Here is a 70,688-nt window from a genome sequence, read left to right as displayed (position 1 = left end):
GATATTAATATAAACCTGAACACGTTTTGTTCTAGATTGGATCTGTTTTACAGCTAATGTGTTATTATTACTATTTGATAATATATTATAAACTACAGCTCTGTAATAAAAATGACACGATTATAATATAACAATAGCTCAGTTAATATAATGTATCATATTATGCACCCTATGGGTTACAAAGGATAACAAAAATGAGAATGATGAGAAGTCATAATTTATTGTCATGTGTCAAGTGTGTAGGTCCTGAAAATGGATCTGACAACGAACGGCTTTGTTCTTGATAAGTGTTCGAGACGGGTGCGGTATAAACAAACGACCGAACATAAACAATATAACGATAAAATAAAGGAACGATCTCGTAACCGGTACAAAAGATTCATAATATTAAAGCAAACCGATCCCACCCAAGGTGAGCTCCCCTTGGGTGGTTGTTTACACCATCAAAGCACACACACAAACTAACAATAAAGTCCCTATTTATAGCTAAACATAGTAAAAAGAAAACATTCAAGAAGATCTCCTATCCCCGTTGAAGCTAAACGCGCGTGCCGAAGTTCTCGTCTCGTGTCCGGATTTCTCGCACACTTTAATTATTAACTTGACCATAAATATATAACGGGTTTCGTAATTTGATATCACAAATCACAAATATTGCACCCCCTTGACTTGTGGTATCAACTTTGCCAAACCGTGTCTCGCATCTTCACATATCACCCGACAAACCGAAGCCTCTTCGTTTCAATTCACCCCCTCAAGGTATGATCCACCTAATTCATTCATTAAGAAATTCCCGCTTCTTTATCCATTCTCTTGGATCTTAAGCAATATAGGTTGAGAAGAGCTCGAATATCCACAAATCGATTTCGAATTACCGAATTCAATGGTAAAATGACAAAGCTTATTAACTCGTTCGAAGTTCACCTTTCGGATCCAACTTCTCGAACGCCTTAAAATTAACAAGCTTTGAATACGATTAAACAATGGCGAAAACCCAAACAAGTTTGACTCTCTTCAGTTTGGTCAACAAAGTGGGTATCAAAAGAGGAAGGGCATAAAAGAAAAAAAAAACACATATTTTCTCTAGTCACATGCAAGACACAAATAAATTCCCCAATCATTTTAAAACAGAAAAATTCTCAAAATAAGCCATTTGAAGAGAGAGAGAGACTTAAAATAGGCCAAAAATGAGAATAACGAGAAGTCATAATTTATTGTTAGTTTGACTAGAGAAAATTTTTTTTCCCTAAATTAGGAATCTCTTTCCTCACTTGGACTATTTTGAGAATTTTCCCTTTTAAAACATATATAACTTTTCGTTTGACATTTTTTTTAAGTTCACCATATAACAAATATTTTTTATCTTTAAAATGAGTATGACTTTGTTTTATAAAAATTAAAAAAAAACAAGGTTTATTGGATTTTAATAATCCCTATTGAATGGCATTGGCCGATAATAATCCCTTTTCATTTTATCACCACTGGCGGTCCCAAATTTAAAAAGGTTGACCCCCAATGGTCCCCCGTTAAAAATGACTTAACGGCGTTATATTTTTTTCCGAATTTCAAACTAATGTTTTAGGGCTTTTGATCGGCAAGAGGATACGAGTCGATTGATGTAAAACTTCATTCAAAACGGTGCACCAAAACGACGAAATGATGCTTCAATTCGAGTGTTTGAACTTGCAATTAACAAAAATCAAATTGTCTGGATCATCGTTTCAGGCCAAGTTTTATATCAATCGACTCGTATCCTCCTTTTTGATCAAAAGCCCTAAAACACTTGTTTGAAATTCGGAAAAAAGTATAACGCCGTTAAGTCATTTTTAACGGGGGACCATTGGAGGCCAACTTTTTTAAATTTGGGACCGTCAGTAGTGATAAAATGAATAAGGATTATTATCGGCCAATACCAGTCAATAAGGATTATTAAAATCCAATTAACCAAAAAACAATTAGGTCATTGTGTCTTTCTGTTTGTTGCCTTATGTTCATTATTGTGTCTCACTATTATCATTGTGTCTTTATGCTTATCATTGTATTTTTTTAAGTGATGAAATCTGAAAATTCTAACAGTGAAATAACGTTGTTGTGTAACTCAAATATGTAAATATAATGATAAAATAACAACTATATCTAATACATCAAGTATAAAACACAATGATTAATGCATATTATATAATAACATAAAACATAAAAACACAATGATGAATACATATTACCCAATGATCTGAAACGTAAAATACATTGGTAATTACATAATACATATGTAGCATCCGTCTTTTGAAAATAATAAATAAATAAAGTTTTATTATTTAAATGACGTGTCGTTATTTAATTATGTTAAATAATAATGGAAATGGGTGGTAGGCTTAGGAATAATACATGGACTTGAGAATGGTTACGGGCCTAAGGTCCATGGGCTTGAAGTATTTAAACTCCTAACCCTCCCTAAAAACCCTAACATTTCTCATTTTACCACCTTCTGCCTCCATACACCTCAAAATACACACAAACATTCCTTTCTTCAATCTGGATCCAGATGCAAGCTAAAGAGGAATAGATTTTGTGTTCTAGAAACATCAAACAACAAGAAAACACGTCTAGATTCATGAGTTGGTCCAGATCCGAACCGAACCAAAATCCAAGAAGGTGCGTTTAGTATAAAGGTTAAGTTTTTTATGTCGGTTTGTTTTAAGATCCGATAACCAGGGCAAATCGGGTCTCATGAAGTAAGAAAAACATAGACTTTGTTGTAAACAAGTTGTCTAGAACAAAACGGGATGAACACGTGATGTTCAGGCCATGGTAAGCAAGGGAATGAAGTTGTTATGGCCCAGAACTCGTTTTATCGATAAAACAGGCATAACGGGATGTAAGGAAGTAACCGGAAGGGAAAGACACGAAAAAAAAGTAACGAATCGAGTCTAATGGCAGATTCAACTCATTTGGACTTAGCTCAATATCATGGAAAGTCAGGTTTCTGATGAATTTTTAGTGAAGGCTTATTAAGGAAAATAAAATTTTTCCATACTGACCTCGCAGCTCGACCCCAGCTAGGGGCTCTGCCCCTTGGAACCCTGCTAGGGGCTGCCCCCGAACTCCTAGCAGGGGCGCTGCCCCCGAACCCCTAGACCCCGCTGCCAGGGGTGCTGCCCCCGAACCCCTGTTCGTTGAGGGTTTCACTAACCTAGAAGTATGAGATAGTTAGAACTAGAAAATTGATACATGTAACTTGTTAAACAGTCAGCCATGCTCAATTGAAGAGAGGTATTACCATTAACTCCGAGAGGAACCGACTTCAAGTGAGTTTCTAGCCCCTTTTCTCTGTTATGTTTTCGGGGCTATGTGCATACTCCTATGTGTTTAGTACATACACTTACCTTAGGTGGTAAGTGTATACTATATGAATGTTTGTGAATGTAAATTGAATGATATAGATAGAATTAAGAGTATGTACGTTGATGTGTATGAATATATATATATATATATATATATATATATATAACTAACAAATATGTATGGTTGTATGGTAAAGAATGTATGGTCGTATGACGAGACATGTATAGTTGTATGGAACGAGAAGAAGGGCGTCAGACCCTAATAATATCCGTGGTATGAAGGGCACCGGACCCTAATAATATCCGAGGTATGCATGGCACCGGACCCTAATAATATCCGAGGTACGAAGGGCACCGGACCTTAATAATATTCGAGGTACGTAGGGCACAGGACCCTAATAATATCCAAGGTATGTAGGGCGAAATGCTCTTTAAAACGTAGGGGTAGTATGTATGAACTAGATGAGATGAAACATGAAAATATGAAAAGTATGAAAGCATGAAAGTATAAAAAGAAAGAAAGTATGAAAATATGAATGAATGAATGAATGAGTGTATGTAAATATGTATGAATGAAAGATGAATATGGTAAGAATATAATGTGTATCTTCGTATGCGTATTTGTAAGTATGTGAATGAAAGGTATGTTGCCTGATTAACTAGGACTCACTCAGTGTAGCTGACTTTTGGTATGCACGCGGGTAAATAGGCTAAAGGAGCTGGCTTGAGAATGGCACATGGTATGGACTGAGCGGCTAGCATCTAAGAAGGAGGGCATGGTGTTCTATTTTTATGTTTTATGTTGAGACATTTTGTGATGTTTTAAGACAAGATTTGAATGATTATGTATGAATGATCGATGTTTTTAAATTTCGCGAAAAAGTTTTAATTCACTATGATATTTAGAACTGTGTTTATGAGTAAATCCAACACCCAATGTAGGGAACCGGGATCGGGGCCTTGCAACGCAATGACTTGAACATAATACACAATGAACGTAGTACACAATAAGTAAAACAAAATGATGAGTAGAAAGACACAATAACGAACAAGAGACAAAATGATGAGCATAAAGACACAATGACGAACAAAAGACATAATGGTGTACGTTTTGTTTTAAATTTTATCTTTAATATGTGTAACGATTGAAAAATACATTGACCATAACCTATAACACAATGTAGAAACCCAATTAAAAAAACACAATGACAAATCAATAACACAATCTATAAAAACCAAGTATTTTTTTAATTATTTTTATACATTAATATGGTACTCATATTAAAGATAAAAAATCGTTTGTTATTATGGTGATTTTTTTTTAAATTATCGTATGAAAAAGTTATGAATTGTTTAAAATGATTGAGAATTGACATGCAAATTGCATATGAAGAGAGAAATACTACAATATATACTATTTCATATATAACCTTTCTATCATTTTTTTTAATTATCAAATTAATCACAATCATTCAAATCTCAATAGACTAGATTACCTCTCAGACCTCTCACACTTCTCAATTGACGTAGGCTGTCGCGGTCTACTCAAACAATTAATTTTAAGATTTAAATACCTATAATAAATACAGGTAAGTAAGGTCGTCTCCACAGGAACTCAAGGAAAGTGCTAATTTTAATACTACTAATTTAATTATTAAACTAAGTCGGACAGACGATGTCAAGCGGTTTTTAGAAAAAGATTAATTAAAACTAAATAATTACTTAAAAAGAGTTGTAAACAATATTAATTAAAAAGTATTCATTCTAGGTTCAGGTTATGTGTTCCATACGTCAATCACAAATTCTCTAGTCTTTGGTTTTGTAATAATTGCTAGTCCTATGGTTTGATTTATGATGACAAACGATAACTTAACCGAATTGTTGACACGAACGAACCCGGACTCCACAATTGTCAAATCTATGTCTAGGACAACTAACTCAATGATAAGGTTTGATAATTCTAGTTCAATGACACAAGAGCTTAAACCCTAAATGTTGATGAACAACCAAACAAACGTTACACAAATCAATAATCGCAAACACAAACTTTAATCAACCAAGTAACTAATTAAGCAAGACAAATTCATATAAAATCAATCAAGCTCTATTAATTAAGCATAAGAATCTGATCAGAACAGTATTTCACACAAAACCTTAGCCTAGAATGAACACACACGACTATCCGGACATCGACATAATCGTTAAAGTACTTATCTTGATGAACATAAGATCGTAGGACAAACCGGAAGCCTCGGGATGGATGAAAGTCGTCCTAGAACACCTCTTCTACCTTTGGAAGTCGTAATATACCAAATGGTGAGGTTAATGAGTTTATATAAGGCAAAACCCTAACTTTAGTCGACTTTAAGCATCTTCGCGTATCGCGAAGTTGCATGTCCTGCATCTTCGCATATCGCAAAAGACAAACAGACTTCATTTTCAGATTCGTCTCGTTGAGAAACATGAAATTCATATATTATGGATTCCATAACTCATTTTCTAGGCCAAGATATGCCCGTTTTACTAAAAGACACTTTCCTTGTAACCCATCTTGTTCAGTTTTCACTTCGGCTTCAGGTTTCTCATCCAATCCTCTCCTGAATCCTTCTTAACCCTCAATACATGTTTCCCCATGCTTCCATCATCTCGAGGCTTGCTTAATCTTCATCTGGATGGCTTTGAATTAGCTCGTTTAAGCTCCTTAACTTCCAATGTCCTGAAAACACATAACAACGCTTGAAGACCAATGTTCATTCATTTATTTACCTAAAATTAACTAATTAATATATAAAAATAACTAACATTTACCCAACCATCACCCCTTGGCCTTCTCTCTTCCTACAGGATGTGGCAACTCATCCCGTTCATCAAAAATAAATTCCAGATCCAACTCGTTTAGATTAAGTTGACAACGACAATTCGACATGGGTTGAGATGGCGATTGATTGGCCAAAGTAGACGTTGTCTTTGACCGTTTGGACGGTCGCGGTGGTGATGATGTCGGGACCGGATGCCACTTTGGCTAGCTTATGCACTGTCTCCAAATTTCCATCATATTGAAATCTCCACCATAAACGGCCCTGTATTGTTTTAAGCAAGCCTCCATTACGTTGGCATCGCTTATGCCACTTTTTCTGTTGTTCATAACGCGGGTGTGAATATTTGTGAATTGGTTATTTTTTTGCGTATTGCCTTCCATTTTTTGTAGACAGAATCATTCCCGCGGTACTAACCTCGACCGATTGTAGCAAAGAACTTAGTGCGTATTTCTTCCCAAAACTCTGGGGAATTTTTGCCGTCACCTTCGATACATATAAAAGCTTAGTATTAGTAAACAAAAAAATAAAACATGAAAAACATATAAATATTTTTATAATATACCTTGAATCGAGTCTTCGGATGAGTCGATCCACGCTAACGCTAACACCATTTCCTCGTCCGCTTCCCGCATTTGTCTTTCGACCTTTTCGGTTGTTCGAACGTCACCCGGGTTCTTTTTTTTATGACTTCTTTTTTTATGGCGGACTTGCGTTTCAGGTACTTGTGTTTCGGGTATTTGTGTTTCGGGTATTTGGGTTTGGGGTACTTCCGAAGACGTATACGGCATTGGCGATCGAAAGAACATATCGGGGTTAAACGGTTGCATGGGTGGAGGAATTATCGGTCGTTGTTGGTTTGCATAGAACGGGTTGTTAAGGTCGACGTTATTTGCAAGCAAACCAGCCCACCACATACAACTCGGATCCCATGGGTTTGGGTTTGGGTTCGGGTTTGGGTTCGAGTTAGGATTCATGGTTGTGAAACTTTCAAAGGTTTAGAGCAAAAGGTGTGAAAATGGTTATAATTTGGTGTGAAAATGAAAGTTGTTTGAGTAAAATTGGGGAAATGGTTTGAATTTATAGAGAAATTGATATTTATTTTAACGTTAATATTTTGGACCGTTGAGGTGCCCCCCGCCCCACCTTTCCTCCGCGTCAGCTGTCCAGAAGGCGCCCAACCCTTCCGCGCCCGCCTCCTCCACGCCTCTCGGCGGTGTTCCCCCTCCATCGGCGCCCAAAAATCACCTCCACAGTGCCCATAACGTGGAGTCTAATAAAGGGTGTTATAGCATTTTATGGTCAAATGAAATAAAATATTCACAAAATTGAATGGGTTAACATGTTATTTTTTATGTTGTTATTTTGACAAAGTCGAGAAGCCCCCTGAAACTTATCAAAATCTTTTTCATGGTGTAACTAAAAACAATATAGTTCTTGAAGGACATCTGTTGTTACAATTTAAGGTTCTCATTTCCTTAGGTGGTAAATTGATAGATATATCAACAAAGGTAACGCTCCTTCTGTATTTAGGCTCAGTGGTTAAAACTACTATCGTATGAGAAGTCCTATTTCCAAAATTGGTTTATGACCAAAATTCTTTCAATTATACATATATGACATTGAGAATTAAATTTTCAATACAAAGGGGCATTCTCGGGTACGTTTTTGCACGTGCATTTTTTAATTAAGTTCATTAAAAAAATCATTTTGTGATATAAATAAAATCAATTTATGTACACATAGTATAGATACAAGCATAGATGTAATACATTTTTTTAATATACGCTATACAATTATTTGCTTTATTTGTAATTTTATAATTTGAATTATCCCGTGTGTGACACGGGCTCTAAAAGTAGTTTTCTATATATTAAATAATGAAAAGTGTATTTCTACTCTTTAAATTAATACTAGGATTTAGGACTCACGCTTCGCGACGGGACCGTTAGATCGAACAAAAACATATACGTAAAAAAGTTAAACTAAAAACTCGGTGCCGAAGAGAAGTCATTATGTATTAAGTTACGACATCGAAACTAAACAAAAGAAACAAAGCCGTCTATGCCAAAATACAACAAATTATATCATATGTAGAACCAAAAAAACAGGCGCGTTACAGCTGTGAACCAACACAAATTCGGTTACTATCAGCGGTACCAACACAAATTCGTAAACATAAATTAGTAAGCCAAGAAAAAGTATTTTAAATGCGAGGTGTCAAACGTTAAAACGCGGGTATAAAACCATGCGACGATGGAATATTTTTAAATCATGAAAAAATTTTCTGTCATTGTAAAGACAGACTATAAAAAATATGAAAGCAAAGTTTAAGAAAATCATTAAACCGAAAAATAAAACATGTAAAACCGGCATCCATCATTTTAATTATGAAATTATGGATAATGATTTAGTGGTTATAATTAACAAAATATAAAAATAGTGAATAGTAAATAGAATAGTAACTTAATATTAAAATAGTAAATAGTAAAAAGAATAGTAATTTTATGAGGGGGAGGAGAATCCTCAATTTAATATATATATATATATATATATATATATATATATATAATTTGTATAGTTTTAAGTCTAGATTGAAGGCTCATTGATTAATTCTTTGTATCATAATGGCCCCCCAACTTTGTAAGAATATTAGTTTACCAAGACTTTTATTTTCAAATTTTTCCAAGTCCACCAAGTACTTTAAAAAATACCAAAGTGTATGCGAATGCTAGAACTTGGTTGTTGCCTAGTCCAAATTCTAGAATGTCTATTGCCATATTCTATGATTTGAGAATATGATATTAAAAGCAAGTGTATATAAGAATTTAAAAGTTGTGGTCCAAAGTTCTATTATAATTCTGTGATTGCACATCCACAGCAACACGCCTACCGATTTTGCACGATCCTTTGGGATCCGTAGATACATAGACCACTATCCCAACGTGCAACGGCCATTCATCACCTGAACTAATTCCACATGCCTTGGGCAAGTCCATTACTTTCCGGTGATCCATCGTTTCCAGTTTACAACACCCAGCGTCGAAAAACCATATTGAATTAGCGTCTTTGGAAACCAAAATATTTCCTTAGGTTCGGTCAACCGGATTAATAGAGCTCACAACCTTTAGCGGCTTCATATGCAAACTCTTAAGCATTCGAACACCACTTTTACTGTGTACTATTTTATAATATAGTATACATAAAAAAATGCAGCTAATATACAGAAACTAAATCTAACTATATATTAAAGCAACATGATTTTTCATATGACATCATTCTAGGGCTTTCACATAGGATGCCACATGGATGTCATGTGAACAGTTTTCTATTTTATCATCTCTTTTTTCAAACACAATATGGAGCATGAACCCGTTTAGTTATGTTATAACCCATGACCCGGTTTATCTTCAAATACGACCATCTTCATATGATGACACATTTTGTAAAATTTTGAAAATTAAATTATTGTGTGATACAAGTCTCGAACCCAAGACCTCATGTTTCAAACTAAAGATACTTACCAGCTCCACTTAAGTAGTTATTGTGTTGAAGTTCTTGACTTCTAAATGATGTATTGTTAATTCACTTATAATTAATGTATTACATATAACAATTTTTTATTTTTATTATATTTTTCATCCGTGTGAAACACAGGCTCTAACCTAGTTATACACTATAGCTAAGTTAATACAAATTCTTTAAAATATTTTAAAAAAAAGGTTACTTCAAACTTATTCAACATGGATATTCCAAACAATAACAAATATTTTCATGTGGATCTGCATACAAGAACAAGCTCAAGCTAAATGTCAGAACTTTACAAGGGGAAACTAAACAGAGGGGCTGTTTGGTAGTCTCTTAACCATTCAGACAAGGGGAAACTAAACAGAGTCACAAAATTAAATACATCACAACATACATTTTATAAAAAGCACAAAACTTGGAATATACTCAACAGAAACTTTGCGGCTGCGTGCGTGAATCTTGGAGCCACTCCGATTTGCATCATAAGCCGGTCATTGTCAAATCAAAGAGCCTTGGTGAAGCAGGTCGGGCACACAAGAATAATGTGGCGTCCTAAGGTCGATGATATACATATTTTGTTCTTGGATCAACAATAAGCCCTTTTCCTCCATTTACTTCCAAATCATGCCTACGTAATTGAACAAAAGTAGCAAATGTAATTAACGCTTTGATTTAAGAATATTGATTTTTCGTTAAGTTGAATTTGAAGGAGAGACGGATTAAAACTCAACTGGAACACGAAGTCGGGGATGGTTAGTTGCTCGCGAGGAACATATTTGAAAAGCTGAAGAAGTCGGTCAACGTATACAGCCTTTTTCCATACCTGTTAAAAATAAAACTTTAGATATGCTGAAAATATATCCATAGTCACAAGATCTCCCAATTTTGCCATTAATAAAAGATACTATAGCTATTTTATGAACACTTTCATAAAATATTTCAACTTTTAAAAGATGCAAGTAAAAGATGCCATTAAAAAAAGGTACCATTCCATCCACTAATACTTGCAATGCAAGTATGGCAGCCTTCAGTCCAAAGGTCGGGTGGAGGATGTATATTGCCTGCGCATGTGGTAAATAAACGCATAAATAAATCAAACAATTACTAGTTGATTTTATAGTTTTAAGAGATATCTTAGAAACAATATTTCTTTGTATATTATTTGCTTACATGAAGATTCCGCTGGCTTTTCCTACCAAGTATTTGCTGCAATCTTCTCATAAATCCCAGATCCGGCTGCCTGTTAGATCATAAGCTATATTATCCACTGTATTGTATGAATAATCATTTAAGAAATGGTAATTTCGAATTAAGGTGAACTAAAATAATAAGAACTCACACTTGTAAAGATGCAGCAGAGTGAAAGTACACAATACTATAAGGTTTCTGGATTAAGGGCTCAAACTCCTGAAATTATCAATTTCAAACAATGATTAACTGTTGACAATGGTTTGACTCCTAAAATGTCAGAATACTTGAATAATGTGTGATAAGAAGCGTTTTTACCTTTACTACATAGAGAACAAATCTTTCAAGATCAAGACACCGAAGGAGAAAATGTGCTCCAACCACAACCATTACCGGACGACCTTCACTATCTACTCCTCCCCGATACCTAAAGTATAAGTACACCTTGTAAGCACTCAAATTTTGTAATTCAATGAATCTAACTATGTAATTCAAAAAACAGAGCGCCTTGAACTAAATTAAAAACACAAGGGCCACTAGTACTTACAAAATCTTCATTTCTGCAATTTCAGAAAGATTAAGGGAATTTGCTTTGGCCAGGTATCTAGAATGGAGTGAGTATTCCTCAGAAGCAGAAAGCGGTGGGCCCCCGAGATCACCAAACCCTAGCATTTTAGCAAAGTTGAACCCATTTTGGGCTCGAGCAGTTCTTTCCCATTGTTCTTGGCGCCTTTGATCAGGATCTTTAATTATGGACATAAAAGCAGGATCTAAATATGATTCTAAATATGAAGAGTTCCTGTCATCATCATAAATCTAAAAATCAGAACACAGATTATATATTATTATTATTATTTATTTATGGCCACTTTATTTCTTCCTGCATAAAGTGGGACCCACAAAACAGAGTTTTACAGGTTACTAACCGTCTAACCAATCCTTGATCACCAACAGGAACATCTAATGAGGCTCGAGGAATTTGAGGAGCTGTTTTTTTGACATTTGGTAACGGTTTTATTCTGATTTTTCTTTCGTCTATAACTGTTTCTCCATTTTCGTCTCCAACATCAGCAGGAAGCTTAGAAACGGCATTCTCTTCCTCTTTTTTATCACGAGGAAAATAGAGTGGAAGCAGTCTGCATTTGCAAAGCGAATATAAGTGCATGTATTTGCATACCACTTCATTACAAGATTCATGTATACCAATTCGAGCCAAATAAACATGTAAATGACGAACACGCTCTTAATGTCAACCGGCGTACCTCTTATATATTTCAGTGTCATTTGCTGTCGTTAAGCAAAACACTACAGCTGTAATTTTTTCCTTTTGTTTCTCAAGAAATCGACGCACAGTTCCTGATAAAAATAAGCATTAGTAAAGATAAAGTACCAATTGAGTACAAGTTACAAATGTATAAATAATACAAGTACACATTTTTCTCTGCATTTTTTTTTATCAATGGCTACTTACTTATTGCCACGTGAGCTGCAGGTTCCCTTGGGTAATTTTTTGCCTCTGTGTATATGCAACCCATTGCAATGCTGCAATAACAGATTTCAGTAAACAGTAAACACAATATTTCAATATTTTACCAAATGTACTACACAGTATGTGAAACTAGATAAAAATAAATGATTGTATAAATAACCTTTGAAGCCCGTTCTCTATCAAGAGCTCTAAACAAGAACGATAGCAGTGACTCAAAGCATTTTCTGCTGCAGTATGGTATTTTACAGCATACTTGGGTCCAACTGTATGTATAACCCTCCTGTAAGAGGATACATTAACATATAATTTTATGTGTTAGTACAGAATTTAATTGTTTGGTCTTTAACGAACAACAGTTTGACAAAAGTCACAAAATAAACAGCTTACCTTGCAGGAAGATCGTATGCATTAGTAACTTTTGCCATCCCTGTTCTACAGCCACCCTGTGAGCCAAAAAAAAATGCACGTTTTCAGTTACAGAAATTTTGCATTTAGACACACGGTTATCATATGGTGACACAAAAGGGTATACCAAGTTCTTTAATTCTTTTGAATAGTCAACAACGTGTCATAAATAATTAGGCCTGTAAATGAACTGAAAGTTCAGTTAATTGTTCATGAACCGTTTAATCGGAAGTTTCAAGTTTGTTTATGTGCACTTATCTATAAAACGAACGAACATGCATAAAAAAGAAGAAGAAAATTGTTCAGTTAGTTAAGCAAACGAACATGAGCACATCTCTCATTCATTCATTTATGTCCGTGAACATACGTTCATAATATTCGTCTATAATAGGTCTTTTATGTTCACTTGTGTTCGTTAGTTTTCATTGTTTACATTCGTTAATATATTCATTCAGAATTTTTGGGCTCATTACAATTTAGTCTAGTTTCGATAACATTTTAGATTTTTAAGCCCAACACATTGATTTTCAAATTTACATTTATATTAGCTCAGTTATGGTCGTTCATTTATTTGATCCTGTTCACAAACAAACACAAACGAACATGAACAAGTTCATTATCTTAACGAATGAACTCGAACAAGAAAACCTCATTTACTTAATTGTTCATGCTCAATCGTTTGTTCGATTAAAGTTAAACAATAAGCATGACCATACTCCGTTCGTGTGCGCTAGGTCGTTTACAGGCCGATAAATAATACAATTTTCCAAAAGTATAACGATAAATAGAAAGATCTTGTTACCAATGTTGCACATTCCTTCAGCAAGACCAGGCCCAGCAGCAGCATGTAAACCAGGACTGCAATGAGCTTCATCCAAATTCTGAAATTAATAATAACAGATTAACAAAATAAAACATATTAAACACTAGATAATCACAAGAATCAACTGCTCACCTCATTTGTAGAGTTAAACAACCGCATCCACCTCGAGATTCACGGATTCCCTCTCCAAAGATAGATCTTAGAATTAACTTCATGATCAACAGGAACCTAGAAACTTTTCCACTACTATCCGCCCCAGAAGACGAGGCTAACGGATCAGGAAATGTATGCTTGAAAATTAGGATCTTCAATTTCATAAGAATATCTGAAATCTCCATCACTCCATCTAGGAACTTGATCAAGAGTCACTACAGCATCACCACTATCAGTCGGCTGTCCACCACGCGTTGCAGTTTCAGTTGCCGCCATATGCGGTACATCTGTTTCTAATCAAATCTCCACCTCCCTCCTTTCTTCACAAACAAGAATCACAACAATTATTATTATAATTAGTAGTGATTACTATTATTATTCCATCAATCTTTCAAAACTAGCAGTGTTCGTAATCGAATCGACTCGAAGAACTCAAAATTCAAATTTGAAGCTTTTGAATTCAATTATTAAAAATTCGAATTTGATTCGTTCAAACCCGACTCAGTAATCGAATATGAATTTATGACTTTAAATTCGACTCGATTCAAAAATCGAATTCAAATCATATACTTAATGCGTATTATATATACACATATTTATAAAAGAAAAATAAATTACAAGTCTTTTAAGTTATAAAGACAAAACTAGAAGCTCTTCATTTTGGTTCTACGAAAATGTAATTCGACGTCACCACTTTAAGTACTTTAGGACGTAACTTTGAATGGTTTATTTGTCCTATAGACATGTATTTCTTGTTAATAAACACAAGTTCGCAGTGATTTTGAAATTCGAATTAAAATACCTTATTTCTCTTAAACCGAATTCACATCAAAATCCATCCAAATTTCAAACTCGAATCGTCACGAAATTCGAATAATTCAAATACTCGAAACTCGAAAACTCGGATGTTGTACCTTTGAATGGTTTATTTGTTTTCTAGACACGTATTTCTTTCGTTACAAAACTAAAGTTCGTATCGCCTGGGTAGCGGTTTTTCCATATTTTCTCTAGACCGAATTCGAATCAAATCCATTCGAACTCGAATTTCAAACTTTTCGAATGGAATCGAGTCAAAATTGTCAAATCTAGGGTGTGTTCGGTAATCGAATCGGACTCGAAGAACTCAAAAATTCGATTTTTGAAGCTTTGAATTCGATTATTAAAAATTCTACTTTGATTTGTTCAAACCCGATTTAGTAATCGAATATGAATTTATGACTTTAAATTCGACTCGATTCAAAAATCGAATTGAAATCAATACATTTTATGTGTATTATATAATGTGCTTCATTTTGGTTTGCAACGAAAATGTAATTCGACGTCACCACTTTAAGTACTTTAGGATGTAACTTTCAATGGTTTATTTGTCCTATAGACATGTATTTCTTGTTAATAACTCAAGTTCGTAGTGATTTTGAAATTATAATTACAATACCTTATTTCTCTTAACCCGAATTCACATCAAATCCCTCCGAATTTCAAACTCGAATCGTAACGAAATTCAAATACTTGTTGTAACTTTGAATGGTTTATTTTGTTTTATAAACATGTATTTCCTGTCGTTACAAAACTAAAGTTCGTACCGCCAGTAGCGGTTTCACCTTATTTCTCTTAGACCGAATTCGAATCAAATCCATTCGAACTTGAATCAAACTTTTCGAACAGGATCGAGTCAAAATTGTCAAATCTATTCGAACTCGATTCGTTGAACACACCTAGTCACGGAAGTTCAAATCACAGTAAACTAAATAAACTATTAAGCACCTAAGGTCCTAAACTACAGCTAGGGCAAAATTGGGAAAACCTAGGTACACGAACAAATTAAACATACATCATAATCAATCAATTCACCGCAAAGCCGTAAGCAATATCAACACAGGATCATCAACCGGTGGTTAATTGATAGCTTATGAATTGAGATTTGGATAATTTAGGGGAAATTGACGGAACGAAGCGGATTAACGCGTCGTGTGATGATATTATTATTATTATATGAATGAATGACAAATTAATTAGGTATTGAGATAATATGAGATTGATAGATACAGATACAGATACAGATACATATACATACCTGGTATTAATCGGTGAGAGATTTGGGAGAGAGAGAAATTGAGAATTATTGGTATTGGCTGGACCTGATGATACAGAACAGCTTGTGGGATATTACATGTATGATGTAATGAATGGGAAGAGAGCTTGTCCGTGTTCGTTCTTGTTAAGTTTTTTTGGGAAGAGAGCTTGTCCGTGTTCGTTCTTGTTAAGTTTTTTTCGGATAAACGGACAGTTAATAAACACTCTACTGAATAAAATTTGTGTCTGTGTCCGTATCTTTTTATTAAGGAATTAAGTTTGTCCATGTAAGTTTTGTCCGTTTGTTAGTATTGTAACGGACGCTAAAAGACATTAACAGGCAGTGTTTATAAACATGTTCAAACCTGCCATTGAACCACATTTCGCATAGCAAGTGTAAGGCCCCGTTCCCGGTAACCTACTTTAGTGTTGGATTTACTCATAAACACAGTTCTAAAATCAGAGTAAATAAAAACTTCGGAATAATTAAAAAACTTCATCACATTACAAAACATTCATTTCTTGTCTTAACATACAAATTGTCTTTTCATAAATATTTAATTAAAACAGTCATAACACTTCATCATGGATGTCAGTCTCCTTCAGTCCATGCCCATGTGTCCCTCCTCAGCCAGCTGCCTCAACCTATTTGCCTGCATGCATACTAAAAGTCAGCTACGCTAAGTGAGTTCTAGAAAATCAATTAGTATACCAATACATTCACATCCTTATTTATACGTATCCGAAGATGCGTATTCATACCTTGCTTACATGCGTACGTACTTACATACTTTCTTTCATACAACCCTATGGTATACCATAAAGCTATTCTACATTAAACATCACAGATATTGTAAGGGTCTGGTCCCTATCATCACAGATATTATAAGGGTCTGGTCCCTAACATCACAGATATTATAAGGGGTCTGGTCCATACTGCCTCGAATAACCATACATTTATCATACGTGCGTATTTTACCTGTCTCATGTATATAATATATATATATATACATGCTCATTCATACTATCATTATATAGTAATAACATCCAATACATAGTCATACACATATCATACACTTATCATTTAAGTAAATGTATTAACTATCACATAGGGATATGCACACAGCCCCAAAAACATTTCAAAGAGAAATGGGGCTAGAACTCACCTGAAGTCGATTTCTCTCGCCGTTAATGGTAATTCCCTTATTTAGTTGTGCACGGCTAACTGTACAATACAATACGCGTGTCAATTATCTATTACCACTACTTCCTACATCTAAATTTATGAAACCCTCAACTAACAGTGGTCCGGGGGCAGCGCCCCTAGTAGCGGGGTCTAGGGGCGGCAACCCCTAGCAGGGTCCGGAAAATTTTTATTTTCATTAATAGTCCTTTAACAAAAATGCATCGGAAAATAAATTTTTAAAATTTCGCATGGAAGAATTTCGTTTCGCATGACTTTTTCGCTTCGCATGCTTTTTCGCTTCGCATGGAACTTTTTCGCTTCGCATGCTTTTTCGCTTCGCATGAATCTTTTTCGCTTCGCATGGCTGTGCGATGCGAAATTCCTGTCTTTCGTCGTTTTTTATCATTTTAAAACCATCTTTCGACACATTCTGACCCCATGCACCTGATCATGAACCCATATCTCTCATAATCCAACGCCACATTTTCATCTTAAAGTGCACCCAAGAGGTTATAACTTACCAAGTTTATATTTTTCTTACATTTCACAACCCGATCTATCATTATATCTGTTTGCATGACGATTTTAACCATAAAACTTAACCATTTATACCGAAACCTACCTTTTTGCTTCGGGTTCGAGTTTAGATCTGGACAATACGTAGATCTGGACGTGATTCTTGTTGCTTGACGACGTTAAACACGAGATTCCACCCTTCTTTGGCTTGGATTTTAAATCGAGTGCTAGAGAGAGAGTATGTGTGTGTTTCTTAAATGTGTGTATTTGTGTGTTTGGATGAGAAAAGAAAAGAAAGGAAGAAGTAGTTAGGTATATATAAAGGGGGGTTTCATGGGTCCCACCACCCATTCCCAATTTCTACTCCAAATATTATCCAAATACTTAACACACGACTAACTTAACGACACATAGTTAATAACAAACTTTCTATTATGTATTATTTAACAAAAGTTGGATGTTACAGCAAGCCGATATTTTATACCCGGTATTTTTGGCCGGTTTGCTAAAATATCGAACCGGCGGTTTTTTCTAAAATACTGGTTTTTATCAGCAAACCGGTTTTAAGTCTGAGAAATTTTTTATATTTTCGGCCTATATTTTTTCAAAATTACTTTTAACCTAATAATTAAGATTGAAATGTATAAACTTTAGGACTATTTTTTTAAAAGTGAGTGCTTTTGTATTATTTTTTTTAATATGGATTAACTTTTGGATTACTTTTTATTATTTAATATTTTACTTTTTGGTTATTTTTGGAGTTCAAGTTGCATTTATAGGTAATTATATGATAATCTATTCAACCGGTTGAACCTCCCGGTATAACTCGGTTCAACCGGTTGTACCATTTTTTAGCTCAATCTGGTATGAGTAAAAAACCGGTTTTTAAAACATTGCTAATGGGCAAACGAACACCAATGGACAAAGGAACACACGGACACTGATAGGTAAACACCAAGGGACACTAATGGACATTAATAAACAAATAAAACGACTCTAATGAACAAACAAACATAAACAATTATATATTATTCAAAAAAGAATAATCATAAATCCACACAAGTTCACTCACAAATTCGAAATTATGCTACATGATATTAAAAAATGCTTAAAAGTTAACATAGTAACCAAAACATGTTCGGTGTGTTAATTAAACGGACGTTACCGAACGTTCACAAACACTATTGAGCGAAAACAACCTCTGCCCGTGCTCGTCCGTTAAGCTTACCGAATGAAATATTTTGTTCATTTCTGGTTTGTTTATTAAACAGACGAACATAAACGAACTTCCCAGCTTGTGGTTCTTTTAATTTAATGAGATGTTATAACCCGTTTAAGGGCTGTTTGGGTTTGGTGAGACCTATACCCATGAATTCGGGTCAAATGCATGAGAAGCCTTCATTTACAAATAAAGCAATCTAAAGATTTGAGAGAATACAGGAAGCAACCAGAAAGCTTTTAAAGGTTTCGTTTATATATATTTAATTTTTTTCTCTCATGTAGGTTTTATTTGATCTCAACATGTCTAGTTTTTATCATTTGCGTGTCCTTTTCTTATTGGTTTAAAAATTAGATAATGTTGCTGTAACTAATACATAAACTAAAAAAGTACAAGAATACAAAAAATATTAAAAAAAGAATCAAACTTTAAACTTTAACTTAAATATAAACAAAATAGTCAATGGGTTTAAACCGATACATATGGAAGCCAAGTTCTACTTAGAAATGAAGTGTTTGGAATGCTTGTACGTTTGTGGTAGAATACTAGAATATTCTCATTGAATCCATATTCTTAAGCATCTAACAACGTGCAAGTTTCAAACTGGTCACATGGTAACAAAATTGTTTAGTTTTTCTCACATGATATTAGTATCATAACATATTTCCCATTCTTGATCTATCTCTTTTCCTCTTTTAGGCAATATATTTATCATATCATTTTTATCATTATTATTTTTTTCGTTTCACCGCCATGAAAATCGATTATACAAATGTAGAGTTCAGGTTTTGGGTTTCACCGCAATGAAGATCGATTATAAAAATGTAGAGTTTGGGTTTTGGGTTGCATTGATTACATGTTCTGATGAAAAATCACCCAATCAACACCTGAATTTCAAGTGGTAAAATCATGAATGAAAGTAACATCATCATACAGAATGAGTTGGAAGATTGCACCTCACAAGAAAACCGGTTCCAGACCCGACCCAGAAACGGGGTATTAAACTGATCAGAAAATACCCGGTTCCAGGTATTAAAAAAACCCGATTTGTGCACCTCTATTTGCACCCAAAAAATTGACAACATCTAATACCCTTGATAATAAAAAATTTGGTCGGCCGGAGGGTGGACAGACTAGTTCCTCCTTAAACGAAAGAAAGGAAAAGAAATTGAGAGAAAGAAGTGGAGTATTGTGTTTCCGAGTTTCATTAAAGGAAGGAAAGAAAAAGAAACAATAAAATGTATTGAAGGGAAGAAAAGAAAGGAAAGGAAAAACAAGGCAAATGAAGAGTAGATCGGATGAGTTTATTTTCTTTTCAAATTGAAAAGAATTAAATGGAAAGAAAAGGAAAAGAGGAAAGAAAGTGAAAATGAAAAGAAAGGAAATGACTCTTTTCCTTTCTCTCCTTAACTCAACTCGGGAACACAGCATAAATGATTGAAGCAAACAGAAAAACGAAGTTTACGTATAATGCATTGTTCGGATCCTTAAAACTAGACAAGCCGTTAAAAACAATGTCCTATACAATTAAATTCCTTTAAAACTTGAGAGATTTAACAAGTTTTTTAATGTTGAGCTACAAAATATTACTAGAACATGACGTTGAAATCCGTGTAATCATCGAGCGTCACCCGGGTTCTTTCCGTGAGGGCGTATTACATACAAATCAGGTAATAAAGCCGATCAAAACAAGAGATCCGAGTCTGCGAGTTCAAGTACCTTGTGAATACCAATCGGGTTCACACCCGGTTTAAATGCATTTCCTTCAATGTACCTGTCATATACCATAATACTAATTGAGTAACAACAAGATGCATGACGTTTAAAAATCGTAATGAGAAGAGTAAACGTACAATTCTTTTAAATACGGATGTTTGTAGAATGCAACAGGAATCCTCCCACTTAATTGATTGTGATCCAGATACCTGAAATTAGGCATCGCGATATAAAATAATAATAAATATATAATTTGCATACTGTTGCTTAAACTATTTCAACTATTTTGGCATAATATGTTTAATAGATTGCGAGAAACAAGCACACTTACAAGTAAGTTAACTTAGGAATATGAGCAAGTCCAAGTGGCACTATTCCTGACATTTTGTTGTAAGATAAGTGCCTGAAAGCGACACAATATCAGCTTCAGAAGAAAATTCAGTTTATAAAAAAACACATTTGCGTATTCAATAATCGATACTTACAAAATTTCTAGATTGATTAAGTTTGCCAGCTGCGCAGGAATACCTCCAGTCAGATAATTGTTATTCAGATATCTGCAAATCACATTACAAGGGTAAATAAAATCTTTAAAACAGACCTGTTTTCAGTTTTGACCGGTCTAGATGGAAAATGAAAATGAAACGTACAGGTTTCGCAGAGCTGGAAAACATCCTTCTAAACGTATCAATTCCCGAATGGTTCCAACCAAATGATTGTCACCAACATCCCTAAAAATCAAAGTTTCTCATTCAGATAATCAAAGGGAATTTAGATTTAAAAACTTTATACAGTGGTAGTGAAAAAGATGGACAGTACAAGTGGCGAAGCTTTTGTAACAAGCCCAATTCTGGTGGAATGCGTCCAATGAACCGGTTTTGGTGTAGATGAAGATATTGCAGATCCGGAAGACTAGCAAGCTCTCTTGGTATTTCCCCTTTGAAGTTATTGAAGCTTAAGTAGCTGTAACCGTTATAATTAAGTTATTCAATTAGATGCTTGTCTCATATATAGTTTTAGAATCTAGTCCAAAAAAATACTCACAGGTGTGTTAATTTCTTCAGTTCACCAATTTCAGAAGGAATGACGTCCTGCAGCTTGTTCCATCTCAAATTACTGGAAAGCGTACTCGAATAAATTTAGAAACTTTGAACTTATATATTAGTGGCTCATATTGTTAATGTAAGGTTTTCTTCTTTATATAATATAACAGTTATAAATTAAAGCCTCAAATATTAAAGCCTAATGGCATAAAAACATAAACATTTTGAATATGCTAAAAGCATGTTGGCAGACTCGGCATTTTTTGTCCAAGTATTATAAACCGTAACGGTAAGATACCACATGATCATTGCATGGGTGATAGGTCAAGTACACCAAGGTATATTATTCATTAATAATCATAAAATTGCATGAAACATAGATAGACAACATGAAGCTAAAGGTATATGCAGAAGCACCAAAAGATATAAAGTGTTAAGGTCGAATACATACAGTATTTTAAGCCGCTTTAAACGCCCGATTTGAGGTGGAATTGGTCCAGTCAACTTATTGTTATGAAGATCCCTGCCAACAGAGTTAAGTAAAACTTAGAACACAAATCCAAGCCAAATCACAACTTAAAAAGATGGTACCAAACTCAAGAAAAAAAAAGATCAGTAATTTAGTAGAACAAAGAGTCGTACAGCCTAGTAAGATCCAGCAGATTGGTTACAGCAGTAGGAAAAGGCCCAACAATTGACACCGCATATACTTCCCTGCAATGTAGTTAAACTCAAGATTAAATGACACGTAGATGAGTGTTTATTATGTGAAATGTATAAACTATAAAGAAGTGACACTTACAGTTCAGTAACTACTCTATAATCGCCTTGTGTGGAGCACGTGACACCAGACCAAGCTGGTAAATCACCATCTCCACACGGATCATCTCCAACCCATGCATACACCACTCTCCATCCAAGAGAAGCTTTAATTTCATTAAGAGCTTTCACTGCACGTAATAAAAGATACTAATAAGTAACAACTCACTAACAATTTATCACTTTCAGATCAAATTCTCACAAACAACACATCAAAATATTCCATCAAAGTTCCTCAAACTAATAAAAATTAGATTAAAAACACCCTATAACTATGCATCTTCCAATTCTGTAGTTTAGAATTATAATTGGATCAAGAGTTCAAATCAATCAACTCCTAGACACTAATTCCACACCATCAATAACCATCTAATTTGAGCATTTAGGGCTAGAGGTGTAAATACCAGTTCATCAGTTTTTAAAATATCAGTTACAACCGTAACTGGTTAATGGTCAATCGGTCAAACCAATTCTTGTTAATAACCGCTTATGGTTCCTAACAGGTTCTTGAGTGGAAAATCCCTAACCTATCTAACCGGTTTTTGGAATATCGGTTATTGGTCAAAACAGTCAAAACCGATTTTGTTAATAACCGCTTACTGTTCCTAACCGGTTTTTGAGTGATAAATCCCTAATCTCAGTAACCTGTTTGGTTCGGGTATTAACTATTAAGTGCTTAAGCGATAATAACCTATTGAAGGTAACATTATTAACACCAACCTTATTAACCTGCATTCAGTTAACTGCTTTCCATGCGAAATCCCTAACAATCCTATACCGAAAAACAGTTTCATTTCTTGTTAGAATTTGCAACTCTAGTTACGGCACCGTTAATCCATACCAGCTAAATCATCCAAACTGCCCTAACATATCGAGATCTAATACAAATTGAAGCTAATCAAGTAACAAAATCAAAACCTAGGGCCAAAAGCTGAATCAGTTATCGTATCTTCTAAACAAAGTACAAATAAATAGATAATAACATAGATGATGGTGTAATGCAAAATATAGAAAATTACCGTCCCGTTTTAGGGTTTTACAGTGTACGGCAACATTGAGAACGCAAATTAGTAGTATAACCAATGTAGATACTTGTAGACGGAGCATTGTTCCTTGATGTGTATTTATAATCACTTGATTTTTCGAATGATCAAACGCTCGTGATTTTGGTTTAATACCATATCGTCGGTGGATCCGTAATGTTCTCATTTGTTTATTTAATTAATTAATCCAACGAGTTAACTTTTTGCTTTTTAGTGTCCGTTTGTTTGTTGTGTCAAGCTACTGTGATTTTGAGCCCGGGCTTGAACTTAAACGAAACGAAGCAATTTAGCTAAGCTTTAGTTCGATTTTGAAGTTAAACAAATTTAAGATCGAGCCAACGAGCCGAGTCCTGACTCGAGCCATTACAAAAATGATTCAAATCAGCTCAGGATGTTTCAAATCAACTTTTTATAGCTAATTTTATTCGAGTTTTTATCGAGCGAGCCACTTGTGACCACTCATTTACAAGACAATGCCTAGTGGAAGCTCTATATCTAGAAATTACATAGAAATATTATGTGATACGTGATGTCTGTCGTCCAGTCAGCAATAAAAAAATTTTACAAAAAATGATGTCATGGTAAAAGGCCTTAAAACTCTCATACAATCATTACTCTCTCTCTCAAATCAGTGTTCCTACACAACTCTCTAACCAAAAACTTTGCTCAAAACTTAGTGGGTGCGGTGAATGGGGTGGTTGGGCCCAAAACTCAACCACCAAAACGGCTACTACACGTGGTCTAACAATATTATGGCGGGGGAATAAAACCGAGCAATGGAAGACGTAAAAACATTGAAATACGCACATTGCGGCACGTTAATATGAGAACTAATAAGATTTAGGGAAACATTGAAAAACTATCGTAAAAAACAATAATTAAGTCAAAACGGTACCAAAAAAAACCCGAGTTAAAAAAAATTAAAAATTAAAAAGCGCTAATGACTTTTTTGTCTATCCTAGATTACTTGTACATCATCACGTGTTTAACGAAACTTACATCGAATCGTAGATGAATTTAACACATCGCAACAGTACTTTCAGAATTTTATAAAACGTCAAATTTAAAAGGTATACAATAAAGGGAAAAAACACCTTGTTGAATAGGAAAAAACGGGGGGGGGGGGGGGGGGTTGTTAACTTGAAGGGTGTAAAGGTAAGTGTGAAATGAACCTACGTGTAGGTTTAGGTTTAAGAGAGTTAAAATTGGAATTTGGTTATGATGGTGCCTTTTTAAAGGGTCATAACGCTTACTAACATCTTCTTACTGAAGTTTGTTTATAAAAACATTTATTTCTTTTCTTTTTAATGACATACACTTGTTGAATCCGTACCCGAGACTCTTAGGCTTTGACAAACCCACCCCTAGATGAACTTGCGATGGCATCTATTTAATTTCATGATGGTAATAGTTTGACATTATGTGTTATTACCAGCATTAATCATTTCTTTCATGATAATATGTAAAATAATGATGTGGGATACAAGTTAAGTCCGTGTGACACCAAAGATTTAATTGAACTTGTAGCATTGTTGTTGTCTTGGTTATCTCCATTTTCCTTTTTAAACCAAAGGTATTTGACATACTTGATCCACCTCTAGATTCGCTATACAGGTCCTACAATCGCAATACGTTTTACTATTTCCTCTAGCAATCACTTAAAACACGTTTGACTTGTCTCTAGATTCATAGACGGGTGCAAGTACAAAACCACCATTTCTTGTCGGATGGACGATCACATCATTTAAAACATGTTTAAACAGTTACAAACTTAACTCGTTGAAAGGAAACAAAATTCACAACATTTGTCACAACTATCATCTCTACAAAATAAGATTTCATGAAAACATCTACAGCTATCTATTTAATGAATTTAGGCATTTAGCTATCTTTTAACACAGTGAATTACATCATTAATTGGTGACTTACTCATGAAACTATCTTGAACTCTTCATACAAATATACTACTACTCAAGCTAATTAACACTACTACACTATCTCATATATGCATAGTCATCTACTCATCCAAAAGAAACAAACTCCGGTGGCCGGAAAACTAACCAACCAGTTCAAGATTCCAAGAAACAATGAAAAGATTGATATAATCTTGAACTAAATGGTGGAATGAAATGGGTTTTGTCAATTATGAAGTGGGTTGGGTCCAGAAGGGACTAATCTTTTCGAAACACCGTATCTTGGATCGATTTCTTCATTTTCCGGCGGTGGTTTACGACGGTGGTGTGGCGGCGCGTGGCAGCCGGAGTTACGGAGAGGAGATGGGTATTTTTCAGTTGAGATGGTGATGCAAGAATTGTGGTCGTGGAGTTGGTGGCGACGGTGATCGGAGTGGTAGGCGATGGCGGTGAGGGCTCCGGTGACGGTGGATGAAGTTATTATTATTATCATTATTATTATGATGATGGTTAAAGATGTTATTGTTAGAATATGGATATGGGGTTGAGTTGAAGAGTAAGATTTCTTCATTTTGTGGGTTGGGGTTTTGGAGGGAGAGAGATTGGTGGTGGTTGTTGGGTTTATAATGGCGGCGGTGGTGACGGTGGGAGGTGATTGGGGCGTTAAGGCTTCAAAGGAGTGTCACACACATGCATAAGTTGTGTGCATGGTTAACTTGACAAAACGAAGGAGAATTTACATTACATGCATATATATTTTTGTATGAAAGTATAAATGAATTAAAAGGATTATTATATATGAGTAACAATGTGTAACTTTATATGCATATAATGAAAAGGGCAATGAGCTCTTACTTGAATGGTAAGTAAGGGATTTGGTGTTTTATCTGATCCAAGTTCGAATTTTGTCCCCATTATTTAGTTTTGGCGGCATTAGATGACGATGGAAGAATAGGTGAGTATATATGTGGCAATTATTAGTTGGATCCTTGAACCAAACAGGTTTTTATCTCACCGTCATGTCTTCGAGTGAGTGTTCACGAACGTTGACCTTAGGTGAGGGTTTTCCCCAAATTGAAAGACGAGTGTATTACGACCAATACTTAGTTGAAAGCAATAATGTTTTCAACCAATACTTATAAAAGAATGTTAATTAATGTTTTCAACCAATACTTATAAAAGAATGTAGAAACAAACGATTAATAATTTGATTAGAAGTTTCAAAATCATAAAATTAATTGTTAATTAATTATACTTGGACCACAAATGAGGGTCTATTCTGATTTGAATCGTTTTCATTTTAGTTGAAAGCAATAAAACACATTAAATGTGTTCGCATCTTGATAATAATCAGTTTCTTTAATAAACTTTTTTTTTTTTTTGCGTGCTCATCTTGACAAAATTGCAACAAAAGACTCAATGGCAAATCGTGGCACTAATATTGACTCTAAACCGTGTTAGGTTTGCGGAGATATGATTAATCTGCCAACCAATTTTTAGTTAATTGCAAGGTTGCGGGAATTGTGTGGTCATGATATATTAACTTACAAAAAGATGTTAATTAAAGAAAGCACTAGTAATAAAATATAAAATATAAAATTATTAGTTAGTAACTTTTTTTTTTGGAACGACCAACTAAGTAATGCCGAGTACTTCGTACGCGGCCCCCAATGGCTAAAAGTAGCCCGAGCCGGCCACGAGTCCGGACGGACAGAGCCCTAGCGGTCCACCTATTGAGGGATTCCCTGGATAAAACCCGACCCCACGCCCGCCAAACGGCACGACAGCAAGGAGCCGGTAAAACCGGGTGAGATCAGGACTCGAACCCTGGCTAACTAGGGTCATCCCTCATATCTCCCATATAAATTGGTAATAGTGAGGTTTGAACCCCCTACCTCTCATTAGTAAAGTGAGTGCTCTACCATTGAGCCACATCTAATTTATTATTAGTTAGTAACTTAAACGATACATTTGACTTACACTAACTAATTTAATCATGTCTTATCTCCAAATATGGTTTTATAATACATAAATCTTCATTAGAAGCTATTTAATATTCTCTTTATTCTACATGTGTCATACACAAGTTTCTAATCTTGTAACTAATTAAAGTTGAACGGACTTATAGGATCTATGCAATCTCAAATGGTTAAAATAACCTAAATCATTGTATTAACAAAACTAAATTATTAATTAAAACATGTTTACTAAGTGTACTTATACAGTTATATCCATCATATGATTAGGGATAAGCAAATTCAGTATTGGTATCGGTACCGAACCGGTACAGGTACCGAAATTTGTACCGATTTGGTATCATCAATACCGAATCGGTACCTAGGTTTTGAGTTTTCAGGACCGGTACCGTACGGTACCGGTATTTTTCAAATTTTACCTTAAATACCGGTACCGTACCTGTACTTGTACCAAACCGAACATTTCAGTACCGATACCGGCATAAAAAATTTACGATTTTTGAGATCGGGATTTTCGGTACCGGTACGATGAGATGAATTATGAAGAGAGGATAAAATTGTGTTAGACGGTTGCATTTATTGAAAACTCAATTGACCCAATTACACAACAGACCCATGAGCCCAAATGTAAAGATCCACAAAGGTAAAAACAAGATCACAATGTTAATTAGGGTTGTTCACGAGCCGAGCCAAGCCGAACCGATTGAAGGTTTGCTTGTTGCTTGGCTCGTTTACAACCGAACCGAACCGAACGGCTGAAATTCGAACGAGCAAAAAACGAAACGAGCCAAAATCGAACCGAGCATTTTTCGATCGAACATCGAGCGATTTTGAGCATTTTTTATTTCGTTTTCACTTTAAAATTTCCAATAAGAAACAAGTTTGAAGACCGTAAATAATATATTTTATAAACAAATTAGTAGTTTTTAGACAAATGTATAATATGTTGTAAATTTTTAGGAGAAAGAAGTTTGAAGTGAGATACAATGAACATGTAAACAAACTTTTAGTATAATGAAAACTTGAATTGAACTAATAAAACTATAAAATTGACGGAATATGAAAAATTTAAAAGGTTTTAAAAAATTATATACTTATATTTTATGTGTATTGTCTATAAATTTATATATTTGTTCGTATATAATTATATATAAAATAAATTAAAAATATTCGAGCCGAACTGAACCGAGCAGACCTTTGCTTGTTGCTTGGCTCGTTTACAAACCGAACCGAGCAGAGCGGCTCGTTTACAATCAAGCGAAAAAACGAGCGAGCATTTTCCGAGCAAATTATGAGCGAGCGACGAGCGAGTTCGAGCGTCGAGCGGTTTGGACGGCCCTAATGTTAATAATATACAAAGAGCTCATAGCTTTAGTTGGGCTTATGTTTTTGATAATGTTTAGGGCCGGACTTACATGCAAAATACAACATTGGCTAGGCCCAAGGCCCAACTATGGCTCGAAATCATATATAATAATGTTTACAAGATGAAACATTTTGCATTTATAATGCAATTTAGTCATATGCAAATATAAAGATATAGATACAGCAAGATGGAAGGGAAATAGAGTTGGATGATGCATCTTCTATTTAGCGATCAACTTGCGAGCACGTGTGTTCGCGCCTTTGACTCCAGCGTTTAGCTCGTCGACGTCCTCAGAAAAGTCATCAAGAGCTTTGTTTTGCCTATTTTTCATCAAATATTGAACTTAGTTAGAACACAATAGTGAACACTATCAAGAGAACACGGTAACAATTTATGTAGACTAGGGTGTTTACACACTGGTATTGCTGTTGAATAGGTTAAATTGCAAGTCCAACTGTAGTAATAGTTTTCTTTTAACTAATTTAAACAAACCAAATTGTTGAAATCTAAAACCGAACCAAACTGAATGTTACTCACGGTTTTGGCTATCTAGGTTTCAGAAATAGAAAAAAGCAACACAAAATTCGAGCAAATTAATTAGCGATGATGTTCCAACAATTAAACCTTACATGGCCGAAGTAAAACATAAAAAGTTACAAATCTCAAAATGTAGTATTCGGTTCGATTTCTTTAGATCTATTTCAAGCATAAATGATAAAACAAACCTTTCCAATTCTAAACTTTCCGAGCCGACCGGCCAAATATTTTGAAAAACTGGCCACAAAACCAAAGTGATTACTAGGTTGGACAACTTCATGTTTTGAAAGCAAATCATGGACCCCCTAAGTGTAGACTAGGTAACATGTCACAACGAATAATGCTATGCATAGTGGAGGGGCTACATTGTGGGGCAATTTTTGATACGTGGCGCTATGTCAGCAGGTGAGACGATTTTCATTTTAGGGTTTAGTGTTTTGTAGCCCAATATTTCCCCTCGCATCATATATATATTACACACACAACACACTAAAATATTAGTATTATCAAACAGAATCCATCGACGAATGCATGTCGCCCCCCCCCCCCCCCCCCAAATCGCGGGGGGGGGGGGGGGGGGGTGGTGTTCATGGCAATGTTGGGGGAGATTTCCCCATCTTGTCGCCCCACCACACTTAACCTAATAAATGGTATGAGTCAGGTCAGGAACCAGAATCACTTGTGCGCAAAAAAAGATTACCGAAATTGTGATCTCTGCTATAAAGATAGAACGAAAAAACTAACTTGTCAAGTTCAGATCCCATTTCGTTAGCCATTCCCTTGAGGTCACCCAATACATAGCTTAATTCATCGAGCGCATCGTCTTGTTTTGCTTTCTCCAACTGAATTTAAAAAATAAAAAAACTAAAATAAAAACCATAAAAGTTATATAAAGATTGACGGATTAATCAAGAAACACATACATCAACTTTCTGCATGGCATCCTTTGGTTCACCAGCAGAAGCTGCTTTAGAGGCCTTCTTTCCTTTATTTGATTGATCCAAACCAACTTCTCTCTGTCCTTCTTACTTGCTTTCTTTCCCGCTTTTCCATCGTCTGGGGAGACAAAATACATCACGGTGATAATGATATATATACATATGGCAAAAATGAAGCGATTAGACAGGTTGGGTAACTGGCCAATACGGTAAGTTTTGGTACCGACTGACCTTTTTTCCAATATATTTTTATAAATAGTTAGTGTGACAAATACGATCATAAAAATAAAATTATTTTAGAAATTAAACATAACCCAAATCGACTGCGTAATTTGAAGTTTATGCATAAAGAGGGTGACATGGAATACAAACCTTTTGAGTCTGGCCCTTTGATTTCCTTGCCCTTCTTTGGTTTCCAAGTCATGGAAAACATGCCTCCAAGGTTCCCTAATATCTTTTCACCCTATAATAAACATTTATTTAAGAAACACCTTCCTTTTATGTTGTAAAACTAAGTTCACATTCCTAACCAAGAGAACTAAATGCACATTATTTTATAATTAATAATGTGACACGTAACTGACTCAGGAGCTAGCAGACTAATCTTGAAAAAGAAAGGGCTAGAAAGGCCCCGACTTAGAAAGAATCTAACTTGGCATATATAGTTACAGGGTCCATGAATAATGGGCAGGATCATGAGGCAAGCTATCGGTTTGTTCCAAATGTTACGATTTTCCCCAAATTTACGAGTTTGAATTCCTCTCCTTTGTCTATGTAAAACACATGAATCTTTTATTTGAGTGATTCATGCGCTTATTTAGAAAATTAAGTTCATAATCATGTAGCAGTTTCGCTTTTTCAGTTTTTACTTGATCAGCGTTATTTCAATTTTCTCTCGAGATTATTTTCTTTTTTATTATTGTTTGCGCTCTACGTCATAATGCAAAAACTAACCTTGCTCAAATCTTTGTCCATCTCAGCAGCCTTTTCATGGGTCCTATGAATCTGCTCACCTTGAGCATGCAAAGTCTCTAGAGTCTTATTAGCATCCTCTCTAATATCTTCTGCTATTTTCAAGCAATTATTTACACTTTTGGTAGTTTCTTCAGCCTGATCAACAGCATAATTCTCTAATTCCTGAGTAGACATGTTATCTAGCTCTTCCTTTGGTTTCTTTTTAAGTGTTGTAGTTTTTGCTTGTCCAAAATAGTCATCATCGTCATCATCAAAACCGGTCGTTTTAGCAGGTGCATGCTTCTTATCATGAGTCTCGGGTTCCTTATTTTTTTTAAACCCAAACATGTTTACAAACTAGATTATATCTATAGCCTAAAGCTAGATTCTTTAGTAGTGATACCTGAAAATTTACAAAAACAAATTTGGCTTAATGAGAAAACTAATGTCAATTCTTGGCTTGACATAAGTCAATTATGCAATGTAAGTTCGTAAATGTAGCAATTCGATTAGTTTGTTAAGTAGTATATTGTAAGTTTTTTATTACATCGACACAGAAGTAGTATATAGAAGCAGAATATGTTCATCAATAGGGGCGGAACCAAGGGGGTCAAAGCCGTCTACTGATGTAGGGTTTATTATTATTATTTTTAATGTTTTTGTCTAAACTAATGGTTTCGGATCTGAACAATGAAATTCACTGGCCGTCTTACTAGTTCACTGGACTGCCTGACTGGTTGCACCCGATTTAAAAATCAGGCGAACGTCACAAATAATATAAACTAAAATTGCGTATATATCTAATACAAGACAATATATTAAAATACATTTTATGTTTTGATTTGAATTTGCAATTTAATAAAATATTAAGACTTAATAAAAAAATTCTATGAAGCCTTGAGTATAAATGAGTCTCAGCCGAAAGAATATGAACATGGAATTTTCGTAATTGTTCGTTCGACTTTAACAGGCAGGCGGACGAACACAAATACTTAGACGAACAATTTTCATGTTTGTGTTCATTTGTTAAGAAAACGAACGTATTCCTTTTCCTTTATATTTGTACATTAGTACTATTCGAAACTAACATAAACAAAAACAAACGGATACAAATTAAACGTAAACAACATATCCAAATTGAAGTAAATATTAGCAAGAACATTTTTAGAGTAAATAATGATATCGGTTGGACAAGCAGATGGTTATAAAATGGGTTGGACTCGACTTCTTTTGAATTTTCAAACAAACTAATGACGCGCACGCACCTTTCATGCTCATTCTTTTAACTAAATATACAAAAATATTTGCTCACTTTCATTTTATTTGCGCAATTTTACAATGTTATGATGAACGAATTAATATATAGAATCCGCGAATTCCAACTTTAGAAAACAAGATTCGAATCAAACAAACAAGATAAACAATCAAAATCACCTGAATCAGAAAGCAATATACAGAAACAAATAACTTTATCCTCCGGTCGAAGAATTTATTTTCCGGAGGAAGAGAAAACAGTGAAAGGGTCTTCTCTTCGATGAATAGATATTATGTTTGAAATTTAAGGTTTTGAGGTGGAGGTGAATCCAACAAAAATCACAAATATATTTGAGAGGCATTGCGAAAATTTTGGCTTCAACAAAATTTGTTTGTTGGGCCATTTTTGGTGTTCAGCATGCAATATATTTTCTTAATGATTTTAAATAAATTATTTTTTTTATATAATTTTAATCATTGATTCCTAAATCCGTTTGAAACTGATTAAATTGTTAAAAACGAAATAAGCCAACTAGCTAGTTTGGCCAGTCCGAGACTCAAACTGCTCAGTTTTAATGGTTTAACATGGTACTTTAACAACTTGAAACCAACCATTTAACCTTAATTATTAATGTACTTTTTTTTGTTATTAGGAATATGTATTTTTTTATATGTACCATAATTATTGTGAAAATTTAACGTTATATATTGATATGTTAATAAATATGCATGTTAATGATACATATTATCCCTCATTTTATACATTTTTTTGTTACAAATTCATTTGAATCGATATTTAATTATGTTTTATGTATTTGAATTTTGTAGCTCTGGATAGCTATTGATTTTTTTATATATAGGAAACTCAAGAAATTAAAGTTTTTGGAAAACTTTATTCTGAAAAAGCCACATTCAGACACGACATAGCCGCAGCAAGATGGCGACACAGTCATATGATCAGCCAAAGCCACGGATCTTGATTCCACAATCACACAACTAACTTGATGTTGCAAAGCCAAAGCCGCGGTTTGTGATTTCTTTTCCTTAAAGAATACACTAGACTAGGCTTATGTTTATGCGTATGAATATATATACTAAAAATATGCATGACTTGTTAATGACAAGCTACTCATGAGAGGAAGTCAAAGACATGGACATGTCAACACATTTCATTTTCATAGATTTCCTTAAATAGTGTTTTAAGATTTAATAATCTTATCAGCACTAACTTTATGATGATGAGATTATACCAACTATGGTATTAGTAGTGGTGATAATGATCATTGCAACAAGGTTCAGTGTTCTTACCCCTTTTTAACTAATTTCATGAATGATGGTTTATTACGTATATTTGGTGTCGGCAAAACTTACGGTATATTATCTATTTATCTTATATATAGAATAATAATATAATATTAGAATATGAGTCACGGATGCTCTAGGTGCACCAAATAAAGCAACAAAAGATGGATACAATACGTTGGCCGGATTCGATTCAGTATTACTATCCCTTTCTTCCGCACCGTTGAATTAGGGTTGAGCAGAAAAACTGAACCATAACCGAAATAATGTAAAAACAGAACCAAAATAATTAAACCAGTTGAGAAATTAATTGTTCAGTTACGATTTTATGGTAACCGAATTTTGTGGTTCAATTATTGTTATACATGCATAAATAATCGAATTAGCCGAACGGCAGACGTGAGACATTAAAACTAAGCTTTATATTTTTAGTATTAATGATCAGTGGCGGAGCCATATATATACCACTGGGTTCGACTGAATTTGGTAAATTTTTGGTTTTATATATAACCTATAGGCTATAGGTACGAATTAATGAGCTAACCTATACTTTTGGGCAAGCGAACCCACTATATGTTAAAAAAAATATTCAAACCCAACAAAAAAGGCCCAAAGTTATTAATAAAATGGGTTAACAAGCCCAACCCAATTAACATGAATATAAATACATAATACATAAATAAAAATTAAATATAAAAAACCCCAAAAACAACGACGGTTCACTTTCTTATCTCTCGAATATCGACCAGGTCGGAGGTCCAGACTATCACCAATTCACCTCCTTCTTCGCCTGTCAGTTCACCTCCTTTAGACTTCAGTGTCCTTCGTCTTCAAATCTTCAATATTTACCATGCATGTAAGTATGTTAACTCTTGAATAGATGAATGTTTAAAAAACAAAAAAGTTCATATTATATAGGGCCATAAATCGAGTATTGTTGAGCCCATATAAAATATTCATATTATATAGGGTCATAATTTGTTTGTTTTGTTTTTTTATCCAGATGCTAGTTGCTTAATTTTATTAAAATATCTTTTAAACGGGTCAACAATGGTCAGCCAACTCTTTTTTTGATTGTTTCAAGCCTATAATCGGATGGGGTGATGGTTATAAAAATTAGGGGTGCTCACGGTTCGGTTTCAAACCGTGAAACCGCCCAAACCGGTCATCAGTTTGGTTTCACGGTCGGTTTTTTTTACTTAAGTTTTGGTCGGTTGGTTTCAATAATTTCAAACCGTAGCGAACGGTTTGGTTTACAGTTTAAACAGTAAACCAACTGTATAAAACCGAACCGGACCGTGAGAATTTATTATAATAAAATTTTGAAATAATTCTTATATGTATATAATTTAATGATTTAACTCTACTTAGATTAAAGTAAATCATTAGATTAAAGTAAATCAAAAGTGACAAGCCCTTTTTTTAAATTCTACATTCTCTAAGTCAACCCTCTTCCCAGTTTAGAATACTAAAAACAAATTGCAGAGCTTGTTTATAAAATAAAAAATAATATGCTCAGTTTGTGTTTTACTTTGTTTGTGAACAACGCTGTCCCTTTTTTCCTTTCTTTTTTCTATTCTTTTTTTTATTTCAATATTGTATGGGTGTATTTGACAACTTGCTAAATCCTCTAAACAACGAACAACTTTACTGGTATACGTTTCTATAAAGGTGTATAAAGGTTCAACGAGCCTAAGCTGTAAAACCAAACCGGACCAAACCGTTACTAATGGTTCGGTTTGGTTCGGTTATTTATGAGTTCAACGGTTTGGTTTTGGTTTACGAAAATAAAAAACCGTTAGTAATGGTTTGGTTATGGTTTTACCTAAAAACCGTGAAAACCGGACCGTGAACACCCCTAATAAAAATGATGCTTGCATTTGTTATTTGAAAAAGTGTTCTTTTCGAAACTCGCGATTGAAGATGTTATGAATCGTCTTCAAAGCATGAAAACGCGTAAGGAACAATAGTAATATGTAATATATTTTTTTATTTAACATGACTTTGTATTTTTTTGAATGTTGACAGTGTACTTTTGTTATGATAGTGACAATGTATTTTATTTGTTTGATAGACCGATCAGACCCATCCGGGCCTGAAAACTTTGATGCCAGAAAAAAAATCCCGAACCCATAGGAAAAAGTTCTTGGTTCTGCCAATGTTAATGATATGTTATATGCCATTTTTTTAACGACAATGTTATATATGTCATTGATTTTAACATCTGTCGTGTGCTACTTAGCATTAAAAATTTAAAAGATGTTACATAATAATGGTTCAGTTTGGTTCGAAGATGGAACTAAGTTTGATGTGGGATGGAATCAATAATAAATGAAACCGAACAATAGATTTTAGTTAAAAATTTTGAAACACCGATTATTTTTGTGTTCTTGGTGATCAACTCGATTTCATTTCAATTAGTCATTTCTATCTCACTCCAAAATGCAATTAATAGCACATGCAACACAAACACCCTTGGGTAAGAATACGCTTGCAGCACTTTCCATATCATAATTCTAGAGAAATAGTAAGATTCACATTGAAATATCTGTATCCAACATTTCTATATAATATAAAGATGAAAGCATAAAAAACAACTAAAACACTGAATTCTCAGAGAACAATTTACAGAAAACCAAAGTACACATCTATATTTAAAAAGTCATATTCAAACATCTATACTTTGCTGTGAGTATAAAAAAGAGGAGTATCAACAAAAAAAATATGTGTTCGTTAGTGGGAGAGATATAGAGACAGAGAGCTGGATTTGGAACACTTTTTTAAAGAAAACAATAATCAAAAGAAAATGTGTATTTTCTATGTAATTATATAGATGAAGAAACACTAATCGACCCCGGGCAGATTATAGATAATCTGGGGTTTAAGTAATGTTTCCCACGAGGTTAGGTCCGGCAAAGAAGGATGTTCTTCAGATGACCTGCAAAACAAACACCGTGAGCTCGTCACTGAGAAGGGGGGGGGGGTTCCTCCTTGTGACCACCCTCCGGCGTGAGAATCAGACTAGATTGCTCTGAATATAAGTGTATATTGAGAGAAATAGCTAGTGAAGGTAAAATACCAGATGATCATACCGTTCCAAGGTGTTGGAGTATTTATAGCCGAAGGTAGGTTTCCAAGCAGGTACAGCCAACTGTATATTATTCCTGTTCTACCAATTATGGGCTACGCACGTGCCATGCTGGTTGGTGGGTAGGCAGCGGCTGATAGTGACCAGGCCGGCTGTGTACTATTCCTTTTCCACCAACTGCAGGCTATGCACGTGCTACGACAGGTTGGTGAGTAGGCAGCGGCTAATAGTGACAAACAGTACTAGAGCATGCTCCTCGTACTGTTGTCGGTGAGCTGTCACCCTGTGATTGGTTCATGGGCTGCTTTGGTCAGATCTTGTTTATTTTGTCCATACCTTGGCAGGTATAGTACAAAAGATCTTCCAGAAGCGTACGGACTGGCTCATTTGGGCGGGAGTATTCCCGCCTTGCTCATTCCTTCAGGTGACTACTGAATTATTGAGAGTTAGTGCCTTGTGCGTGTAGCCTTGCTATTAGTGCGGGTAGCCTTCCCTGATGGCTTGTATCCGCAACTGCGGGAACAGGCGAGGTACTTCACCATTGGGAGGCTTTCCCTGCGGGAACAGCTGGCGTACTGCGCGTAAGGACGTCACGTCTCTGAGCATGGTGGGTCCTGCGGATCCAATTGGTTTCTGCGCAGACATCTCTTCAAGGTGAGTTGGGAGTTTAGCCTTTGCGCAGACATCCCTGTTGAAGGTGAGTCTCGCGGGTTCAACTGCGCAGACGTCCTTTGAGGTGAGTCTTGCGGGTCCAACTGGTCTCTGCTGGGACCTATTGAAGAGGTAGGTCCCAGCAGAGACCAGTTGGACCCGCAAGACTCACCTCAAAGGACGTCTGCGCAGTTGAACCCGCGAGACTCACCTTCAACAGGGATGTCTGCGCAAAGGCTAAACTCCCAACTCACCTTGAAGAGACGTCTGCGCAGAAACCAACTGGATCCGCAGGACCCACCATGCTCAGAGACGTGACGTCCTTACGCGCAGTACGCCAGCTGTTCCCGCAGGGAAAGCCTCCCAATGGTGAAGTACCTCGCCTGTTCCCGCAGTTGCGGATACAAGCCATCAGGGAAGGCTACCCGCACTAATAGCAAGGCTACACGCACAAGGCACTAACTCTCAATAATTCAGTAGTCACCTGAAGGAATGAGCAAGGCGGGAATACTCCCGCCCAAATGAGCCAGTCCGTACGCTTCTGGAAGATCTTTTGTACTATACCTGCCAAGGTATGGACAAAATAAACAAGATCTGACCAAAGCAGCCCATGAACCAATCACAGGGTGACAGCTCACCGACAACAGTACGAGGAGCATGCTCTAGTACTGTTTGTCACTATTAGCCGCTGCCTACTCACCAACCTGTCGTAGCACGTGCATAGCCTGCAGTTGGTGGAAAAGGAATAGTACACAGCCGGCCTGGTCACTATCAGCCGCTGCCTACCCACCAACCAGCATGGCACGTGCGTAGCCCATAATTGGTAGAACAGGAATAATATACAGTTGGCTGTACCTGCTTGGAAACCTACCTTCGGCTATAAATACTCCAACACCTTGGAACGGTATGATCATCTGGTATTTTACCTTCACTAGCTATTTCTCTCAATATACACTTATATTCAGAGCAATCTAGTCTGATTCTCACGCCGGAGGGTGGTCACAAGGAGGAACCCCCCCCCCCCCTTCTCAGTGACGAGCTCACGGTGTTTGTTTTGCAGGTCATCTGAAGAACATCCTTCTTTGCCGGACCTAACCTCGTGGGAAACATTACTTAAACCCCAGATTATCTATAATCTGCCCGGGGTCGATTAGTGTTTCTTCATTGGCGCCATCCGTGCATTAAAGCTAGAACTAATTCAATTTTTTCAAAACTTCTAAAAAAAAAATGGTTAACGTTACTCCGGTCCCAAGGCCAGTAAGTGACCAAGAAACCCTGGTAACCACAACCCCAGCTACTGGGGGGAACACCGGCGGTTACACAAATTTTACGAACACTACCCCGGTTACCCAAGCCGGGGCAAGTGCAGTAAACAATATTTCACTGGGATTCACTGATGCCCAGTTGGAGAAACAGACGAGGCTCCCTCGCCAAACACTTGATCAAGTTAAGGCGTGGGCCGAAGCACGTCAGAAGGAATTCCAAGTTGAGTTGGATGAACGCTTGCGTTCACTCCAACAAGCTGACGAATTCGGAAGCACTCGACAACAGCTCAACATGAACAGTGAGTGCGAGTACTCGGACGACGATCGGGAGGAATCCGACACTGACGCGAACCCTCGTCATAGGGCGAAAGGGAAGCGTAAAGAAACGGACTTCCAACCAAGAAGGAATTTCGGAGAAACCTTCAAACCAAGGAACGCGGGGGGAAACCCACGCGACTTCTCCAAAACCTTTAGACCAACTGCTGCAAATGCGGGAACATCCAAGTTTGCAAGGGACATCGCGGAAGCAATCGCTCCGAGAAGTGCCAAACAGATGTCCAACATCGGCACTTACGATGGTCTATCCGACCCAGATGATCACTTGAACAGATTCATAGCGGGGGCAACCGTCAGTAACTGGACGGAACCCACGTGGTGTTATATGTTCCAGATGACGCTGGTTGGAGCGGCCAGGGCGTGGTTTGATCGTTTACCGGTCCACCACATCTATGATTGGGCGGACTTTCAACACAAGTTCAGCCAACACTTCAGTCAACAGAGGAAATATACTGAAGAGCAGTGGACGATCCTCAACTGCGTGAGAGAGGAGGATGAATCTTTACTAGACTTCATCACTCGCTTCAACTCCAAAAAGCTGAGTCTGGGCAACATAAGTGAAGATCTTGTTCGCGCCGCTTTCATCCAGGGCGCCAAATACCCAGAGCTTATCCGCACGTTAACGGGTAAGGACGGCATGCCATCCACATGGGATGCCATCATGACGGCGGCCAAGCGCTTTGCCGAGACGGAGAAGCAACTGGGTAGGGATCTTCCCCAAAGTACACACCTCTACACGCAGAGGACCAGAGAAAACAATGTTCGGATCGCCCGGCAGAACAAAAAGAGGAAGCTAGGTATTTGGCAGTCAAGGGTAAACTTTGACACCTCATCCAGCTCTCGCCCTCTTGTTGGCGGAAGGGATAACACGCACCCTTCAAGTCGAAAACACCGGTGGACCCCACTCACCAAAAGCGTCACGGAGATATTTGCTACCGAAAAACTCCCATGGCCAAAAGCTCCAATGATCCGGCAGCGACCAAATGCGGATCAAAGCAAATCCTGTGACTTCCACGGGACAAAGGGTCACAATACAGAGCAGTGTACATCCTTGAAGGATATTGTTGAAACATTCGTCAATGATGGAAGACTGACACACCTTGTGGCATCAATCAAGAATGGGGGAAGAAATGATAACCGGTATAAAGGCAACGGACGAAAGCCCGTTGACATCAGCATCCACATGGTTCATGGCAACATCAGAGGAAGAAAGAGACGAACGACAGAACCATGCGAATGGAAGGAAGCTGAGGTGCGCTTCCCGCGAGTGCCAGGAGGACCCAGCAAGGAAGGCCCCATCGTCATTACAAGCCAGCTGGAGCATTACATAACTTCCCGCACTCTTGCTGACAACGGCGCCTCGTCAACGGTTATGTACAGGCAGTTCTTCGACAAGCTAGACGACGAAGACAAGGAACGCCTGGAAACGGTTTACGCCTCAATGGAAGGGTTCGACGGCAGCACAAACACCCCCCTGGGTATCCTATCTTTCCCCGTCATTCTCACGGACGGAAAATACTCCCGCACAGAAGACGTGGACTTCGTCGTGATGAGGAAGCCACACCACACATACGACATTCTCTTCGGGAGAGACGGGATGGCAAGATTCAATGTCGTGGTATCTTCAGTCCACGGCATGATGGGATGGCCAACTGCTGAGGGTGTAGCGATGATTACCGGTATCCCCCAGACTTTGGTGAGTGATAACGGCACCAACTTTGCTGACAAGAAGCTACAAAAGTGGCTGGAAGAACTTCAAATCACCCACACCTTTACCTCAGTGGCACACTCGCAAGGTAACGGTGAGGTGGAAAGAGCAAATAAAAGCATCGTCGAAGGCATAAAGAATAGACTACTGGAACACAGATCCGGCTGGGTAGACGAAGTTCCGCACGTCCTTTGGGCAAACAGAACGCTGAAAAAGGCCAGTACGGGAGAAACCCCGTTCAGCCTCACTTATGGCACTGAAGCCATGGTCCCAGTCGAAATTGGTTTGCCCTCACCAAGGGTCTCGATTCAGCCAGAAGACAATGATACGGAAAGACGGTTAGACCTTATGCTAACCGAAGAACGCAGAGACTTAGCCGCAGTGCGTGAAGAAAACTACAAGCGACAAATGCAAAAGTACTACAACACGCGGGTAAAACTCTGCAACTTCAATGTAGGAGACTACATATTGCGTAACAACGAGGCTTCAAACCAATAGCGCCCAGGAAAACTGGCACCGGTCTGGGAAGGACCGTACATCATCAAAGAAGTTTTGGGAAAAGGCGCATACCGGCTCGAAAGGCTCGATGGCACTCCTATCCCAAGAACATGGAACAGAGCTCAATTACGCAAATGTTACATGTAGATCAATTCCAAACTTGTAAAGAAAAGGCCTAGAGCCACTTCTAATGGAAATGATTCTCCTTTCACATTGTGTTGATAGCCTTACCTTTATACTTATGAACATCCCACACTGATGCTGGTATTCACCGCATAAATATGGGAAGAAGTAAGTCGTTGCGTGTGGAAGGCGGCAAAACCCGCATAAACACATAAAACGGTAAAAATTCCTAAGGGAAAGATAAGGAAAACCTTCACGCAGGTCAGCTATAGGTGAAGTTTGGTCATCCCAATGAAAGTGACGGTCCTACCCGCACAATCATGATAGAGGAAACTGAACATCAACCTATTGGCAACCACGCGTCGAAAGGTTAACTTATTCAAAACACTTAGAAAATTTCAAAGGAAAAGACGAGGAAAACTTCCACGCATGTCAGATATAGGTAAAGTTTAGCCATCCTATTAAGTGAAAGTGACGGTCTTATCCGCACAATCACGAAAGAGGAAGCAAAACTAACTTATTATCTGCCACGTTGAAAAGTTAACTTATCTAAATACTCAAGAAATTGCTAAGTTAAAACAAAATATGCGTGAAATAAACAAGGCAAGGCGTTAACAAATAATTCTTATTCCATTAACATTCAAGCATTACAAGAATTGCTGGGTACATACCCGCATACAAGATTAGAAGTCTGTACAAACATAAAAATCTACTCTGATGGTGGAAAGGGATCTAAAGTATCAAGCTTCAGGACCACTTCCACTTGGACCCGCACCATCAGTAGAGTGTGGCGGTTCAAGGAAAGCTGTGAGGATAGCTAGCCCATCATCAGCAGCAGCAATCTCGTTTACCTTCTCCACCACCGGATGCGGGAAGGCGGCATACTGATTCACTGCTTGGTCATACGCAGCTTCAGTATCCACATTGTAAAGAGGGAAGTTGGAAGGCGGAATGCCTTGTTCAACAAACCCTAGACCAAGCAGGAAGCCAGCCTTTTCCCCATCCTCATGAGAAGCGTTGAGGGCTGCGCTCATCGCATCGTCATATGATGTGTTCGTGAACACCCGATGCACAACCTAAAAAACAGAAGTATATCAAAAACTCTTCTAAGGAAAAGCGTAAAGAAATTGTGAAACTGCACATACCTGAGACAACGCTTCTCGGAGAAGCCATTCCTTGGTAACCAGAGCCTCCTGGAGGGCAGCTTGAGCTTCATTACGGGCGCGTTCGGCTTCGTTCTTTGTAAGGTTGGTGAGCAACACATCTCTGGCTGCAGCCTCTTCGACGCCCTTTAGCTTACGCTCAGTGTGGTCAAGCACCCCCCTCTGGTCCAAGATCTCTTGGAGCTTCTTGGCATCTTCCATGGCCAAGGCATCATGAGCCTGCTGGAGCCTCTCTAATTTGGCTTTAAGTTCCTCATTCTCGATGCGTAGAGGCTCAGCAGCAGCTTCAGCCTTGGTGGCCCTCTCGGTTGCGTTCCGTGCAGTTTCCTTAGCCAATCGAAGCTGTTCATTAACAACTTGGGCGGCCTTGGAACGTGCCTCGAGACGAGCCTGAACTTCAACCTCAAGGGCCTTGAAGGCCTTTTCCTTCTCCGCAGCCACGGCGGAGAGCCTCCTGTTCTCCTCCCGGACAGCCCGCGCCTAAGCCACTTCTTGGATACGAGCTGCCTTTAACTTGTCGTTTTCACGACAAAGCAGCTCGACGCGCGGCTGCATCCGGGCTACGAGAATGCGGAGCTCATTGGTCAACCTACCCTCCTGGTAGCTTGACATTGCTTCCCCCAGCGCCCCACTTGGGGCGGCGTGGCGCGCCCACTCGACGCATTCCACAGGCGTCCGAAGGGTTGTTCCTCGGCGGATGTTCCTCGGCGGATGTTCCTCCGGAGGCCGCCGTGGTAGAAACCAACGGAGGTGAACTCACAACCGTGGCCGCGACTGTGGAAGAATCCACAGAAACACTCACCGCCGGCTCAGTGAAGGAATCAGTGAATATGGCACTGACAGCCGGCGGAGACGTCGTCATAGTTGGAACAGTTGGCTCAACCGGGTGAGCAACTGAACCAACAACTGAAGCAGGCGCAGTCGCCTGGGTCATCGCCTCAGGTAGGTTGACCAAACCTACCGTCATGGGTCCGGAGGTGTTCCTCCCCGCTCCACCCTGGAATGCGGTAGCATCCACGCCTGCACAAAGAAGATATATAAGTATAATGGCGGAAAGTTATGCAGTTAAGATAAAGTATACTTACGGGTCCTTCTGAGCTTGAAGGTGCGAACGGGCGGGGACGAACCCGATGGAGCCGGCCACTTCGTACCGGTCACCGTCGTGGTCCTGGGCTGCTCGGAGGTGACAGCCGTTTCAACCTCCAGAGCAGTGGTCTCAACACCACCCGGGTTCCCCGCCGCCTCTTCACTCTCTGTCTCCGACTCAGACCGGTTCACCTGGTCGGCAGTGGAGGCTACCTTCGCCTTGCCCTTCCCGCCAGCAGCCTTCTTCTTCCGCGCAAGGAAAGGACCATCTGCGGATTCCTCATCAGAAGATGACAAGATTTAAGGAATTCCAGCAGAGGTTTCAGCATTCAGAGGGCGAGGGTTAAATATTCTTTTACCTGGCCGCGTGGCGCTCAGTATTTCGTGGCCTGGCGGGTAGGCCTCCACAAACCGATCCGCAGTCTGCGCAAGGATGGACAACTCGTTCTCGTCAAGAGCACGAGTACCCAACCGAGCAGGACCGTCAGCTTCCCGCGGATGCAGGAGGGACTGCAAGTCATTTCCCTCTGAAATAAAAAGAAAAAACAGTTAGAAAAAACCTTAAATCAACAAAGAAGATGGAGCATACCGTAAGGGATAAAGTTCAAACCGTATTCAAGTACGATGGGAATCTGTGGCGCATCCGCCCCAGCATCCTTCCACACCCTGCTCATACCGAGCATCACCATCCCGGACTCCGGAAAGCGGTAAACCGGAGTCTGGATCCGGGATATCTTGGAGAACCATTCCGCCTCCTGATAGTTGGAGGCGTGAAGGATGGGGAGAGCTCTCCCGTTCTTAAATGTCATCGCTATAGGGACGACACGGGCAGAGATGTAAAAGAACTCCCGCTTCCAAGACCGAAGACTACGCTCGGTAGCGCAGATCTTCAAACCCTTGATCCGGGTGACTAGGGTGTACCAGCCCTGGATGCACCTCCAGGAGTAGAAGGTCATCAGGCGGTCGACGTGGGGATCCACGCCAAGAATGAGGCACACCCACTCAAAATGGCGGATCTTGGCGATCGCCATCGGGTGTACCTCCGTCAGGTGCACACCGTGACTATCCAGAACACGGTATACAAACTTCGTCAACGGGAACCTAAGATTCCCATAGACGAAGAAGGCGGCATATACCCCTATTTTGCCCTTGGGGGCATCGTACACCGTCTGGTGTGGCTCCGGAAACTCAGGCTCGAACGGCTCGAGCATGAACTTCCGGACGATGTACCGGTAAAGCTCGAGGGGAAGAGCACACTGGCATTCGCCAGCAGTGCTCTTATCGTCCTTGTCGGACGTAGACGTCGGGTTCTCGACATACAAGTCAGACTCCTCGACGGTAGCTTATGGATCATGAATAGACGATATGTTTTAGAAATAAAGAACGATTTCAGAAGAATGCTCAACAGAAAGTTAGAGTATTCGCCGGAAATCGCTTTGAAGAAGAAGAAAGAAGTGAAAGTGTGGATTACCAGGAACCCTCTCCCCCTTTATATACTCATCGCAATGAATGCGATGAATTTAATGCGGAGGAGAGAGAAAAGAGCTGGTACAATGAAACTATGACACGTGGAAAAAGCAAGCTGGCAACAGCTGTTGAAGGGACGCGCGTCGTAAAATCCGCACCCACGCGCCCGAAAAATCGCGCCCACGCGCCTGAAAAAGCGTCTGGAATGACTATATACTGTCACGTCGCCATAACTTCCTGCACGTCCTGACACTGTCAGAAGAAACCGTCGGACGGTGTTTCAACAGTTTGAACTGTTCTTATCCTTTCACCAACTCTTCGAATTTCAAAAAAAAAAAAATTCAAAAAGATTCAAAAGTAAGCGGGACTATACCCCTTACCTTGGCAACCAAGTAACTATAAGACAGGTGCGAGTACAGTGTTAAGGCACAACCCTTCACATACTTAGCACCTGCAGGGAATTGAAGCCAAGAATACCTCGGCGACCAAGTAACTATAAGACGGGTGCGGGTACAGTGTCAAGGCAAAACCCTTCACATACTTAGCACCCGCAGGGAATTGAAGCCAGGAATACCTTGGAAGTAAAGTAACTATAAGACGAGTGCGGGTACAGTGTCAAGGCGAAACCCTTCACATACCTAGCACTCCGCAGGGAATTGAAACCAAGAAGGATCTTCTGGGCCATGCTTGCGGAGACAGGAATAACATCCCCGCATAGCGGGAACGTCGAGAACTAGATTGTTTGAAGCTCCAAGATAGAATTGGTTGTTTTAACATAATTGATCACTATGTTCAAAACTACCAAAACCTCTGGGGGAATCTATACAAGTGGAACTCAACACTCCTGACTTGCGAGGATGTTACAGACCTACCCGCATCATACCCTAAGATCAAGCAGAAAAGTCGGGAATTTCTGCACATGACATTAGGACTTCCGCGGGAAGAATCCCCATGGAAAACCTTAAAACTAAACCCCTTTCAAAACCCTTTGCTTAAGTCCAAAAGTTCACCTCACTTATTAACAATTCATGAGAAGAACATTGGACTGGGGGGACTTGAAGAGGTAGGTCCCAGCAGAGACCAGTTGGACCCGCAAGACTCACCTCAAAGGACGTCTGCGCAGTTGAACCCGCGAGACTCACCTTCAACAGGGATGTCTGCGCAAAGGCTAAACTCCCAACTCACCTTGAAGAGACGTCTGCGCAGAAACCAACTGGATCCGCAGGACCCACCATGCTCAGAGACGTGACGTCCTTACGCGCAGTACACCAGCTGTTCCCGCAGGGAAAGCCTCCCAATGGTGAAGTACCTCGCCTGTTCCCGCAGTTGCGGATACAAGCCATCAGGGAAGGCTACCCGCACTAATAGCAAGGCTACACGCACAAGGCACTAACTCTCAATAATTCAGTAGTCACCTGAAGGAATGAGCAAGGCGGGAATACTCCCGCCCAAATGAGCCAGTCCGTACGCTTCTGGAAGATCTTTTGTACTATACCTGCCAAGGTATGGACAAAATAAACAAGATCTGACCAAAGCAGCCCATGAACCAATCACAGGGTGACAGCTCACCGACAACAGTACGAGGAGCATGCTCTAGTACTGTTTGTCACTATTAGCCGCTGCCTACTCACCAAACTGTCGTAGCACGTGCATAGCCTGCAGTTGGTGGAAAAGGAATAGTACACAGCCGGCCTGGTCACTATCAGCCGCTGCCTACCCACCAACCAGCATGGCACGTGCGTAGCCCATAATTGGTAGAACAGGAATAATATACAGTTGGCTGTACCTGCTTGGAAACCTACCTTCGGCTATAAATACTCCAACACCTTGGAACGGTATGATCATCTGGTATTTTACCTTCACTAGCTATTTCTCTCAATATACACTTATATTCAGAGCAATCTAGTATGATTCTCACGCCGGAGGGTGGTCACAAGGAGGAACCCCCCCCCCTTCTCAGTGACGAGCTCACGGTGTTTGTTTTGCAGGTCATCTGAAGAACATCCTTCTTTGCCGGACCTAACCTCGTGGGAAACATTACTTAAACCCCAGATTATCTATAATCTGCCCGGGGTCGATTAGTGTTTCTTCAATAGATGAAGTTAGAGACTCCAATGTGAATACTCTAAGACAATGGCATTCGATAGATGGTACTTCGGCAAAAACCGTTTGTTCATCTAATTTGTGTTTTTATTTAACCATTGTGTGATACTCGTAGGCCATTTTGCTCATCTACTTTGCCCACCCAAAAAGTACACAGACTCATCTTGGTCATTTTGACTTCTGAGGGCAGAACCTGCGCCCGCCCTATAAGTTTAGGGACGCAAATCGTAATTCTCTCGTAAATTTATCTATTGCTAAAACATATTTATTGTATGCTGAAACAACTTGGAGAGTTGATCAGAGTAATTACATACAATAAAATTCTTTCTATTTTTTCACTTATATCTTGTAATTAAAAGGCTTTAATGATTGCAGTTTAAGAAAATTTATTTGATTTGCTCTCAATAATATATGAAAGTGATGCAACACAACCTCATTGAATACATACGTAAGGCTAATTGTGATATATTGGTAGCTTCAATTGAATGTAATACTTGAATTACCGTGGGTTTTAAAACCAAATAAATTGTTTTTTTAACGGCAAACAATTTGCTAATTTGAATTATAATTTACTTTGTGATAGGCAGGTGGCTCACCTTTGAAGTTGTGTTCTATAAATGATAGTAGGGTGCACCTTTTGGCCATGGGAAATCTTGAGGAGTAAATTAGTAACATGTCAAAGCAACTATTAATTTATTATACATTTAACACATGATTTGTGGAAGGCCCGGAATGCGGTGGTTGACGGTGGGGAGGTGACCGCTTAGTCGACTTGATAAAAGAGAAGAAGGTGGTTGGCTTTCTTTGACTTCGGAATAGATGAAACCTTGGCCATGTAACTTGGGAGGGCCGGAAAATTTTTAATACTCTTGGGTGGGTGGGTGGGGAGGGGCAAGGGGGCGGGTTGAGTTGTTTTGGCTGGGTTTGTTTTTTTATTTTTATTTTTTGATAGATGTATTTTGGTGTGTTAGATCGGACTAGTTTTTGAATGAAAGTGGTTAGTGTCTTTTAAAAAAAACATGATTTGAATAGGTTTTACTTTGTTTATTTTATTATATTTGTTGCAAGTGTGTACTTTTGTATTAAGTTTGCATTATAAGTTGACTTTTAAGTTTATATATCTATTATAAGTAAAACTTGAATGTATGTGTAGAGCTCATTCAGATGTTTAAGTCTTTTGTATTTGTTAGCTTGGTTTGTGAATATAATATGTATATTTCCATTTAGTTTGCTCATGTAACATCCCGAAATTTCAAGATAATATTAATTATATTACTTAATAATAGAGAGAAAGTTTACTCGGGTTATCAGGAAATAAATAAAAGAGTAGGAGTTGGTATGGGTCGGGCTAGTGTCGGGTAATGGACGTTGGTTATGGATTTGGATTAATTGAGATGGGTTAAATAAGAATGGGATTTCAGGGATATAAATACCCCCAAAACCCCAACCATATCTTCATTTACATCTATTTCTTCACACACTCAAAACACACACATTCTAACCGATCAAGATTCGAAGCCGAGACCCGAGATTTTGTTGATAGATCTGAGTTGGTAAGGTAAGAACAAATCCAACAAAGCTAATATTACTGAAAATGGTTAGGATTTGATGGGTTAACCGGACCTGAAACCCAAACTGCCCAAATCGGACCCCTAAAACGTCGATTTTAGGCCGATTTGATGGTTGGTATTTGTAGGCGCCGATCATACGATTCCGTGGGTACCAAAATCGAGTTATTTGGATAAGAAACGAAGGATTTATGGGCAAACAGATCTGCAGCGCGATAACTTCGCCTGCAAGATTAAGTTCGCCTGATGAACTTCGCCTTCAAGCGTAACTTCGCCTTCAAGCGTAAGTTCGCCTAAGGATAACTTCGCCTACGGCCAAGTTCGCCTAAGGATAACTTCGCCTGAAGCCAAGTTCGCCTAAGGTTTAACTTCGCCTGAAGCCAAGTTCGCCCGAGGGTTAACTTCGCCTAAAGCCAAGTTTGATTAGAAAATAAATTATCAAGCGATAAGTTAAAGTAAGCTAATACTAGGCCACCAGATTAGATCAGACGAGTATTGATACATGTAACTTGTACAGTCAGCCGAGCTCAGATAGAGAAGGGATTTACAGCTATCAGAAAAAGAAGCAGAATTCAGGTGAGTTTCTAGCCCCATTTATGTGTTATGTTTTCGGGGCTGTGTGCATACTCGATATGTTGTTAATACGCTTATCCTAAGAGATAAGTGTATGCCTTATGTGAATGATATGATATGTATGAATGATTGCTTGATGGTACGTGAACGATCTTCGGATATTGCACGTACTGTCAGGTTGTAGCGCTTTGTATAAGGTAAGTATGATATGTATGCTTATGTGTATGAATGTGATAAAGTTAATAAAAGAAGGAAATGACGGTTGTATGGTTGTATGGTTACGAAAAGGGTACCGAGCCCTAATAATACTCGAGGTATGATGTATGGTTGTATGGTAACGAAGAGGGAATCGAACCCTACTAATATTCGAGAACTAGGGAACCGAACCCTACTAATATTCGAGGAAAGAGGGACCGAGCCCTAATAATACTCGAGGAAAGAGGGTACCGAGCCCTAATAATACTCGAGGAAAGAGGGTACCGAGCCCTAATAATACTCGAGGAAAGAGGGTACCGAGCCCTAATAATACTCGAGGAAAGAGGGTACCGAGCCCTAATAATACTCGAGGAAAGAGGGTACCGAGCCCTAATAATACTCGAGGAATGTAGGGCGTAATGCTCTTTATAACATAAGATATGAAAGTAAGTTAATACAAAAGAAAGTAAGAAAGTATGAAAGTAAGAAAGTATGAATGTAAGAAAGTATAAAAGTATGAAAGTATAAAAGTATGAACGAAAGAATATAATGTTATGTGAATGGTATGATTATGTGATTATCTAGAACTCACTCAGCGTAGCTGACTTTTAGTATGCACGCAGGTGAGCTGATTATAGAGTTAGCATGAGGATGACACACGGCATGGATTGAACGGCTGGCATCTGAAGAAAGAAGTAAAGATGATTTAAATATAAAGTTTTGTGTTATGGTATCAAAGAAAAGATTTAATGTTTTGTAACAAATGATTGATGTTTTATATTCCGCGAAAAGTTTTAATAAACTCTGATTTGAAGAACTGTGTTTATGAGTAAATCCGACGCTAAAGTAGGGCCACCGAGTTCGGGGCCTTACAAGTTGGTATCAGAGCATAAGTTCGAGAGATTTAAGCATCCTACGTGCTTAGACTCGAACAGAGAATGGGATTTAAAATGAGAAAGAAAGAATATGCCAGTTCAAGATAGCCATGTGTCACTCAAGCAAGCTCAGTAAAGGTAAAGTGTATGGTAAATGGTGTATGTTAATGTTGTCTTATTTGCTAAATGAAGAATGACTGCAGGTTAGGGATAGGATTAATTGATCTTAACTGATTAACTGTTTAAGAGTATAAACAAGCACAGGTGAAATCATGAAGGGAAGTATGTAGAACCTGAGGAGTAACGCAAATAGTTAATTACACTTGATCAACGTCATTAACTACTTACCTTACGAATCACGTGCTAAATAATTCCTAGAGTGATAACATTTGTGTTTCCTTAGAGATAAGATAGATGACTGTTACAAAAGAGGCGGACACGAGAAGAATCTGAGGCAGAGCGATATACGAAAACAACATGACTCCAACTGCAAAAAGTAATGAAGAAGTCACGCTTGGAGCTTGTAGTCAGATATGCTAAGAGAGTTGCCAAATTGTCACAAAAGCATCAAAGGAAGCCCTTGGAAAGACGAGACGAGACTTGAGACATCGAGAGCCTCATGGACAAGCTACCTTAAATAGCTAATACACATGACCACCATTCGATGACTGCAAAGTCGGAAGTAAGAAGGGTAACACAGAAAACGAAGGCGATTCAATAAAGCGTGTAAATATAAGAAGTTTTCCTTTTATAGGGAATAAGTTAGGTTTCGGGGACGAAACCTCTTTAAGGAGGGAAGACTTGTAACATCCCGAAATTTCAAGATAATATTAATTATATTACTTAATAATAGAGGGAAAGTTTACTCGGGTTATCAGGAAATAAATAAAAGAGTAGGAGTTGGTATGGGTCGGGCTAGTGTCGGGTAATGGACGTTGGTTATGGATTTGGATTAATTGAGATGGGTTAAATAAGAATGGGATTTCAGGGATATAAATACCCCCAAAACCCCAACCATATCTTCATTTACATCTATTTCTTCACACACTCAAAACACACACATTCTAACCGATCAAGATTCGAAGCCGAGACCCGAGATTTTGTTGATAGATCTGAGTTGGTAAGGTAAGAACAAATCCAACAAAGCTAATATTACTGAAAATGGTTAGGATTTGATGGGTTAACCGGACCCGAAACCCAAACTGCCCAAATCGGACCCCTAAAACGTCGATTTTAGGCCGATTTGATGGTTGGGATTTGTAGGCGCCGATCATACGATTCCGTGGGTACCAAAATCGAGTTATTTGGATAAGAAACGAAGGATTTATGGGCAAACAGATCTGCAGCGCGATAACTTCGCCTGCAAGATTAAGTTCGCCTGATGAACTTCGCCTTCAAGAGTAACTTCGCCTTCAAGCGTAAGTTCGCCTAAGGATAACTTCGCTTACGGCCAAGTTCGCCTAAGGATAACTTCGCCTGAAGCCAAGTTCGCCTAAGGTTTAACTTCGCCTGAAGCCAAGTTCGCCCGAGGGTTAACTTCGCCTAAAGCCAAGTTTGATTAGAAAATAAATTATCAAGCGATAAGTTAAAGTAAGCTAATACTAGGCCACCAGATTAGATCAGATGAGTATTGATACATGTAACTTGTACAGTCAGCCGAGCTCAGATAGAGAAGGGATTTACAGCTATCAGAAAAAGAAGCAGAATTCAGGTGAGTTTCTAGCCCCATTTATGTGTTATGTTTTCGGGGCTGTGTGCATACTCGATATGTTGTTAATACGCTTATCCTAAGAGATAAGTGTATGCCTTATGTGAATGATATGATATGGTAGTGAAGTTGACACAAAGATTGCATTTCTAATGCAAGTTATTTTTTGTTTTGCTTACACAGATGGTGGATTTAATTTGCACTCCAGGTCATTCACCAAGACTATATCAATAATATCTCAGGTATTTATTGATGACAAGTTCAAGCTTTTAATTAGGCATATTGACTAAATTGATTTTAGTCTAGCTACTTAATTGTGTATTCCCTAGCTCTCTTCTTGGAATCAAGTGGCTATTAACACAACTTTCTTTCATATACTACTTCTCACTTTTATTATCACTAAATTAGGCTAAAGATTTCATATGTTTCTTTGTTCTATTCAATGTACTATATATTTTTCTTATTAAAGTTTTTAATGTTTCTAGCTTTTGTTACTTTGATTATGATATTTTTCTCTGCGAATATCAAAAGATGCACACACATATATAAAGATGAACTATAGATGCTTGGATGGAGTTTTATATTATCGAGCATTAGGTTATGTATCGTGAAGTTACTTAGCGTACATATAATACATATAACATTTTTTATAATTTTTATATGGCGTGATAGATGGAAGTCGTATTAGTATACATCAATGTATGATATTCAAAATATGTGAATATCTTAATTCCGGTTTGATTCACATGTGAATGGAGGTATCGATAATAATGAGAAGATAAAGGTTTTGTAGGGCCCGATCATGTTGTTTAGTCTTTTGTATTATTTCGTTTTGTATTAGCTTATTTGTTACGCTTTCGTATGTGTATTTGTATGTTTTGAGCTTGACCCATTTAAACAAAGCCTTTTTAAAGGCCCATGAAATAAAGATATGCATGGCATACCTTCACTATAAATAGTTTATAAATAGTGAGGATATGAACATGCAAACCAACCTTCTGCCAAGATACCAATTCTCACCTAACAACTTTCTCTCCTCCTTATATCTTTCTTTCCTCTTCAGATAATAACCAAAACACAACAAGATCCGAGATCTCGATTCACTTGTAAATGATTTCATCTAGCTTACAATGTAGAAATGATTTCATCTGGCTTACAAGATATGAAAGTGGCATTGCATCGAAAAACGTCATAGCATTCAATGCAGAAATGATCAGTTCCATGACGAGTCACTTATTCTCTATAGCAAGTGGCACATGTAATGCGAAAAATGGGTGATCAGACGTCAAAATGGAGCTCTCATCTACTTGTGCCACACTCAGATGCATACATTATCTCATCTAGACATGATAAGAGTTAGATAGAAATAAGATTAAAAGGGTTTCTAGGAGGCATATGGAAATAACTACGAATATGTATGACATTAAGAGAAAGATAGAAGAAATATTATAACTTTTTTACGAACGACTGAATATTTGTACACCGTGAGTTTTGAACCCCTAACTTCATATTGTATCTTAACCACCTCACCATCAATCAAAGCAAAATGACAAATATTTATGACTTATTCTCGTCCTCCAAGCCCAATACATTGTTTTACTAAAATGCATGCACATTTTGAGGGGATTGTGCTCAACTGACGTCGTGTGTGTGGTGGTGGTGGGGGTTGGTCCATGTGGTTGAGTAATTAACTAAAAAGTCCATTTTATTTATTTATTTAAAAGCCTTTTGAGTTTTTGATCATTTCAATCGAGTTAACATAAAGTAGCTTATGTTTCTTTGAAATGCTTTGTCTATACGTGTTTTTTTAACGGTTAACGAATCCTTGAAATAAGTTACTAGATAAATTCATCATATCGAGATACACTCATCTTTCGACCCAGGAAAAACCATTAACTAAGGCCAACGTTCGTGAACACTCGCCCAAAGGCACGGCAAATCATGAGATAAAACCTGTTCAGTTTAGGGATCCAACCAGTGAAGTCACTTACTCGCCTATCTCCCATCATCACCATGTTGCTTCTGAAACTAAGTGCTAAGGGCATAGAAATTGAACATGGGTCATATGAAAACATCAAGTCTCTTTCTTACCACTCCAACACTAGCTAATTGGCATCTATAGTTCTATGCGCATTATTAATTTAATAATGTTTATCATCAAATACAAATAACATTTCACTCTATAAATTAAAATTGATTGTACATTACATGAAATTTATGTCTTTATAAATGCATAAATTTTGAATGCGAGCATTGACTATTGAAATCTATCAATCCTTAACGCGGAGCGTAGGGGCTCGGGACTATTTTAATGTACTAAATGTTTGAGACGATGACAAATTATTATTATTATTATTATTATTTAAATGAACGTTAATAGTATTATATGTATTCATGGATTTTAATATAAATAAAATTGTTATTATTCTTCTAAACTAAAGAAACACGCTTTAAATAAAATACTGCAAAAATAAGAAGAAAATAGATTTATGTAATACGCGTAGGCTTATCTACAATACATAAAGTAAGGATAATGACATCTATAATTGAATTCTTCTTTTTCTTAACCGCAAATATACCAATCGGCCAGTGTTTTGATGGTTAAGTTTTATGTGTCTTAGTTCAAGACTTGATGTAAAACTACTATCGAGTCGGGGGTCTCACTGGAAGCAGCCTCTCTATTCATACGGAGTAAAGGTAAGACTGCCTACATCTTACCCTACTCAGACTTTACCATAACTTTGCTATTGATGGAATATACTGAGTACGATAAAACTACCCCTCCAAACTAATATACCTTACGCTCAGTTTTAAACTTGTGACTTCCAATTTAAAAGGCAAAAGCATCTACCAACTAGTCATAATTGGCTATAATCGAATTCTTAGTAGATGGTTGATATTGGTTATGTTTTTATTGAAGGTGTTAGAGAAATGTTATGCTTACCTATAACAATATTTCATTTCGTCTGTCATTTTTAAATCTAAAATTATACTAAAAAAACTATATTTTCTTTATTTTTCAATTAAATAATTATTTTTATTTATTTATCATTACATTTTCTTCTTTTTCCACTCACCACTTTCAACAAATATTTAAAAAATATAGGGGGTAAACAGTAGGTTTTCAAATATACAGAAAAATTACTGTATTTTCTTTCTCATCTACTCACGTACAATATCATAAACCACTCCCTAAATTATAAAAGTCTTACTTACAAAATTTGATGGTTTGAACGTGAACACTTTAATAATCTAAAATTTTGATTTAACTAGAAATATTTTGTTATGATAAATAGAGATTCCCATTGAAATTGTATATGTAAATTCATGTTGTAAATTGTCACACTAAAAACTAAATAAAAAAAAAAATCTATAAACGAATAATCGTGTAATAATGCATTGATCATACTGAAACAATAAAAGTACCTATTTATTGACTTTAACACTTCATCATCATTACATTGACCAACAATTAAAAAAATACAAATAATAACGGTGGTTTATCGATAGTTCCTAGTTTTCCTCTGATATCATCTAAGGACATCACTCGTCCTGTTACTACTTTTATTTTGGTATGCTTAACTGTAGAGTTCGCCTCTCATTCACTACCCCAAAGCGCGTTAGTGATTTAAGAGGCGAGACATTTACTTATGAACCAAATATCTCTCCTGTTCACGTCCGATACGAGATTTGCCTAAGGTATTAAATATTATCACAAGTAAATATACGATTTATGTTCTAGTTCATCAATTTTGACAGACTGAAATCTTTCAATCTGTCAACCCAGCACAACTAACAATTATGTCAAGAACGTTATAGCAAAAGTTTCTTTAAAAATATATGTTATCATTGATGGCCCTCCGATCTTCGGTTTGTCTATGATTCTTCATGTTCGTTTTGGACACCATAATCACAATCACAAATACTTGGGTGATAACAAATAATAACAATCAAACTTGAATGTGATGAGCAAACATGATAACTTGTTAACTGTTTACAATCAAACTGACCAACATTATTTATACCAATACTACCGTCGTGATGTTTGGATGAGAAATCACAACCGTTTAAAACATTTATTGATAAACCATTAAAACAATGTAGCATTTAGTTCTCGTATCACCAATATTCTCCGCTTTGAACACGAAGAGCTTGTTGATTTGTTTTTGGTTGTGCAGGTGGAGACTTTCCGGAGGTCATCCATCCTGATACTACTCTCCCCTGAGCACGCTTAATTGTTGCGCTCTCATGTGCCACCCCCACCAATTTGGACTCACCTTCCTTGATAAGGTTTACCTCACCATCCACTCTAGGATGTGAGATTCGCCTAAGGTGTACCTCTCGGCACCCCTAGGGACTCACAATCCCTGATAAGGTTTGCCCCACCATCCCGAACGACATAGGAGTACCTTTGATACCACTTATAACATCCAGCCCCTCACATCACCAATATTGTTCGCTTTGCACAAGAAGAGATCACGTATCTGTTTTTGGTTGCCCAGGTGGTAACTTCTCATAAGGTCATCCATTCTGATACTACTCTTATCTGAGCACGCTTAACAGTGAAGTTCTCTTCTCATCCATTAGCATTAAGCCCCAAAACGCGTTGATAATTTAAAAACCATGACATTTACTTATTAACCAAATCTCTCCTATTCACAACCGCTACAGGATTAACCTAGAGTCTTACAAACAACAAACACCCCTATAATCATGGGATCGATTTCATCCTTCGTTGGCACGCAACCCAAATAAACAAAACAACCCACCCCCCATCATGACTTAAAACGAACTTAAACGCACCCAAAAGGACCTAAAACATAAACAAAACACAAACCAATGCTTCAAGGACTAACCCGACCCAACTAGTAAAATAAACAAACACACAAAATAGACAAGCAGTCCACTAATGAATTTACTTGTCACAATCGTATACTTAGTTTGAGAGAAAAAAAAAATTGTTTTTTATTTTTATATAATTTACACTACTTAAATTTACCCGCGTAATTTCCATTATCCGTACACTATAATTCAACAATATATGAATATGACGCTTTTTTATCCCATTATTATCTTTTTCCTATAATTCACTTAACGCGTTATTCTTCTTACTCTCTCTCTCTCTCTCTCTCTCTCCTAAAACCCTAATCCTTTCTCTCTCTAAACCACTCTTCAATTCAATCTTTAACCTCTATGGATGATCACAACACTTCCGATCCAGACCCTACGTGGCCGCTCTCGGGCAATTACGGTTTATTCGGGATAACCGATACGCAAGACAGCTACATACTAAGTGAGTTCGGGTGGAACACCGACCCTCCACCTCCAAATTTCGATCGGATCGATTCAGGAGCTAGTTGTAGTGTGTTGGAGGAGAGTAATTCTACTACTGGCTTGGTCGGGGCTCGGTCGAAGATAGGGTCGATTGAGATCGCAGGGGATTTGTCGGTGTCGAACCCATTGGCGTCCTCTAGCTCCTCGGATGATCGACCGGAGTCTTGTGCAAGCGGTGAGGCGGGTTCTAGTGGGAAAACGCCGTCGTCAGAGACAGGGTGAGTTAGTGGTAGCGGTAGTACGTAGTAGTGGTAGTAGTGTCACCAGACGCATAACTAGCGTAACTAATATTCTGACTAGTCGGTTTTACTTTTGGTTTTTTAATAGTTTTGTGATTCGGAGTAGTTTCATTTATTTTCTATTTCTAATAATATTCTGACTGGTTTTTTGCTAGTCAGGGTTTCGTTTTAATAAAAATTTAGCCGTTTAAAAAATTATTATTATTATTTTTGTTGAATTATACAAATTTAGAGTTTTTCTTTATCGCCACTGTATCTTATCAGCGTGAACACCGCCGCAATAGCGGCGGAAATGGCGTGGGTCTGGTTTTGGCGTGCTGTTTGTGGTGTCACTTATCACATAAAATGACATAAGTGAATCTGTGCATATATATGTGATATTTATTTATTATTTTCTGATTGATTTCCAAAGAATATAAAATTAATCATACATGTTGCTAGAGACATGTGTGGAGTATTTATTTATTTATGTCACTTTTTCTTTCTTTTTTTGTTTAGCTTTTACAAATTTTCCAAAAATAAGTATAAATTTAATCAAGAAAACATTTTTGCATTCTTTTCACCCCTTGACTTGTAGTATCCATGCAAAGAGATTACTTATATATGTTATATTATATTAATCATTAACTTACATTTGACTAAAGTTTCTTGAATTATTTTGGTGCATATATATCATATAACAAAAGCTTATATTGTTTTCCAGGGGTAAGATTAAAAAGAAAGGGCCGAAGCGAATTCGCCAACAACGCGTTGCATTTGTAACCAAGAGTGAAATCGATCATCTTGAAGATGGTTACAGATGGAGAAAATACGGGCAAAAAGCCGTTAAAAATAGCCCTTTTCCTAGGTTTTATTACACTCCCTCTTAAAACATCATATCCAAATTTACTCATTGATACACCTTTTGTTTTCTAAATGATTTCCCTTTGGTTACCAATTATCTTGAAGGAGCTACTATCGTTGCACGAACAGCAAATGCACGGTGAAGAAGCGCATTGAGCGATCATCGACCGATCCTACAACTGTAATTACCACATATGAAGGCCAACACTGTCATCACACTGTCGGATTCCCGAGAGGATTAATTAGTCATCACGAGGGGCCATATGCGAGATTATTAGCCCCTTCTTCAACCTCACAACATTCTAATAATTACTTGAGACCGCGATTGTCTCAAGTGAGTGATCATGGTGCTTCTCAGTCACACTCACAGCCACAAGTAGTATCTACTGAAGCCGCAGATCACAAACAGCCTTCGACATCTTTTCAACGTTCTTCGGTTGATCATCAAGGGTTGCTAGGGGATATTGTGCCTCCAATAATGAGGAATTGATGATATTAATTAAGGTACACATGTGCATGCTTACTTTTCAAACTTTGAATTTAATTAACATTGATCACAAATTGCATAAAAAGTAAGCATTTTGGAACAATCTTATTACCACTCACGAAAGACTCCATTATTATAAAAAAAAATCATATAATGTAACCAGTTTTTTCATCAAAGTTACTTGATACTTCATCACTTTGAATGAATCATCTTTTAAATATTGGTTATTTACTACATCTATTTATTTAAGGATGTGATAGATGTATTATTGGACTCTCATTAATTGTTGGGTGGGGATAAGGGATTTATGTGAACAATGTGTATTAATTTTTTTTAAATGGCCAGATTTTATAAAAAAAAAGGGGGGAACATCAAGCAAGAAGCAAAATGCCCAACGAGTAGAATTTAAAGGAGTAACGCACAACAAGCTACAACCGACCACAAACATATAACATACAACGAAAAGTCAATAAAATTAAATTTGCACCATGATTCACAATCCAAACTCACCTACGGCTATGATTTTTAACCCATAGGAAGGAATAAGCTTTAATGTCGACCACCATTTTTTAAATCTAACACCTACTTTGATTTTAAACGCATTTGTTTCTTGCTTTCCAAATTATCCAAAGAGAAACCACCATTATTGATTTCATTAAAGACTGCATTAATCTGCATACTGAGTCCTTGATGCTTGTTAGTTACTCCTGAAGTGATTGTTAGGGTCCCAGTCTTTAAGAAGAAACAGTAACCGAATAAAAGAATACTGAGCTCAATCAAGAGGCTTGCCTCCTGTGTGGTAACTGGTTAGTCCTATGGGTGTCAGAAAAAATGCAAATGCTAGATTTCACTCTCATTGAACATAGGTAGTTATCTGCCATGTATTAAATGCACATTAGAAGATAGAAGTAGTCATTTACTTTCATCTTAGAACTCCCATCACCAGTTTGGTGAGGTGGTCAGAGTTTTACTTTAGGTTTACCTAAGGATTTCTTCTGTTTGACGTCACGAGTTCGATTCTCACTCATGTGTCATATTTCCTGGTTTAATCCTGGACGAAACACGATTGGGTGGATTAGGTCTCACAGCATCAACACCCCCCCCCCCCCCCCCCTTCCCCTCTTCCCCTGAAAGGTTTAGCCGGTGTTCATTGTTAAAAAATGATAATAACTTTCATCTTAGAACTACAGAGATGTATATTTGTGTACATCAACAATAATATTTCTATATTTGTCAATTTATGTGCGTGCATATGCACATGATCAATTCACATCCTAAATTTTGATAAAGGATGGTGCAAATCAAGAACTCATTCTAGGCATCTAACATCTTTATCCCCTAAAATATACTCTAGAGTTTGTACTTTGATAATAGCCAAGTTGCATGAACCTTTTAGAAGCCCACCAAAATGGATGGTCCTTAATCTAGAGTCAGTATGGTCCTTTGGTCCTACGAAATTGATTGATAATGATTGTCAATGTTCAATACTACCATGCATTTATTTATGTATTTATTTCTTAATTAAGAAAATACACGGTAAAATGGGAGAGGGGGTTGTCAATTTAATATCATTAAGATTATCTATTTCTAGAAAATGTAGAAGCTATATTCTTTTAAGGGGAAGTTTATGAAATGGTGTCTTTCTTTGAAAAGGATAAAAAAAAATTAATGGCCCTTTCTAGAAAAATATACAAGTGTTTGATTATGAAAAGTATTTAAGTGCATGATTATGAAATGTGTAGACCACTAAGTCACTAACAAAATGATACATCACCACAATCATGTCATTCTAGCTTTTTTGAAGCACAATGCTACTGCACCTAATGCTGATGAGGAATAAAGCGCGTTCCCCGTGACAAAAAAAAAAAGAAAAGACGTGGTTTAAATTTAAAATCAAGTAGTCTACGACGCGACACAATAACACCCAGATAATAGTTTGATTGGAACGAAGTTTTGACTAGGAGAAATTGCCTGAAACTAAATGGCCATCTGATCATTTGAAACTATAATGATCAGCTTGCGTAAATTAATCGTGCGAGGAAGAATTTTTTTTTTTCCTTTTTGAATAAGTTGAAATCACCTAGAAGATATAATCATGAGTTAGTCTTCTATACTTCAACTATATTTAGTCAAAAGGCTAGAGGAACATAATTTGGTTAAAGTGTCACTTTGATTGTTTTTAGGTCATTTAACTGATTTTCGCTTATTTAATCCTCTTTATGATATGAAAAGTTTAGAAGGCATTTTCTCACCAATCACCTACTGCTTTAAGTTGGAAGCCTTTTTAGGTCATTTATGAGTTAAATATTGAACAAAGAGAATGTGTTTTTGAAGAAACACCAGTCGAACCCCGACAGATTACGAGTAACCTGAGGGTTAGATAGACGTTTCCCACGAGAGGTTAATTCCGGCAAGATGGTTCTTCCGATAACCTGCAAAACAGACACCGTGAGCTCGTCACTAAGAAAGGGGGGGGGTTCCTCCTTGTGACCGCCCTCCGGCGTGAGAATCAGTCTATATTACTCTTTGAATATAAAAGTATGTTATTAATACTAGAGCAGTTATCAGGTAAATTATACAAGATATTAGATGATGAAATGATATTACCATTTGATGTCTTTTATAGCCGAAGGTGGGTTTCCAAGGAGGTTTAGCCGGCCTACTACTCTGCCAACTGTGGCCTACGCACGTGCTCTGCTGGTAATTGGTGGATAGGTAGCGGCTGACAGTGACCAGGCGTGCTGTTCACTTTTCCTTTTCCACCAACTACAGGCTAGGCACGTGATATGGCAGGAGTTGGTGAGCAGGCGGCGGCTATTGGTCACAGTGCTGTGGCGTGTTGTCTGCCATGCTGCTGTCAGTGAGCTGTCGTATCGTTGGTCAGATCTTTTGTCCATACCTCGTCAGGTATCACACAAAAGATCCTCCATTATTATACGGACTGGCTCATTTAGGCGGGAGTTTTCCCCCTCCCGCCTTTATGCGGGAATGTTCCCGGCTTTGCTCATTCCTTCTTCAGGTGACTACTGAATTATTACGAGTTGGAGCCTTTATGCGTGTAGCCATGCTGCGCGGGTGGCCAGTCCCTAATGGCGGGTACCCGCACCTGCGGGAACAGGGGATACTTGGAAACCATAGGGAGGCATTTCCTGCGGGACCAGCTTGCGTACCGCATGTGAGGTCGTCACAAATCTGAGCGTGGTGGGTCCTGCAGGTTTGGTAGGTCGCGGCGCAGACGTCCCTATGGTGAAGTCTGCGGGTTCAACTGCGCAGACGTCCGTTTAAGGAGTCTTGCGTGTTCAACTGCGCAGACGTCTCCTTTTAAGGAAGTCTTGCGGGTCCTAACCGCCTCTGCTGGGACCTACCTCTTCAAGTCCCCCCAGTCCAATGTTCTGCTCATGAATGTTTAATAAAGTGAGGTGAACTTTTGGACTTAAACTAGGGGTTTTTGAAAAGGGTTTAGTTTTATGGGTTTTCCGCGGGAAGTCTTACCCACGGGTTTCCCAATGTCACGCAGAATTTCCCAATGTTCTGCTTGATCTTTGGGATGATGCGGATAGGTCTGTAACCTCCCCGCAGGTCAGGAGCGTTTAGAACCTTTTGTGTAGATTCTCCATGAGGTCTTGGTGGTTTTGAACATAGTGATTAATCATGTTATAACCACCAATTCCATCCTGAAGTTTCAAACAATCTAGTTCTTGACGTTCCCGCTATGCGGGGATGTTAATCCCGTTTCTGCAAGCATGGCCCAGAAGATCCTTCTTGGTTTCAATTCCCATGGAGTGCTCGGTATGCGAAGGGTTTTGCCTTGACGCTGTACCCGCACTTCGTCTTATTAGTTACTTTACTCCCAAGGTATCCCTGGCGTTAAATCCCTGCAGGGCTAGGTGCGTGAAGAGTTTTGCCTTAACACTGTACCCGCACCTGACTTATGGTTGCCGAGGTGTTCCTGGCGTTTAATCCCCTGCGGGCGCTAGGTATGTGAAGGGTTTTGCCTTAACACTGTACCCGCGCCCGACTTACAATTGGGTGCCGAGGTATGACTTTTTACGGGTGTTAGGTATGTGGAGGGTTTTGCCTTAACACTGTACCTGTGCCCGTTTTGTAGTTGGGTGGAATGCCAAGATTTTCTCGGCTTCACTTCCCTGCGGGTGCTAGGTATGTGAAGGGTTTTGCCTTAACACTGTACCCGCACCCGGCTTCATAATTGGGTTTTTCCGGTTTCCGTTCCCTGCGGGTGCTAGGTATGTGAAGGGTTTTGCCTTAACACTGTACCCGCACCCGGCTTCATAATTGGGTTTTTCCGGTTTCCGTTCCCTGCGGGTGCTAGGTATGTGAAGGGTTTTGCCTTAACACTGTACCCGCACCCGGCTTCATAATTGGGTTTTTCCGGTTTCCGTTCCCTGCGGGTGCTAGGTATGTGAAGGGTTTTGCCTTAACACTGTACCCGCACCTGGCATCATAATTGGGTTTTTCCGGTTTCCGTGCCCTGCGTGTGCTAGGTATGTGAAGGGTTTTGCCTTAACACTGTACCCGCACCCGACTTCATAGTTGGGTATTCTTGGCCTCTATTCCCTGCAGGTGCTAGGTATGTGAAGGGTTTTGCCTTAACACTGTACCCGCAGCCGTCTTACGGACAACTGGATAGCCAGGGTAGGGGGTTTTTCCCGCTTACTTTTCGAATCTTTTTGAATATTTGAAATTTGAAGAGTTGGTGAAAGGATAAGAACAGTCGTCGTGCGACGGTTTCTTCTGACTGTGTCAGGACGTGTCAGGACGTGCTGGAAGTTATGGCGACGTGACATTATATGGTCATTCCAGACGCTTTTTACGGCGCGTGGGCGCGATTTTCCGGGCGCGTGGCCGCTAAATTAAATTCACTCGTCCTTTCAACAGCTGTTGCCAGCTTGCCTGGTGCCACATGTCACGGTTTCATTGCACCTTCAATTTCTCTCTCCTCCGCATTAAATTCATCGCAATAATTGCGATCACTATATAAAGGGGAAGAGGGTCCTTTGTAATTCATACATTCACTTCTTCTCTTCATCTCTAAGGCGATTTCTGGTGAATACTCCCTTATTTAATCGAGCATTCCTCCGAAATCGTTTTTTCTTCCTCTGCAATATGTCTTCCCATGATGCTGAAGCTGTAGCCGACGATAGGAGTATTGCTGGCGAGTGCCAGTGTGCTCTACCTGTCGATCTGTACCAGTACGTTGTCAGGAAATTCATGCTTGAGTCTCTTGAGCCTGAGTTTCCTGAACCGCAGCAGACTGTGTACGATGCCCCCAGTGGCAAGATCGGGGTATATGCTGCATTCTTTGTTTATGGGAACCTTAGGTTCCCATTGACAAAGTTTGTGTACCGTGTCTTGGAGAGGCACGGTGTGCACCTGACCGAGGTGCATCCGATGGCGATTGCCAAGATTCGGCACTTCGAGTGGGTGTGCCGAATTCTGGGCATTGAGCCCTATGTGGACCGCCTGATGACCTTCTATACTTGGAGGTGCATCCAGGGGTGGTACACCCTGACAACCCGGATTAAGGGTTTGAAGATTTGCGCGACCGAGCGCAGTCTCCGATCGTGGAAGCAGGAGTTCTTCTACATTTCTGCCCGCGCCATCCCCATTGCCCTGAGGTTTAAGAAGGGGCAAGCGCTTCCGAGCCTTCACGCTTCCAACTACCAGGAGGCGGAATGGTTCGCGAAGATATCTCTTGTCCAATCTCCGGTTTACCGGTTTCCGGAGTCCGGGATGGTAATGCTGGGGATGAGCCGGGTATGGAAGGAGGCGTCTCGGTTTCCCATCCTTCTCGAATACGGTTTGAATTCTATTCCTTATGGTATGTCTTGTCTTTTTTGCTGATATGAGTTTGTCTTCTAACTGTTTCTTTTCTTTCAGAGGGGAACGATTTGGAGTCGCTCCTGTACCCGCGGGAAGCTGACGGTCCCGTGCGGGTGGGTACTCGTGATCTAGACGAGAACGAGTTGCCCATCCTGGAACAAACAGCGGATCGGTTTGTGGAGGTCTATCCGCTGGGCCACGAGATCCTGAGCCACCGGCGGCCAGGTAAGGCGTTATTCTATCCTCCCCCTCTCAATGCTGTACCCGCTGCTGGAATTCCTGACATCCTGTCTTCTTCTGAGGAATCCGCAGATGGTCCTCCGTTGGTGCGGAAGAAGAGGGCTGCCGGCGGGAAGGGGAAGGAGAAGGCGGCCTCCACAGCCGATCCAGTGGTCCTATCTGACACTGAGTCAGATAATGAAGAGGTGGCGGGGAACCCCGGTGGTGAGAAGACCACTGTTCCGGAGGCTACGACTGCTACCTCCGGAGAACCAATGGCGACGACGGTGGCCGGCGTCAAGAGACCGGCTCCATCGGATTCGTCCCCGCCCGTCCGTACGTTCAAGCTCAAGAAAACCCGTAAGTACAAACATCCTTCTTATCTTTGTAGATTTATCACTTTATAAATTTATTGAAACACTTATCTTCTTGTGCAGGCGTGGATGTTGACGCATTCCAGGGTGGAGCGCAGAGGAGTACCTCTCCGCCGATGACGGTAGGCTCGGTCAGCCTACCTGAGGCGACGACCCAGGCGCCTGCGCCTGCTTCCGCTGGATCAGTTGCTCACTCCTTTGAGCCGACTGTTCCAGCCGAGATGACGTCACCGCCGGTGGTAAGTGCGATTTTTCCAGCATCTTTCACCGAGCCGGCGGTTACGATTGCTGCAGATTCTGCGGCGGCGACCGCGACCACGGCGGCCGCTACTATGCCTCCGCCACCGGCAACGACGGCCGGCCCATCAGGTACGCGCAGGGCTTCTCGCCAATCTTTGTCACCTTCCCATCTGCCCGACCTTTTGGATGGATTTCCTTTAGGTTCAGGCGATGGGTTCGGTGGCTATCGGCCTGTGATCGACCCTACAGGTGCGTAGGGTTCTTTTGGCTTTTATATTTTTTCTTCATTTTTTCCTAACTGCTTTGTTTCTTTTGCAGTGTCGGATTCCAATGAAGTGTATGTTCCGCGATGGAACATCCGCCGAGGAACAACCCTTCGTACCCCTGTGGAGTGCGTGGAATGGGCTCGCCACGCTGCTCCCCATGGTGCGTTGGGGGAAGCCATGGCTAGCTACCAGGAGGGTAGGCTAACCAATGAGCTTCGGGTTCTCCAGGCCCGGATGCAGCCGCGCGTCGAGCTGCTTTGTCGTGAAAACGACAAGTTGAAAGCAGCTCGCGCCAAGGAAGTATCTCAAGCGCGGGCTCTTCGGGAGGAGAACCAACAGTTGGCCGCAGCTGCTGCGGAGAAGGAGAAGGCCTTCAAGGCCCTCGAGGTTGAGGTTCAAGCGCGACTCGAGGCCCGCTCCAAGGCTGCCCAAGCTGTTAACGAACAGCTTCGGCTGGCTAAGGAGACTGCGAGGAACGCAACCGAGAGGGCCACCAAGGCTGAAGCCGTTGCTGAGCCTTTACGCGTGGAGAACGAGGAGCTCAAGGCCAAATTAGAGGCTCTCCAACGTGCTCATGATGCCCTGGCAATGGAAGATGCCAAGAAGCTCCAAGAGATCCTGGACCAGAGGGGCGTGCTTGACCACACCGAGCGGAAGCTTAAGGGTGTTGAAGAGGCTGCTGCAAAGGAAGTGCTACTTGCCAACCTTAACAAAAGCGAAGCCGAACGCACCCGCACTCAAGCTCAAGCCGCCCTCCAAGAAGCTCTGGTTGCCAAGGAATGGCTTCTTCGAGAAGCGTTGTCTCAGGTATGTTTAGCTTTACGTCTTCACGCTTTCCTTTGTACATAGAAAAGGTGTTTGACACTTGTATCTTTTTTTGTAGGTTGTGCATCGGGTCTTCTCAGAGACTACTTACGATGATGCCATGAGCACAGCCCTCAACGCTTCTCATGAGGATGGGGAAAAGGCCGGCTTCCTGCTTGGTCTAGGGTTCGTTGAGAGAGGCTTCCCGCCTTCCAACTTCCCTTTGTTCAATGTGGACACCGAAGCTGCATATGACCAAGCGGTGAACCAATATGCCGCCTTCCCGCATCCGGTGGTGGAGAAGGTGAAGGAAGTCGCTGCTGCTGATGATGGACTTGCTATCCTCAAGGCTTTCCTTGAACCGCCACGCTCTACTGATGGGGCGGGTCCAAGTGGAAGTGGTCCTGAAGCTTGATTCTGAAGATCCCTTCCCGCTGCTAGGATAGACTAGATTTTGTTTTGTAGGCGGGTAGTTACCTGGCCATTCTTGTAATATATCTTTTGAAATACAAATCTTTTTGTGGATAAGACTGTTATTTCCTTTGGGTTCATTGCTTTATAAACCTTATATGACCTGCATACTTAGTTTAAATTAGCGATTTCCCAAGTGTTTAGAATAAGTTAACCTTGAATGTGGTTGACAGTAGGTTGAAGTTTTGCCTCCCCCTTTGTGAGTGTGCGGATAGGACCGGCACTTGCACTTGGTAGGATGGCTGAACTTTACCTATGTCTGACCTGCGCATAGGTTTTTCCTTATCCTTTCAGAATGACTTTTAACCGTTCGACGCGCGGTTGTTAATGAGTTAGTGTTCAGCTTCCGCTACCAGGATTCATGCGGGTATACCGGCACTTTCACATAGTGGGATGGCTGAACTCTTCCCCTTTAACTGTCCTGCATGAAGGTCTTGTCATTTTCTGGGTTCATGCGGGTTTTGCCGCCTTCCCCACGCAACGATTCTTCACTTGATGCGGTGAATACCGGCATTAGTGTTCGAATCGACCGTTCAACGCGTGGTTGTTAATAGGTTAGTGTTCAGCTTCCTCTACCAGGATTCATGCGGATATACCGGCACTTTCACATAGTGGGATGGCCGAACCTTTCCCCTTTAACTGACCTGCGTGATGGTTCTGTCGTTTTTGGGTTTATGCGGGTTTTGCCGCCTTCCCCACGCAATGACTTCTTGATGCGATGACTACCGTCATTAGTGTTCGAATCGACCGTTCAACGCGTGGTTGTTAATAGGTTAGTGTTCAGCTTCCTCTACCAGGATTCATGCGGATATACCGGCACTTTCACATAGTGGGATGGCTGAACCTTTCCCCTTTAACTGACCTGCGTGAAGGTTCTGTCGTTTTTGGGTTTATGCGGGTTTTGCCGCCTTCCCCACGCAATGACTTCTTGATGCGATGACTACCGTCATTAGTGTTCGAATCGACCGTTCAACGCGTGGTTGTTAATAGGTTAGTGTTCAGCTTCCTCTACCAGGATTCATGCGGATATACCGGCACTTTCACATAGTGGGATGGCTGAACCTTTCCCCTTTAACTGACCTGCGTGAAGGTTTGATGCTTTTGGGTTTGTGCGGGTTTTGCCGCCTTCCCTGCGCAACGATTCTTCACTTGATGCGGCGGATACCGGCATCTCCATGTGCAAAGTTCATAAAATATAAATGTAAAATCATCAGCTTCAATTTGAAGGAGAATCGTTTCCATTAGAAGTGGCTCTAGGCCTTTTCTTTACAAATTTGGAATTGATCTACATACAAACTGTGTAATTAAGCTCCCATTAGGCGTGGTTTGGATGGGAGCACCATCGAGCCGACATGTATCTTGTTCGGGATCTCGTTGTTTACGCAGTATGTAGTCTCCGTTGAAGCTGCGATTTTTATTCGTGCGTTTCCCCAGCTGGGGTTCACGCATCAGCCTGCTCGACGCTCACTTCGCCACAAGGTGCGCGAGTGTCCCGTCCTTGACAAATGCTTCGACCAAGTCCTTTACGTCTAAGCATTCTTCAGTGTTGTGGCCTTTGATTTTGTGAAAATCACAATACTTTCTCCGATCAGCGTTGTGGCGATGCCGGATAAACGGAGCCTTTGGCCACGGGAGCTCCTCCGTGGCGAATATCTCGGTCACACTCTTTGTGAGTGGCGTCCACCTGGAGTTCTTCTCCGGTTTCACGTTATCTCTTCCGCCCAACCGATGCTGGAAACCGGACGGGGTGTCAAAGTTTACCCTTGACTGCCAAATGCCCAGCTTCCGCTTTTTGTTTAATCGGGCGGTAAGGACGTTGTTTTCCCTCGTCTTCTGGGTGTAGAGGTTCGTGCTCTGTGGAAGATCTCTACCCAGTTGCTTCTCGGTTTCCGCAAAGCGTTTAGCTGCGGTCATGATGGCATCCCATGTGGATGGCATGCCATCTTTGCCCGTCAGGGTGCGGATGAGTTCCTGATCGTTTGCGCCCTGGATGAAAGCGGCGCGAACGAGATCTTCGCTAACGTTGCCCAGGCTTAGCTTCTTCGAGTTGAAGCGAGTGATGAAGTCAGGCAAAGATTCTTCCTCCTTTCGGACGCACTTGAGGATTGTCCACTGCTCCTCAGTGTACTTTCTTTGCTGACTAAAGTGTTGGCTGAACTTCTGTTGGAAGTCTGCCCAATCGTAGATGTGGTGGACCGGCAGACGGTCGAACCACGCTCTAGCTGCCCCGACCAGCGTCATTTGGAACATATAACACCACGTGGGTTCCGTCCAGTTACTGACGGTCGCCCCCGCGATGAATCTGTTCAAGTGATCGTCGGGGTCAGAAATACCATCGTACGTGCCTATGTTGGACATTTGTTTGGCACTTCTTGGGGCGATTGCTTCCGCAATGTCCCTTGCGAATTTGGACGTTCCCGCCCTTGCCGCAGTTGGCGTGAATGTTTTGGAGAAGTCCCGTGGGCTGTTGCCCCCGTTTATTGGACTGAATGCTTCTCCAAAACGCCTTCTCGGTTGGGAATCCGTTTCTTTACGCTTCCCTTTCGCCCTATGACGAGGGTTCGCGTCTTCCTCGGATTCCTCCGAATCATCGTCTTATTCGAATTCTTCCACTTGTTGGAGTGAACGTAAACGTTCATCCAACTCAGCTTGGAACTCTTTTTGACGTGCTTCGGCCCACGCTTTAACCTCATCGAGTGTTTGGCAGGGGAGCTTCGTCTGTTGATTTTCTAACTGGGTATCGGTGAATCCCAGTGTCTGATTATTTACTTCACTTGCCCCGGCTTGGGTAGCTGGGGTAGTGTTCGTGAAGTTTGTGTACTCGGTATTCCCCCTTGTAGCTGGGGTCATAATTACCGGAGTCTCTTGGTTACTCGGTTTTGGGACCGGAGTATCCTTAACCATCTTTCCAGAAGTTTTGAAAAAACTGGAGAAAAATAAAGTTCTAGCTTTATGCACGGATGGCGCCAATGAAGAAAACACCAGTCGAACCCCGACAGATTACGAGTAACCTGAGGGTTAGATAGACGTTTCCCACGAGGGGTTAATTCCGGCAAGATGGTTCTTCCGATAACCTGCAAAACAGACACCGTGAGCTCGTCACTAAGAAAGGGGGGGGTTCCTCCTTGTGACCGCCCTCCGGCGTGAGAATCAGTCTATATTACTCTTTGAATATAAAAGTATGTTATTAATACTAGAGCAGTTATCAGGTAAATTATACAAGATATTAGATGATGAAATGATATTACCATTTGATGTCTTTTATAGCCGAAGGTGGGTTTCCAAGGAGGTTTAGCCGGCCTACTACTCTGCCAACTGTGGCCTACGCACGTGCTCTGCTGGTAATTGGTGGATAGGTAGCGGCTGACAGTGACCAGGCGTGCTGTTCACTTTTCCTTTTCCACCAACTACAGGCTAGGCACGTGATATGGCAGGAGTTGGTGAGCAGGCGGCGGCTATTGGTCACAGTGCTGTGGCGTGTTGTCTGCCATGCTGCTGTCAGTGAGCTGTCGTATCGTTGGTCAGATCTTTTGTCCATACCTCGTCAGGTATCACACAAAAGATC

At 39.2% G+C, this 70,688-nt stretch overlaps 2 protein-coding genes and 2 pseudogenes across 3 annotated transcripts in view; 1 reads left to right on the top strand and 3 right to left on the bottom strand.

Annotated features, from left to right (window-relative positions):
- Positions 1-10,105: 10,105 nt before the first annotated feature.
- Positions 10,106-14,019, bottom strand: LOC143626049 (uncharacterized; annotated as a pseudogene). Its single transcript, XR_013152364.1, has 14 exons — positions 13,882-14,019; positions 13,570-13,648; positions 12,750-12,805; positions 12,523-12,642; positions 12,345-12,415; positions 12,136-12,229; positions 11,800-12,009; positions 11,421-11,672; positions 11,192-11,300; positions 11,025-11,092; positions 10,856-10,925; positions 10,672-10,746; positions 10,417-10,508; positions 10,106-10,313 (listed from the first exon to the last, which is right to left on the bottom strand). The product of XR_013152364.1 is annotated as an uncharacterized LOC143626049 (transcript).
- A 6,340-nt stretch (positions 14,020-20,359) lies between these two features.
- Positions 20,360-23,422, bottom strand: LOC143625998 (uncharacterized). The gene is made up of 11 exons (XM_077096200.1): positions 23,335-23,422; positions 22,299-22,446; positions 22,139-22,210; positions 21,948-22,019; positions 21,498-21,569; positions 21,273-21,416; positions 21,104-21,184; positions 20,939-21,010; positions 20,785-20,856; positions 20,591-20,662; positions 20,360-20,511 (listed from the first exon to the last, which is right to left on the bottom strand). The coding sequence occupies exons 1-11, from the start codon at positions 23,420-23,422 to the stop codon at positions 20,421-20,423; spliced, it is 984 nt and encodes a 327-aa protein (XP_076952315.1). The 3' UTR covers positions 20,360-20,420.
- A 5,358-nt stretch (positions 23,423-28,780) lies between these two features.
- LOC143625997 (putative SNAP25 homologous protein SNAP30) lies at positions 28,781-31,390 on the bottom strand (annotated as a pseudogene).
- A 25,808-nt stretch (positions 31,391-57,198) lies between these two features.
- The window catches only part of LOC143625996 (putative WRKY transcription factor 57), a 16,736-nt gene continuing 3,246 nt past the window's right edge, over positions 57,199-70,688 (top strand). Inside the window, exons 1-3 of the mRNA XM_077096199.1 lie at positions 57,199-57,557; positions 58,282-58,425; positions 58,527-58,925. Of these exons, the coding sequence (XP_076952314.1) occupies positions 57,199-57,557; positions 58,282-58,425; positions 58,527-58,911 (888 nt within the window). The 3' untranslated portion in view covers positions 58,912-58,925. The remainder of the gene's footprint in view (positions 57,558-58,281; positions 58,426-58,526; positions 58,926-70,688) is intronic.

This window comes from Bidens hawaiensis, unplaced genomic scaffold (genome assembly GCF_021521415.1).
Source record: "Bidens hawaiensis isolate Kalapana, Puna unplaced genomic scaffold, B.hawaiensis_p1.1 tig00004282_1, whole genome shotgun sequence".
Classification (NCBI taxonomy): domain Eukaryota; kingdom Viridiplantae; phylum Streptophyta; class Magnoliopsida; order Asterales; family Asteraceae; genus Bidens; species Bidens hawaiensis.
Note: the sequence above shows the minus strand (reverse complement) of the source record. Positions and strands in the feature narration are given on the sequence as shown.

Coding starts and splice junctions, on each gene's coding strand:
- LOC143625998 (XM_077096200.1), bottom strand. CDS start 23,422: ATGCTCCGTCTACAAGTATCTACATTGGTTATACTACTAATTTGCGTT. Junction 20,857..20,938: donor TTAATCAATCTAGAAATTTT/GTAAGTATCGAT, acceptor TGTCGCTTTCAG/GCACTTATCTTACAACAAAA. Junction 20,663..20,784: donor ATTCCTAAGTTAACTTACTT/GTAAGTGTGCTT, acceptor GCCTAATTTCAG/GTATCTGGATCACAATCAAT.